The sequence below is a fragment of the Cornus florida genome, unplaced genomic scaffold (assembly GCF_030987335.1).
Source record: "Cornus florida cultivar Cherokee Brave unplaced genomic scaffold, ASM3098733v1 CherokeeBrave_3.0.0_Hap2_Chr04, whole genome shotgun sequence".
Lineage (NCBI taxonomy): Eukaryota > Viridiplantae > Streptophyta > Magnoliopsida > Cornales > Cornaceae > Cornus > Cornus florida.
The window spans coordinates 21751826-21823914 of NW_026775574.1; the positions used below are offsets into that span (position 1 = coordinate 21751826).

At 34.6% G+C, this 72089-nt stretch overlaps 4 protein-coding genes across 5 annotated transcripts; 3 read left to right on the forward strand and 1 right to left on the reverse strand.

The window, feature by feature from the left end:
• Positions 1-3533: 3533 nt before the first annotated feature.
• LOC132302962 (disease resistance protein RPV1-like) lies at positions 3534-15664 on the forward strand. Its single transcript, XM_059799976.1, has 5 exons — positions 3534-4260; positions 7048-8155; positions 9209-9649; positions 10332-11918; positions 14964-15664. Exons 1-5 carry the CDS (start codon positions 3770-3772, stop codon positions 15480-15482), a joined length of 4146 nt encoding a protein of 1381 aa, XP_059655959.1. The 5' UTR covers positions 3534-3769; the 3' UTR covers positions 15483-15664.
• A 1851-nt stretch (positions 15665-17515) lies between these two features.
• Positions 17516-25026, forward strand: LOC132302963 (serine/threonine-protein phosphatase PP2A-2 catalytic subunit-like). Of its 2 annotated transcripts, XM_059799977.1 has the most exons (7): positions 17516-17770; positions 17844-18112; positions 21245-21359; positions 22616-22724; positions 22806-22883; positions 24086-24277; positions 24370-25026. In XM_059799977.1, exons 2-7 carry the CDS (start codon positions 17860-17862, stop codon positions 24541-24543), a joined length of 921 nt encoding a protein of 306 aa, XP_059655960.1. In that variant the 5' UTR covers positions 17516-17770; positions 17844-17859; the 3' UTR covers positions 24544-25026. The 2 variants fall into 2 exon arrangements, with proteins under 2 accessions (XP_059655960.1, XP_059655961.1); XM_059799978.1 differs by having other exon boundaries at positions 17516-18112.
• Positions 25027-26103: 1077 nt separating this feature from the next.
• Positions 26104-34410, reverse strand: LOC132302964 (uncharacterized). Its single transcript, XM_059799979.1, has 4 exons — positions 34261-34410; positions 33948-34107; positions 28629-28937; positions 26104-26410 (listed from the first exon to the last, which is right to left on the reverse strand). Exons 1-4 carry the CDS (start codon positions 34335-34337, stop codon positions 26294-26296), a joined length of 663 nt encoding a protein of 220 aa, XP_059655962.1. The 5' UTR covers positions 34338-34410; the 3' UTR covers positions 26104-26293.
• Positions 34411-40363: 5953 nt separating this feature from the next.
• LOC132304833 (uncharacterized) lies at positions 40364-42795 on the forward strand. Its single transcript, XM_059802542.1, has 4 exons — positions 40364-41514; positions 41577-41862; positions 42044-42393; positions 42642-42795. The coding sequence occupies exons 1-4, from the start codon at positions 40364-40366 to the stop codon at positions 42793-42795; spliced, it is 1941 nt and encodes a 646-aa protein (XP_059658525.1).
• The last annotated feature ends 29294 nt before the right edge of the window (positions 42796-72089 follow it).

Here is a 72089-nt window from a genome sequence, read left to right on the forward strand (position 1 = left end):
AACTTGACTAGCTGCGAATTTCCTCCAATCATAGGCTGTATTTCTGACTTGGTGCCTACTCAAAGAGGCTTGTAATGAATTAATTGAACATTATTATTGTAGTAGATATCTAACCAATTATAGGAATAGTTTATCTCTCTAGAACTAGGGTTTTGGGAAAAAAGTAAGGATGAAGATGATGATGCCAACCTCCAAACTAGCCCTTGAGGGTTCCTTGACCACTACAATGAGTGGCTAAATCCTTTTCTTAGGGCTAGAGATAGCCCCTAAGTTTGCTTCCTAGACCTAGTTTTTTGTACATTTTTGGGGATTTTTGTTGTAATAAATGTTTTGACCTTGAATAAATATAAATCTTGTAATTTTAACTTGATTTGTATGAATTAATGCTTTCAATTGATTATTTAATTCTATCCATATGTCTATGTATGCTAGAATGAATGTTCATGTGTTTTTCTCTAAATTTAATAAAATTAATGCATGTCTATGTGTATTGATGTTGTAAATTTAGTGATGGTCAAGGCATAGTGCTTAATTGACTACTCTTGTGATTTATTTAATGGTTCATACTTATTTCTTGATGGACTGTGCCACATCCTTAGTTTAATTAGCTTAATTTTCATGTCACTAGCTTAGATGTAGCGTAATTGCTTTAATTTCTTAGTTAGGTGGACAATCCATTCTTATTGTTTGATATTCCATACTCATGAGTGCAAATAGTACATTTATCTAAATTTTTGTGTGTGCACTAATTGTAGTTTAATTGAATGGTTTATGATCTCATTTGATAGATTGTGCTATTCACTAGATTGACTAGACAATCTATACTTATTTGCCATCCATGCTTAGTTTTTAATTAGTGACACACACACATACACATTTTGCAACTTGAATTTCCCCATTAATTTACAAGTGCTAGTATTTGGTGAAGTGAAACTTAGTGGTGAACTCTAAACCCCAAGACCTTTTTCTCATATATCTTTCTCTAATTTCTAGATTGTCAATTAATTTCATTGTTTAATTGAACCATTAATTTAATAAAATCAAACTCCTCTTTTGATCATTCAACCTACTAATCTAACAATTGATTCCAAAACACGTTTATTTTCCCTTGGGACGGTCCCTACTCACTCTTGTTATATTTTAGTTAGTAGTGATAGTGGCATTCTATAAATTCAAACTTGGCCACATTTCACATCACATCACTTTTGTGCAACTAGCTATTGATCGACACCAATAACAATACCCATAAGATAATAAAGTTTTTCTAGTATTATTTTTTATATTAGGTAATGGAAATTGGACAGATATATTCCACATTACCTTCATCTTGTTGGGGAAAATAATTTCGATAATGAAAGAATTGTGTGTGATGGTCTTACTGTCCACAAGATATATATTCTTACCTTTAGTTATAGTTCAGGTTCCTACCTACTTAAATATGCAAGCTTCATATTTTGATAACTTAAAACAAACTTTGATATATAAAATAAAACATGCTTAATAACAGAGATGATAAAATGAAGTACAAATAAGATGTGTGTATATTACTAATTAAAAGATTAATTTAACTCATAAAAGCTGATCGAAATATATATATATATATATATATTTTTTCCTAGTTTGTACTCACACACACATGCCTCCATGGAGGCTTGAACCATTGACCTCCCTTTGGGAAAGAGTCTAATACCGTTAGGCCACTGACCTGTTGGTGTAAAAGCTGAAATATTCACAAACGTCATATAAAATTCATTTCTATCGTTGTCTTATTTTCTTGGATTGTGACTTGGTAAAGATCAGTTAAATGCTTTGCAGTATTCGGTAAGAATCAGATAAATGCTCAGAAGTATATTATGCAACCTTTTTCTCTTCGATGTTACACTAATGATATATTTCACATTGATCAAATTTATCATCGACACACTGATCAATTTTGCATTGATAACAAGCAACATGTGCCATAGGGGTTGAGGCATATCTCCCCCTTTGCTTGTTTCATATTATTTTAGTCCCACCTTTAGGGATACAGTGTGAAATTCGAAATATAATCCCCATGATGTTGGTAGTTAATTCTACCATGACTATACCCATAACCATGTCCATAACCGCGAAATGAGGCAGTATTCGCTTAAGGGATCGTTTTCAATCCCTCGGACTTAAAATTTCTCAATAAAAGTTATTTATTTTGTTCTGTCATAAACATGCATGATATCAACTTTAAATATTTCATAAATCTACACACTTAGCGTGATTAGTGGAGTATCACTTGTTTAATATATATCTTCTTTACACAAAAATTTCATTAATTTACGCTCTCGGCATGAAAAGTAGAGTATCCTTTTATCAATATATGCCCTTTAATAATATTTTCCTCCACATCAAATATTTAAAAAATCTACGCACTCGGCATGATAAGTGAATGATGTTCCTTTCAATAAATACTCATGAGTAATTATTTCTTCACATTATCTCAATAAAATTGATTGCAAACAAGGTCGAATTATATTCGCTAATAATTGCATAATCTTGCAACTGCAGTTGCATTTCTTGCATACTGAACTTTTGAGATGATCACGATACTTTAGATGGTCGTATCTTTCTTTCAATTTTTTTCACAAACTCAGTGGATCTCTTTCAATGAGGCATTCAGTTTTTAGTTCCTCACTAATATGGCGACAAAGGAAAATCACGGCTTTCGCTTTATACAACATAATATGAATTATTATAATTCTAGTATAATTAAACGACAAAGGCGGTAAAACCAGCCATAGTGAATAAATTATTAAACAATAAATGCGGTAAAATCGATCATAAATCATTAAGTAATAAAGGCGTTAAAACCGACTATAGTTAGTAGATCATTAAATAATAAAAACGGTATAACCGACCATAATTAATAAATCATTAAATAATAAAAGCGGTAGAACCGACCATAATTAGTAAATCATTAAATAATAAAGGCGGTAGAACCGACCATAATTAGTAAATCATTAAATAATAAAGGCGGTAGAACCGATTATGTAAATTATTAAATAAAAGAGGTGGTAGAACCGACTATGGTATGAGCACATATATCATTTAAGGGGGCAAATTAATTCATAAACAATAATCAATAATTAAAATTTTCTAATCATTTAGAATCAGAAATATAATTCTCTTCAGTAAAGCAAATAAGTCCAACAACATATCAAAACTAATACCACAAAAAAAAATATAAAATTGAGATAAAAAAAAAGGGGAGATAGTTTGAGCACGTACTCATAACATCTTTTGAATATGATATTGAAATATAAATGAATAAAACAAAGTGAATATGTAAACATGAGAAAGAGAGCGAATGAACTGCCGCTTTTATTTTCCTTACACAAATATATACTGTCATCACCTATTTATAGCAATCAATGTCGTGGGCTGCAAGAGCTTGTGCAATAAGCTCCACTGCCACTCAAAATAAATTCAAAATCTATATATTCATTTCAAGTGGACCCCACACAAACATAGATATTTATAACAATTGTATTCTTCTTTTTCGTGCATTCATTGTATCCTTCTTTTTAGAACAAGCTACGTACTGTGACGGTGAAGGCTCTTTCAAAGGAGTTAGCAGTCGGTATTAAAAGATTCCATTTTATTCGGCCATAAAAATCCGTCAGAAGCAAAAATTGCCACAAATTTGCGAGACATCGATCCATTTTCTCCGTAATGTCGTCTAACTGAGTGTCATATCGTGCCGTTTTTCGCTGGCAACGTAGTAGTGACTCCGGCCATAATGGCCGACGTCGACGACCCGTGGTCGTCGTCGCCGTCGACTTCAACGCCGTCGTTCCGGTTCCGGTGGGACGTGTTCCTCAGCTTCAGAGGCGAAGACACTCGCCACACCATCACCGACCGCCTCTACACGGAGCTCGTACGGAACGGAGTTCGAACGTTCCGCGACGAGGAAGGTCTCGGCCGCGGCGACGAGATCGCTCCGAGTCTCCTGACGGCGATAGACGAGTCGGCCGCTTCGATCGCCATCATATCGGAGAACTACGCGTGGTCGAGGTGGTGCCTTGAAGAGCTCGCCAAGATCACCGAGTGCCGGAAGCTGATTCTTCCGGTGTTTTACAAAGTCGATCCCTCTGATGTTAGGAGACAAAAAGGACCATTCGGAGCGGCTTTTGACAACTTAGAGCAGCGATTCGGAGAAGAACAGGTCGCGAGATGGAGGAAAGCCATGAAAAAAGCCGGTGATACCTCCGGTTGGGATTCCAGGCGCTGGTATATATACTCTCTCCTCATAACTTGGCATTATACACAATTAGACACACTTATATATGTATACATGTATAGGTGTATGTATTTGTGTGATTTTGTTTGTGGCTTTGTGTTCTATGTTCATTTCTATGCTCTCCGGCCCCAAATCACGGTTCCAATCAAGTTATGGTGGGAGCATGGTGTACTAGACTAGCCCTAATAAGCGACTGAAGTTCTCAGCAGAGGAGAGGAAAGCAAAATATCTAGGTTTTGGAGGTTAGGGTTATTCTATAGTTGACGCTTTATCTAAGCAATGAATCTGGCATTGCATTTGAAATAAATTATGAGTGACTTTAATATAATATTTGCATCTAATCCCCTCGCTTTTGTTTTCTTACAACTGGGGAATTTTTTAATTTTAAGGTTGTTCTTTTAAAAAGTATTTTAATGGCTTCTTCATATTGTTTATACCCACTATGTTTACTCTTCTGGGTGCCCATTCAAAAAGTCCAGTGCTGTCTTTGTTGGTTTGCTCAAAGTCACCAATAGCTAACATGGCATGTTGAAAAGTCAACATAACCCCTGAACTAAAACTTCGTGGCAAGTTGAAAAGTCAAAAACTTCATTAAGCTTTGAGGGCTCAACCCTCGAACACCCCAAGGCCTGGCATCGCACCAGGCCACCAAGTCTCGAGGGCTTAACCCTCAAGCACCCAGAACCCTAGCATCGCACCAGGTCGTCAAGCCTTAAGGGCCAACCCTCGAGCATCTCAAACCCTGGCATCACACCAGGTCATTAAGCCTCGAAGGCCCAACCCTCGAGCGACCCAAACTGGTATCGCACCAGGTCCCCAAACTTTAAGGACTCAATCCTCGAGCACCCCAAACCCTGGTATCACATCAGGTCATTAAGCCTCGAGTGACCCAAACCCTGGCATCACACCAGGTCATTAACGAGCGACCCAAACTCTGGTAGCGCACCAGGTCATTAAGTTTTGAGGACCCAACCCTCGAGCATCACAAACCCTGGTACCACATCAGGTTACTAAGCCTTGAGAGCCCAGACCTTGAGCATTACAAACCTTAGCAACACACTAAGTTGCTAGGACTTGAAGGCTCAGCCTTCAAGGCTCCTTCGAGCCTCACAGTGCACTGAGGCAATAGGGCCCCAAGGAGTTTGCCTTTAAATGGCTACATTTTCATAAGTCCAAACATGGCATGAAACGAAGGTAGGGTCTTCTCAGCTATGTGGGACCTCACTATGGGAAACTTGGAAGGATCTTGGATTGGTGGATGATAAGTAAAGAAGTGCCTCCATTCCTAGAGAGGCCCGATCAACGAGATGATGGAAATATATACATTGTGACAACAAACCTTAAAATCATATTTAATGCTTTGACAGACTTGGCCAACCGACGGTCAAGTAAGAACAAAGAGCATTTAATGCTCCAAATAGGGGGAGACACAACATAATGCATGGATCGATAAGAGGATTTGACCTCTTAGGCTCTTAAGACTATCCAAGACGTGTAGAATGGAGGAAGAGAAATTGGAGCGTCTGTGTATATGACCCAAAACCTACTTTTAGGAAAAATAAAATAAATAAAATTATTATAATTAAATTATTACCGACACATTTTGAATAACTGCCGAAAATAATTAAATATTTCCGGCACTATTAAAAATACCGCCGGAAATAATTAATTATTTCCGGCGCTTTTAAAAAATCTGCCGAAAATAAATAAAAATTCCGGCGGTTTATAAAATACCGCCGGTAATAATTTTAATAGTGGCGGTATCTAAAAAAACACCGGTACAAATAAATTAAAAGCAGCACACATATAAACACCGCCAGTAAAAATGATATTTTGTGTAGTGAACCCATGTGGTCATGGTTAGGGACGAGACGCACAAGGAACCGCTGGTTAATAACCAGCATGTTTCGTGGTCTATAAATAGCACTACCGCATGAAAGAACAAGAAGCCAGAAAAGGATTATCATCAGAAATGTATATTTTCCCTACCTCCATCTTAATCTCGTAAGATTGGTTTTCTTCTCCTCCTTCATCAAGTACTTTCTATGTTTCCCTCATATTTGTGTCCTAGATATCACCTTTATACATTTATTTATTGTGTTACTCAAAAAAGAACCCCTACAAAAGTTTACCTCTCTACCAGTCATCCCCAATTTTTTAAAGCTAAGCAGAGATTTTGGGTAGGGACATGAACATTCTTTTTTTCAGCTTGCTTGGTTACCTGGCCACTAATTGGCAAACCCTTTGAATGGTGTGACCAGCTTAAAAAAACAGAAATTAATTAAATTATAAAAAAAAGATACCAAATTTAATGCGATTGAGGCTATGCCTTACATTAATGGTAATGGGTAAGATTTTGTATTAACAATACAAAATCTACAGCGATAATCCTGAATGGCCTCTTGTCTGGGGGTTGGTTGTCCAATATCTACAGCGATAATCCTGTTTTTTCAGAATTTGTGTAAATGCTATGAAACATAAAGGTTAATATTTTTGCTACTTACAACATCACTTTCATGTCAGGGCAGGATACGTCTCATCTTAGTTGTCACATATATTAGTAATTGACAAAAATTACTTACTTTTCATGAAACTTGCAAGGTCAATATTTATGGTAGTTACACTATTGATCTCATGTTGAGACAGGGTACATCTCATCTCATTCATGACTGCATCTCTTTGTGATTTAAAAATTTCTTGTTTTAACTGTTTTGGTTCGCTTTCTTGTTTTTTGTATATTCTCCTTTCTGATTTACTGTGATCATGCTTCTTTGCAGGGAAGAAGAACGGTTAATCCAAAATTTAGTCAAGAACGTTTTGACTAAACTAAGTAATATACCATTGGGCGTTGCTAAATATCCAGTTGGACTTAATTCTCGTCTTGAAAAATTGATAGGAATGTTAGATGTTAAAGCTAACGGTGTCCGAGCCGTTGGTTTTTATGGAATGGGTGGGGTTGGCAAGACCACCCTTGCCAAGGCTCTTTACAATAAACTTGTCATTCACTTCAAACGGCATAGCTTTATTTCAAATGTAAGAGAAATTTCGCAACAGCATAATGGTTTAACATCTCTCCAGAACAAACTTATTGGTGATCTTTCCCCGAATTCTACGCCAAGCGTAAATGATGTTAGTAGAGGTATCATTTCAATCAAGGGGGTTATTCATGAGGAGCCAATTCTTCTTGTTCTAGATGATGTTGATGATGTAAGCCAACTTGATGCTCTAGCTGGTGCTAGAGATTGGTTCTACGAAGGCAGTCGAATCATTATCACCACAAGAGATAAGGAAATTCTACTTGAAAAAATTGTAAATAAATTCTATGAGGTAGAAGAGTTGACTTCTTCTGAGTCGCTTCAACTTTTCAGTTATCATGCATTTGGAAGAGAGCAACCCCCGCCACAGTTTATGAACGTCTCTGAGAAAATTGTGTCGCTCACAGGTAGACTGCCGCTTGCTCTGGAGGTATTTGGTTCTTTTTTGTTTGACAAGAGGAGGATAAAGGAATGGGAAGATGCATTGCACAAGTTGAAACGAATTCGTCCTGGTCAACTTCAAGATGTGTTGGAGATAAGTTTCAATGAGCTAGATGATCAAGAAAAGTGGATATTTCTTGACATTGCATGTTTTTTTGTTAATAAGAGAATGGAAAGAGAAGATGCTATTGACATATTTAAGGGCTGCGGTTTTAATGCTGAAATAGCAATCACTGTCCTCACAGGAAAATCTCTCATTAAGATCATTGATGGCAATATTTTGTGGATGCATGATCAACTTAGAGACATGGGAAGACAAATAGTTCAGTGCGAAAACCCTGAAGATCCTGGCATGCGTAGCAGGCTGTGGGATCATGATGAAATAATGGACGTTTTGAAGAAAGACAAGGTATGGGGATAATAGCATGATTCCTGTTTTCTTTTCATGAGCAATTTTTATTCATTTTAAAAGTTGTTGATAATATAGCAAGCCACCTTTTAATACACGTGCACATCAACTCCATTCAACTGAATTTTTCCCCTACAAGAGTTGGCTACATGAATTCTGTTTCAATCCAGAACTCCTGTTCATTGTAATTTTACATAAGGTTTTACATTGATTGTCAACGTAACACTCATTTCCTTGAGAAAGTCGGCTGACCATAGTGACCAAGACAATCCCCCAATGTTGCTTCTAGAGAAAGAGAAAGTAATAGGAATAATGGAGCAATCTAAATGGTGGAATTTCCATTTCATTGTCTTTAGATGCTTAACATTGCTGACATGCGTATGGAGTAAGAAATGAGACTTTAAATTAAAGCTAATTTTCAAAGTCGAGATTAGCTTATGATTTTTTGAAATGCCATATATATTTAAAGTGAATATTAAAGCTCTGTTTGGTTCATGGATTTAGACTATGGTGATGGAAAAGAAAAACAATACTAAGGAAATCATTCTTGTTGGATACCATGGAAAACAACGAGGAAAATAAAATATGAGGAGCTATGTTACATGGACTTGGGTACACGTCTCAGGTACGGGTATGTATCCATGCGTCGAACGTGTCAAATCTCTAAACAGAAGGACACATGGACACTGCTAAATATCTATTCTATTTAGTTAGTTTATTTTATTTTCTAGAGTAAACGAATGTTTTTATCTAATATAGTGTTCAATATAGGCTTTTAACTCATTTTAAAGTAATAATACAATATAATTGAATGATTGGATATGCTTTTTTGTTATTTTCTGTTATTTTTGAATTTCGATATCATTTTAGCAACAGAAAATCATTTGCTTACTGCAGTTCTCTGTCAAAATTTTGGCTAAAGTGGTAAATTTGTTGCATCCATTAGTGACCTTAACAACTTTATTATGCTGATGTATTCTAAAGTGGAAAAACAATTTTTATTTATTATTTTTTTGAACACTATGACTCAATTAATCATTTGACTAATCTTAGGGAACAAGAAACATTCAAGGGATCACCCTTGACGTTGAGAAGAAGCATGATTTAAGTTCTGAACAAATCTGTTGGGCAAACTTTCAAACAAGCCCTGGTTTGGCATCTGCATATTCATACTTAAAGGAAATATACAAGAAATATTCTGGCCATGGGGCAGAGGAGGAGAAAGATGTGATACTTTGCACTAAAGCTTTTAAATCTATGCTTCACCTAAGGCTTCTTCAGATTAATCATGTGAAATTGGTTGGAAATTTTAAATTACTACCTGCTGAGTTGAAGTGGCTGCAATGGAAAGGATGCCCTTTGAAAACTCTTCCTTCTGAGTTTCGCTCCGGGGATCTTGCTGTCCTTGATCTCTCAGAAAGCAATATTACACAAGTGTGGGGTTGGAGATGGTGGGACTGGGGTTGGAGATGGTGGTACTGGAACAGGAACAAGGTGAGTGTTGTTATATATTCAACTACTTTATTTTATTAAATTTGTGATAGTTAGGTCATCTGAGGTCCAAATGTTTGTGGAAGAGTGATCCATGTCATCCCCATTCTTCCTCTACTGAGTTGTATTATGGAAACACTCTTGTGAACCCTGATAGGACTCCTTCTGGCACTTAGTACTTGGACTGAACTATTAAAAAATTAACCTTAAGGTTGTTAGAATATAGACTGAATCTGAATCCCCTTGTTCTTGAATCCATTCTGGTCCAATGCAATTTAAATTATTTAAATACTAAACAACTGCAATATATTATGTAACATGTTATATACTGTATTATTATATCAGTATATTTAGATTCTTATATACTTGATTAGGCTGTTGGGTGTGTATGCCTCACAATTCATCACCAAATCTAGTTAAATTGGCTGATTGGATCCCAAATTGATCAGTTTAAATGCTTGTCGCATTCTGCTTCCCATTCGATAACAATCTACTGGTATGCATTCTGAAGCATTCTTAATTCTCAGTATGCATGAACTAAATGATATCTGTGCTTTGGGTCTCTGGTAAAGGTTGTATAATGACTACTTGTATAGCTCGTACATTATGCTTAATCTAGTATCCAGATTTCTTTATGGAAACTGCATAGAATTTATTTTTGTATTGAGAAAAACTTCTTGTACAGATGGCTGAGAAGTTGCTGGTTATGAAGCTCCATGATTGCCCCTTTCTTACTGAAATCCCTGATCTATCTGGGCTCCCTTTGGAGAAATTGATTCTTAAAAATTGCAAGGGACTAGTTAAGATGCATATATCAGTTGGGGATTTAAGTACATTAACGCACCTGAACTTGAAAGGCTGTTGGAACCTTGTGGAATTTCCGAGCGATATCTCTGGATTGAAACACCTTGAGAACCTTGTTCTCTCTGGTTGCTTGAAACTGGAAGAACTACCAGAAGACATGAGCAGTTTGAAATTCTTAAGGGAGCTGCTCATCGATGAGACAGCAGTAGTAAAGCTTCCGGACTCTATATTTCGCCTGAAGAAGCTTGAAATATTCAGTTTAACTGATTGCAAATCATTGAAACAACTACCTGGTTTCATAGGGAAATTGACTTCCCTGAGAGAGCTTTTCCTTGATGGTTCTGCTTTAGAGGAAATGCCTGATTCTGTTGGAGAGTTGGCAAATCTTGAGAAGCTAAGTTTGAGGAGATGTAGGTCACTCACTTCAATTCCTGATTCAATTGGCAATCTCAAATCTTTAATTGAACTTTTTCTTGACAGAAGTTCAATAGAGAAACTGCCAGATTCTGTTGGTTTATTATCCCTTTTAAAGAACCTCACAGTTGGTCATTGTCGATGCCTGGGGAAATTGCCCACTTCCATAGAAGGATTAGCATCTTTAGTTTGGCTCGAGTTAAAAGAGACATTAATTACGGAAGTACCAGATCAGTTAGGCGCCTTGACCACTCTTGAGAAGCTTGAGATGGGAAACTGCGAGTCGCTTAAATGTTTACCAAAGTCATTAGGTAACATGTCAAATCTAACTAATTTGTCTCTGGATAATGCCATAATAACAGAGTTGCCAGAAACCATAGGGTCGTTGGAAAGACTTGAAGTGTTGAAATTGAACAATTGTAAATATCTTCGAACACTACCAGCTTCAATTGGAAGATTGAAACGTTTGCGTTACTTCCTCATGTCTGAAACTGCTGTGACAGAATTACCTGAAGAATTTGGGATGCTTTCAAGCTTAAAAATATTAAAAATGGGAAAACAGCCATATTCAGAGCAGAAAGATTCAGCTGAACAGGAAAACCTCAAGCTAGCTGTTCTTCCAATGTCATTTTCAAATCTCTCTTTATTGGAAGAACTGGTCGCTTTTGCTTGGAGATTGTCTGGCAAAATTGCTGATGATTTTGAAAGGTTATCATCATTGGAAAATTTGAATCTTGGTCACAATAATTTTTGCAGCCTCCCATCTAGCTTGAAGGGTCTTTCCATTCTCAAAAATTTGTGTTTGACCCAATGTAAAGAGCTCAAGTTTCTCCCTCCACTTCCATCAAGTTTGATTAAGTTGGATCTTGCAAATTGTACTGCATTGGAGAGTATATCAGATCTTTCTAATTTGGAGAGTTTGCTGGAGCTATGGCTTACAAATTGCAAGAAGTTGACAGATATTCCTGGCCTGGAACGCTTGAAGTCTTTGAGAGTGTTGTGTACTGGTGGTTGCAATGCTTGCTCTCCGGCAGTAAAGAGAAGACTTGCTAAGGTTGGTTCTCTCTCTCCATGTATTTATACACACACACACACACACACACGTAAATACTTGTATTTATGTTATACACAAACCTGCATGTTTGTTGGCTTATGATAAAATGAAAATAATACCAAGGAAAACTCTGTTTAATGGTAAGTATTAAAGCTGGGTAACTGTAGAAATAATTTATGGACTTTCACCATAGCTGATCATTTATGTTATGTAGAATTGGCAAACCTGTAGCTAAAACACATGGCAGTACTCTGTTCATGGATCTAGTGAGGCATAGTAGTTCTTAATTCAAATATTCAGATCCCTAACTCAACTCTTTATATGGTAGCTGTAATGGGTCGTGCGCTTGCCATGTAACCCAACCAAAAGCTTAAGTTGTTGGGTAGTTTTGCATACCCGCCTATATATGCCAGACTGGCCTTCTCCACCTGAATCCGATGTGAGACAAGACCTCTCTAACATTCTCCCTGCCCGAACTTCCAACATTATTGTTGGAGTCCGACCACCCTGCCTACCTGTCTCCCCTAACAACGGGAGGACCTAGTAATAACCCAAATCTGGATTCTACCCAGGTGGGGGCGCTTGGTATGACACCGGACCACATGTAATGGGCCGGGCGCTTGCCTTCTGATCTAAAACTTAAGTTGTTAGGTAGTGCTGCATACCTGTTTATATATGTCAAAGACCTTCCCCATCCGGATCCGACGTGGGACATGACCCCCTCTAACAGTAGCCCTACTGCTCCACCTTTTCACGATTTTTTCTTCTCCACCCTTTTGACATTTGCTTAGTGGTGGCAGGTAAGGCCCAACGTACCAGACGTTTCCGACACCAACACGTGTCCAACACCTTGTAAACGTGTCGGATTATTTTATTATTAAAATGAGTGATGGTTGTTCGTCTCCTTTCTCATCTAGCTTCTCCATCTCTTCACTTTTTTTTTTTTTCATCTTTAATCTCTCTGATCTCTTTCACTGGAAATTTATCAAAATTATCAATCTCATCTACCAAAGATTTCAGATCGGTAAATTTAATTGTTTTGTATCAGTTTATCCCATCATGTATCTTAAATTTTCTACTGCAGCTTTCCCTTTTATGTATTATATATAAAGAGAACAGATTTCTACACATCTATCCTATAGACTGAGCCGTGTAAGGTCCAGAGGAGAGAGAGATGTACTGAATGTGAGGAATAAAATCAGAGGGGATAAAGGTCTTTTTCTTCTTTTTATCACTTGTTTGGTTACAAGGATAAAACTTTTGTATTTTGGATATATGGATATATCATTATCTGTTTATATTTTAATAAAATTTGAGCTTATAACCCTTAAAAGAAATAAGAATGAAATAAGTGAACTTAATTTAAATGGGTTCTAAATAGAGTTTAGATTGTTAAAATAAAAAATAATAATAAAAAAAAGTATAGAGAAAATGAAAAAATTAAATATTTTTTTATATATATAAGAAAATTAATTATTTATTTATTGCCGTGTCTGTCCTATTTTTTCAAGATTTGACGTATCGCCATATCGGCTTATAGTACCCGTGTCCCAGGGTCGGTGCTTCCTAGGTGGTGAGGCAGTCCTGCAGAATGGAAGGAGCAGATGCAACAAAGTTAACGTCAAGAGGGTGTTTGTACCCTATAGGATGCCTCCACGTTCACTTGGGGGGTTATTGTGTTAGGGTAAAGGTGAGTGTGCACTAACACTGGATGTTCCTTGGGTTATATGGGTTGCTACAATATCTGAACTTCTCTTGGAAGTCTTATGAAGATGCCATGAAAAGCTTCTACATATGCAAAGGATTCATTATCAGGATGATGCTTTCATGAAGATGATGTGGTTGATTTCTAAGGTTGCCATGTCATTCGGGGCATATGTAATTTCTACGTCAAGAATTGTGTTTCTTTAAGAGTTATAACAAAATATGATGAGTCCTAGTGAGAGAGGGGAGTCACTTGACTCACTTTAATGTACCCCCTGAAACTTAACCACCAAACCACATACCGATTATTATCCTGTAGAGCTGTCCATGACTGCACATCTTGAAGCGAGACAAGATGAATCGGCCACATAAATTTGAGCTTTGACATTCTACTTACTCAGAGATCTGTCACGGTGTACCAGCCGTCTATACCCCTCAAGCCCTGCTCCTAATTTGGGTAGTATATGAAGTAGCTCAGGATGCCTTTTCAGTAGTTTGTAGAATGTAACAATTCACAATAAGCAATGTAATATGGAGAGCTCTCTGTAGAATCTGACGACATGTAAGGTCCAACCCCATTTGGAAGTATTGCTTGTTTTGAAATGATGTGGAGGGGCCTTGTTTTTAAAGATACATCATGGATAATTAATGGCCAAAGATTTCTGCAGCAAGACTGACATTGGAGCTCGATACCCTTCATTTTCAAGACAGTTCTGACGTCGCTGCAACAACGGTAACCTTGCACTCACCTGTTCACAACTGTATCAAGTCATTAATGCTTGTGCAAAACTTGATAAAAATAGTTAAAATTAAGGTAACCATATTTACGAGGTCCCTGTACCCACCTATATATGACTTTTTACAAACTGATCTAGCATATATAATAGATGTGGTACATGACTTGTTACAAACTGGTCATGTAGTGCCACAAATTGGTTGATGGAAGAAAATAACTCACCACAAAGCGTAAGTGTGCCCTCTTCAGCATCTTCCCGTGCATGAAAGTTTATACGAGTATAATTTGTTCATTTTCCATATACATGGTAGAAATATGTGGAGAAAAAAAATTAAAGTCGGGTCTTCAAATCCTAATTTTTACAGTTCTCCGAAACTAACACCTTATGCTCACATTGAATGCCATAACCTATTCCATGAATACATGCACTTCTGCTTCTTTTAGTAACCATGACGCAGATGCAGTCATGCATGTGATCTCTCTCCATGCTTCACTCTTATGATCTCTTCTGCTTCATTTAGGAGCCCTCGCACAGATGCATTCAAACATGTGATTTCTCTCTCTTTTTTTCCGACACTTAGTGAATTCTTTTTTCTGGAACGCAGGTAGCTTTAAAGCATTTGAGCACTTTGAGCATTCCTGGGACAAAGATTCCAGAGTGGTTTGTTCAAGAAATACATAGTTTCTCAAGTCGCAGAAACTGTGAACTCAAAGGTGTGATTATAGGTGTTGTAGTCTCTCTTGACCAGCAAACACAGGATGATTACAGACGTCGACTCCCAGCAATAGTGGATATTCAAGCGAAGTTGATCAGACTTAACGGCCCATTACACAATGCCACTACCACACTCAAATTATATGGAATCCCTGACACAGATGAAGATCATCTCTACCTGGTTCGTTTTCAGGAGTTTCATCAGTTTGTTCGTATGTTGAGTGATGGTGATAAGATACAGATTGCAACGAGACCGACACCATTCTTTAATGGATTAAAGCTGAAGAAGTATGGGATTTATTTGGTTTACGAAAATGAAGATGACAATGACGACGATGATGAAGAACAATTCAGTGAATCCCAGCAGTCAGTGTCAAAGAAAATAGCCAAGTTTCTAAGCTCACTATAACTATGGTCATTATTGAGCATTATAATGTTGTAGTTCTGTGTGTTTGTGTGTGTGTGTGTTTTTGGGTGCTTCGTTCTGTTTGGAAAACGATACTCGTTACATTGCATTATATTTCATAACTTTGTAATTTCATGTATCTTATTTTTATAGAGTTGGAATTCTGGGGTGGTTTTTCATTGACAGTATTCAACAGGCTATCGTGATGCACTTCAATCAAAAGTTCCTTCTAAATATTGGGAATTGGGAAAATTAGATTTCAGAACCTAAACAAAATTGTTCTAAATGACTTCAAAGTCCAAAAAAAATGAATATACATCTACCAAATTCAAAACTTAATTGCTCTCTGTACTGTTATAACTCTTTTCCATTGAGCCTTCAAAATTTTCTAAAATTAGTATTACTAGAACTAATTTACAGATATTAATAATAATATAGAAAAAAAAAAACCCCAAATTTCTTGATACTAAATATATATAGTTTTCAATAGTGATTTTGTATAGAAAAATTAAGTTGACCTTCTAAAATTTCCATTTGTAGTTACCTATCTATGGTAATTGAAGGTATTTCTATGGCAAATATTGAAGGTGGTTTGCTAAGGAAATACTTGTGATCTTTTCAAAATCTTTAATATTGCTTTTAAAATTTCAGATCTAATTAAAAAAAAGGTGTTGCAATTTTTTTTTTTTAACTTTCAGATCTAATAATGAAAATTTTTGATTGGTTATTTATGCACAATACAATTAAGTGAATGGTCTCGTTCCCTTATTTGTTGTATAAATGAATTAATTAAAATAGGTAAGTATGACAATTCATTGTAACAAATTATTTTTCATTATTTTTTATGATTTAAAAAGAAAAAAAAAGAATGGTGGACAATTGACAACTTCATTTATTTTAAACAGTCTTTCTCTCTTTATTTTTCTTGTATTATTTATAAATATGCTCTAAAAACGTGCATTAGAAATGCACCCCAAAAAAAAAAAAATTTGTTACAATTATTTTCTTTTAATTTTAAAATTTAATTTTATATTACTACTTGGCTCCCCAACGAAAGTTTCTGGCTCCGCCCCTAGGTATGATATTGAATCTACACCAAAAGCAATTACATCTTTCAATAATTTAATAGGTGCTTGTTGCTTCACTGTTTCAGTTTTTTTTAACTCACTAAAATCCTATTATAGAAAAATGGAAAATTATAAAGTTATTTTGGTCTCAAAAAATTGTTGCACGTGATTATTACTTGATACGATTTCATTAGTTTTAGACGGGAAATTAACGAGTAGGAGATGATATAATAGATTTTTTAAAATAAAAGGAAAATATGATAGTTTTTTCGGTTAAGGGAGTTTGTATATAATTACTATTTATCATCTAATCTTTACTAATCAATATCTCTCCTTGTGAATCCATATATAGTATATATAATATAATTATATATATAAACACAAAAAGGAAAGCGGCTTGTTTGTATATATAAATACTCAATACACAAAAAGAAAAACAACCATTTGTATATATGGATACTAAATCTATATATATTATATATACTTAAAAGGGAAAGTTATTGTTTATATATATATATATATATAGATAAAGGAGAGCTGTTGTTTGTATATATATAGACACTCAATCAAATTTAAGTGTTTCTATATAACACACGAGAAGGGAGAAGAAATAATTAAAAGAGCACTTTTGTACTATAAATTTAATTTTAAATGTACCATAATGATAAGAGATATTTAATTAATTAGCGTGTCATGTGCCCTAAATTAGCATTCCTCAAATAATTGATAAAAATGTGAGTGTTAGTATAATATGCATTAATGACAGATCAAATATAATAGGACTCAAATTTTGTAATTATATAAATCCGAGTAATTTGTAAAAAATTTCCTTTTTCATCTATTGTAAACTCTGATTGGACACGTGTCCTCGATCCTATGATTTTGACTCAGCTGAGCCACCGGAGCGCAAAATTTTGTTCCCTCCAATATTGACGTGAAAGTGAACAAACACATTCATTTGCATTCATTTGAGTTTCATTTCACTCTCCTTCCATTCCACAATCATTTTTTCTCTCTTCTTTCTTCACACTATAATATATATCTATATCTATATATATATATATATATTTTCGTCATCTCCTATTGAGACGAATCTCAAAATTATGAAATGATCAGGATGCGAGTAACGATCCATCAACGGATTCAAATCGATTCAGTACGAAACCCTAATTTATCGCTTGTCGTGTTCGGATGCTGAACCTATCGAATTGAATTCAAATCTCGGTACGTAGCTGATTGATTGATATTCGTTGAGTTTTTGGTTCGATCTTCGGTGTCTGATCGATCGGTGTTTCAGATCGGAGAAAGAGACAATGCCTTCGCATGCGGATCTGGACCGTCAGATCGAGCAGTTGATGGATTGCAAGTCTCTGTCGGAGGCTGAGGTCCGGACGCTGTGCGATCAAGCTAGGGCTATACTTGTTGAGGAATATAATGTGCAGCAGGTGAAGTGTCCGGTCACCGTGTGCGGTGATATTCATGGCCAATTCTATGATCTGATCGAGCTGTTCCGGATAGGAGGAAGTGCTCCGGACACCAATTATCTGTTCATGGGCGACTACGTCGGTGAGTTTTGGTAATGATGATGCAATTTTTCGATGGGTTTAATTTGGGAGTTTTATATTTTTATTCTGGATTTTGGTTTTGTGCCATATCTGACGGAAAAAGTGTCTTTTTATTGGTTGGATGTTGGAATGTTTGATTGGTCGATTTGTGGGTGTTGTGTACCTATCTGTGCATTGGTTGGATATGTTGGTACTGCTTAGTGTGTTTATATTGGGGTGCCTGATGTTTTATTTATGAAGATTTATCTTGTTTTTCGTGGAACCTGTGAATATGGAACTGAGTGTGAAAATATTTAGTGTCCCATTGGCACCTTGTTTGTGTTGATAAATGTTGAATAACATATTGTATAGGTTTCTTTTTCTTCATATTTAAGATATTTGATACTGATCAGGACGTGGTGTACTTATATGATTAAGGTTGTGTTTTTATGTATATAAATTCAACCCAAGATTTTTGAGCTGAGCTCCATTTTGGTTCTCACTTTCTATACATAAATTGAGGTCTGTTTGGATAGGGCAATGCATAGTGAATGATTTGGCTTGTGCAAGTATGGTTGATGATTGCTCTAGTGAAGATTAATGTAAATGGGGTTGAGGAGTTGCTAGGTGAAGGAGGAACCATAACGAGGCGGACTAAGATTGTTAGAAACCATTGTGGCTCATAATTTTGCAGAAAATATGGTTTAATTTTATTATATATTTTTTTAAAAAACAAAGAACAAGAAAGAAGAAATGTATTTGTTCAACTGACCTGCTGGTAGGGGTGGTAAAGTTTCGATGAGTAGATAGCTGAACCAATCAATAAACTAAAGAGATAAAGGTAAAAAAATATTTAAGAAGTTGTATGGTCTTCTATAGGAGATGAAGTGTGCCCAACTCATAAACAGCTTTAGTCTTTGGTTTATTACTAAGCCCCTCTGGCCATAGACAGGATCCATCTCTTTCTTTTCACTTGTAAGAACAAAATGCAGGGTTGCCTGTTTTGACGGGATCATTAAATTTACTCTAGCTGAGATATTCTTTGTATGGCATTGCCGTTGTACATTCAACTTATAATGTTATATTGCTTTGCCAAGTTCATTGAAAACTTAAAAGCTTCATAATTGTTGATGCTTGGAAGTTTGTGGAAGCTATGAAATCTAAGGACTGTTACCCCAAGGCTCTCATAGGTTAGAGCGAGCACTGTGAATTAGACCTAGAGGGTTGAATTTGAAACTTAGTAAATTACCATTATTCCTTATTTAAATTAGTTTGATTGTGTGTCTCAAAATCATTCAATCAAACACATATTATTAATTAAAAAAAATTAAAGTAAAGCAGAGATATACGATTTTTTACACAAAAAACACTAAACAGGAAAAGATCACTGGACCTCGTTTAGCCATGAACAATTCACTGTGAGGAAGAAGTTCTACAATGAAGTTATTAGTTTCCCACTCTAGAGTCCCCTAGTTTCCTCTTGACACAGACCAACGTTGGACTCTCTGCTTGAGTCTCCAGGCTGTTCACTCCATCAACAGGCCTACTCGCACAATATGCTTCTCTATGGACGTTCAATCCTCCAACTAAAAGCTTTTCCTTGATTGAATTGCTCTTGTTTGAATTCTTTGATAAACTCCTTGCTCTTGTATTTCTCAATCACACGTGATTAATAATTTATGGTAAACACTAGTAACTTAAAAGACTCTCCCTGTAAAAATATAAATTTTCTAACTATAATGTATGGAGGCTCAATGCATGACTCCTTAGACTCACTATAAACTCATATTCAAAGCCAATATATGAGTCATATGTAGCATTGAAAGTAAAATCATTTAAAAAATATGATTTGAGAGAGTTACCAAAACATATAATTCTGCACAGGTCAATTGAGCAAGGCTTTGGTCGAGTGACTCTTGCAATGTGTCGATCAATCAAGCTATCGATTGACACACACTGTCCATGGTCAATCAATCAGGCTTTCAATCAAGCCATTTAGGATTTCAGTCTGATTTTTCTGGGAACATGTCAATCATTGAGACATCGACCGATCGCTCCTGTTTTTGGAAATGTCCCTGATTTAAAAACTCATTTGAAATCATTTAGAAAACTTGGGATAAAAATCCTAATTTTGAAAAATACATTTGAAACAAAATTTTAAACCAATTGTTGATTGAATCTAGGTCAAAAAAGGTATTTAAGGTCTCATTTACCTTTAACCTATGTATGTGATTGAGTCTTGAGAGATTTGCAGCGTGTTTTTCGCTAATTTTCATCTTCATCGTCGTTTGAGTTTGTAGATAAACACTCATACCATCACACACATCACTACCCAAGTTTTGATATGATTCATAAACCCAAGATCAACACTGAAGTATAGTGACACTTCTGGCGTTTTATTTTGGTACAATTACATCAAGTTGAAGGGAAATTTTAGAACTATTGATGCAACACCAATTATGCTTTATTACATTGGATGTTGAGCATCTAGCATTCAACATCTTTATACAACGAGTGTTGCCAAATTAATTTTGGGGATTTGAATTGGTATTTGAAAAGAATGGAATTAAAGTTTACGAGGAATAAAGGACAACTCCAGTGGCCGGCATAACTCAAGAAATTGGCTGATATGATTGGTCATGTATAACAAAAACTCGGATTGCATTAGGGGGAAGAAGCTATATGGTTCTAGTGGAAGGTTTTGGAAGGATGTGGGAAGGTGAAAGTACATCATGTGAGGTATTACTTACAAGATCTATTGGTCTATGATATGGTTCTAGACATAGTCAAAAATGAGGGGATTCACTATGATGTAGCTGTGTATTTAATCATAATGGCTGTTGGTTAAACCATGCAACTGATTTTAAAGATATTTGATAAGGTAGTAGTCCTGCTTTTGCATGTGAAACATAAAACTTTATCATTTAGTTCGAAATTTTGTGAGCCTGATCAACTATATTATTTCTGCAGTCTCTTTTTCTTTTCATTTTTTTTTCCTTCCCTTTTTTTCCAATTCACTGGTGTTTAAAATTGGTTTCTTCCATTTCATATAATGGTACACATCATTTGATGCAGGTCTTCTACATTTCTTTGGAAATTTTACCTTAAAAAATCTTTCTAACATTTTTTTAAAATTATGTTTTGATTAATGCAGATCGTGGGTACTATTCAGTGGAGACTGTCACACTTTTAGTGGCTCTGAAAATTCGTTATAGAGATAGAATTGTAATCCTTAGAGGAAATCATGAGAGCCGGCAAATAACTCAAGTGTAAGGCCTTTTTACAAGTATTTTTATTATAATATTAAATAAGTAATTTGTAAATGGTGGTCAAAGTATTCTATTTTTCTTTCTTGCTTGTGAACAATGTTAATGTATGACTGAAGGTTGGGTTGGGACCACACAGGATGATGGCCTTCCCCTTGCTTTTGTGAACTGGTTCTATTCCTTTGTTTCATAAGAGGCTTATGTTTTTCAAATTGTATGTTATACCATGAAGAGTGATACTTATGACAGAAGGTTGACAAAGTCTCAGGTTTATTTATTTTTTTAAAAAAAGGATCAAAATATTTAATCAGATATATACCATTTTTTCAAACACATCCACATTTCAGGGAGGAGGGATGAATTGGAGAGCGATGGTGCTCCTTCTTATGATGTCTCTGTACCTGTATCCTTCTGAAAAGGATTTAGATTGTCTATTTGTATGGGATAGGTGCATGCGCTTGTGTATATGTCCTGTGTGTACATAGACAATGGAACTTCATTTATTATTTTAAAAAAAATTACATGTGAACCTGTTATATGTTTCCAAAACTCATGGGAATAATGTAGTGAAATGGAATTTTTTATGGTAGGACAAGTGCCATGCCTAACATGTATACGTGCATACTCTTTTGCATTCCTCATATCGAGGGTGTTAAATTTCTGTTTTGTGGCTGATGTGCTGCTTTTAAATGGTTTTTTTGGTATGGTATTTTATGTACTCAAAGAAGGATCAGCTATGATATGAGGTTTTTGTTAAATCCAATCCCTCCTCTAACACCATAATGGGGCAATGGGCACTTTGCGCATAGTTGATGAGGAGGAATCCATTGCCGATGGATGTACTGTATTTTTAATTTGACGTTCTTCTATTGAGGGAATTGTAGAATTGCTTCCAAAAAAGAGAAAAAGAATGCCTGCAGCATGTGTGTGCACTCAAATTGAATCAACAATAGCATGTGGGTCCTTGTTCAATCTAACTCTATGTAGAGCTGCATGTTAAATCACATGCCATTCAATCTTTTCTTGTTGTCCTTGGTCTTCATCTTGCCCTTGCAGTTGTAATTCTTTTAACTTGAATCAAATCAGAACTGAGCGTTCAAACGGAAACCATTTTGTATGATTATCTAGGTTCTTGTCTTGAAGTGTGATTCATGCAGCTTAGACTTGTCATTTTCCTTGTAGATCATGTACTGTTTAGTAAATCTATTTAATCAGCTTTCATATTATTATATTTTTATTTTATTTTCCCAATTTTCCAGGTATGGCTTTTATGACGAATGTTTGAGGAAGTATGGAAATGCCAACGTCTGGAAGTACTTTACCGACCTTTTTGATTACCTACCCCTTACAGCACTTATTGAAAGTCAGGTTCGAGTTGTACGCTCTACAGACATATTATCTCCATAAAATTAAAAGCAACTTATAACAGTTGTTTGTTTTTAATCATAGGTATTCTGTTTGCATGGAGGACTCTCACCATCTTTGGATACATTAGATAATATTCGCTCCTTGGACCGTATACAGGAGGTACATGAACAATTGCAGCCTTGGAGTTTTGCAATTTCTATCTGACTGTTTTAAATCTACTTGCATGTTTTGTCGGGTTTTACTTTTATTTTTCTTTATATATATATTTTTTATTTAGCCTTCTTTTTTTAATTCCCTGCTTGATTATGAGGTTTGTAATATTGATTCTAAATTTGTTCAACATCCATAAATATTTCGAGTAAAAAATGTTCCTTGCTATGTTCAACTCTCTGTCTTGTTCTATGTGACATGGACTTCGGTACATGCGGTGGACTCAAGGGACACAAGTTTATATAGAATTGAAATAATAAACTTGAATTAATGGATATGCATGTTAAATGTATGTCCAACTAGACCTGTATGACACATATCCCATACCTATAACCAATTGTTGTGTTTTGTGTCTGGTACAAATAATTCATATTTTTCAAAGTCGTAACATGAACTTCATTGCTCTTGTTATTTGATATACACCTGTCATGTGAAAGCTGGTGGTAAGTGATGATGCTGTTAGCTTTATCACATAGGATTTTTTCCAAAAAAATATATTTTCCATTCCAAATGTAGATTTGCTTGCTAGTTTCAGTATTGTCTGCTTTCAAACCATTATAACACATTCTCTTGAGGTTGTGTTGCGCAACGGGAGACATTCTGATGCTTGATTTTCATGTATCCTTGGATTCTGTTAGTTCCCAAGTGGTGCGTTGTGATTTTTTTTGCTAGCAATGGTGTTTTGTTGACTATTGCTTTTTGAAATTTCTTATTTGTGCATTTTTGAGATCTTTAATGCTCTGTGCTTATCATTCTTATTCATGTGAGGAGTTCTAACTGACAATCTGACAGTGATACCAACAGTTTATGAGTAACCCATATACTTCCGCAATTGAGAAATAACCACTAAAACCATTTTACTTGCATCATTGTTCCACAATTTAAAATGTGGGCCTGAAAACGGAATGGCCTCATTTGATTTGTTTTCCGTGTTCAACTAGGATGGCAATACATCACCCGATCTGCATCCTCTGTGTGTGTCTCTCCCCCTCCTTTTCTCTTGATAAATATTCTTACCATAGTTGCTAGTGCATAAGTTGCACCGTTTCAAGTTCCCGTGATTTTTTTGGCTTTATTTATTATTTACTTCATTTTTCCCTACTTCTGGATAAGCTATTATGCATTTTCTAACTCGGTCATTGGGTTGGTAGGTTCCACATGAAGGACCAATGTGTGATCTCTTGTGGTCTGATCCAGATGACCGGTGTGGGTGGGGAATATCTCCACGTGGAGCTGGCTATACTTTTGGGCAGGACATAGCAGCTCAATTCAATCACACCAATGGGCTCAGTATGATCACGAGAGCTCACCAGCTTGTTATGGAAGGTTACAATTGGTGTCAGGTTTGTGAAGTTAAATGCAAGGAGCAACCTTCATCTGTTTTTCACTTCCTTCGCTTGTTGAAAATGTACTTGTTGTCCATACTTTTTTGTAGGACAAGAATGTGGTGACAGTATTTAGCGCTCCAAACTACTGTTACCGTTGCGGGAACATGGCTGCAATTCTGGAGATTGGGGAGAACATGGAACAGAATTTCCTTCAATTTGACCCAGCTCCGCGTCAGATCGAGCCTGACGCCACACGCAAGACTCCCGATTATTTTTTGTGATCTCGATATCGGTGTTTATTTTTTCTCTATAGATGTGTCTCAAATTCTGTTGTTTGAGAGTTGTTTTCCACATCATTCTTTTTTGTTTTGGAGTTTGCCTGCTGCTGGCCTCGATTCCGTGCTCTCGAGACTCCCGGGAAGAATCGATTGAAGGCACCAACAAAACCTATTGTAAATTTCAAACGGAGGAAGCAGCAATAACATGGTATATTGTGTTTTGTAATTTGACAATTCAAGGTAGGGAAAGAAGATTTTCAGAATGGATGCCAGTCACTTACCATTTTCGCTGACAAGTGACTGAAATGGTAATAGATTTATAGGTCTTTGTTGAGGCATAAATTATTATTATTATTATTTTTTTTCGTTGTTAGATTGCTGTTACATTAATTTCACTAATCTACGTTCCTCATATGCTAGTCAGTCCAGATACTTTTGTTGTGCATAGGATGATTGTAATAATATTTTCTGGTCTGTTTGGGTTTATGTAATTGCCGTACAACGTGTTTGTTTCATGGTGTCGCGCTGATGTTGCAAGTAAAAGCGTGTTTATCTAAAAATGGCCTTTCGTAAATGCAAGCACTTTTAAATTTGTTTGTCTTAAAACACTTTTATTATTAATTTTATTATATTTGATTAATAATGTTTCTACATTAACCATACACTAATAAACATTCGCCATTACTCAAATATTAAATTATTGTGAAACATCAAGTAATTATAAGACGGAGTTATCTTGAATTTTCTTTATTATCACCTTCTTTTTTTTTTTTTTGATATAGTATTTGTATTTTTTATTTACGGAGGAGATATTTTCAAACTTTACACAACAGATTAATTCTCTCTAGACCACGCAGTGACGCACAGCACCCCCACAAGGCCACAAACCACGCGCACTTGGCCATAGGCAATAGTCTCAAAGAGACTAGATTGTCAAAAATAAAACTAAGTTACCCGCAATTTTAAAAGCTTGATTAAAAAATGTCATTTTGATTAAAATTTAGTTACCCGCAATTTTAAAAGCTCCAATTTTTAGCTTCATAAAAAAAAAAAATAATAATAATAATAAATTGTCTTTTTGATTAAATCTTTACTACCTAACGCTTTTTTTTCATCACCAAGACCCATCCAAACCCAATTTAAATTAAAAGTGCTTTTAGGACCATTAAAGTCGCTTCTTTTTAATTTTTATCTTCTCAGGACTCATGGAACATTTTGGTAAAGGAAACCACTATAGTTTACGAAATAAAATTTTAGTAATATATGTTAATTCCAAAGCGCGGTTTAGGAAAAAGAAAAAACTACAATTACTTGTAAGCACATTATTACCACCTGCCCATAAAGTGGGATTATCTCACTTATTCCCAATATTATTCCATTAAGTCCAAAAAAAAAAAAATCATTAATGTAGCAACTGGATTTTTTTTTTTTTTTTTTTTTTTTACTTTTCGGGAAAAAAAAATGCGATTATATAAAAGCAAAAGGATACTATCAAAGGGTTGGAAAAAGCTTGTATTATTACTTGCAAATCAAAAACCAATAATAATACACGCATGCCCAAAATTAACAGGCTAAATGGCTTTCCCACTAGAATAATACATGTTACACAATTTTTGAAAAAAAAAAAACAAAGAAAAGAAAAGAAAAGGAAGCATTTTGGTTACGTGAGAGAGAATTAGGAACCAAATTTCTTCTTGTGTTTAATAATTGAGCAGAAATTCACTACGCAATGAAATAACAAGAAAATGCTGAGCTAAAACCTAGAACTGGTAGGAAGTCTCATCGCTGCAACTCCTGACATAGCATTGTTTCGTTTTCGTCGAAAGTATACAGCATAACCACTCGTGAGCAGAAAACACAACATTATCCCCTGTCCAAAGTAGTTCAAAGAACGGAAGTTAGTATGCAACCTGGTTTTTGTAGATAAATAAATGCAAACTTTAACTGAACTCATGTAACCATGTTAGCCAACTAATGCTGTCACGATGGCATGTGAGTTGATGCAAATGTAAGCAATTGCTGAACAAGAAGAGCACTTCAGTGCCAAGTGAAAATAGGAAAATTCTGTGTAGAAATTCGTATTGTATCGAGCAATATACTTGTGTTGTTGGCATACTGCAAAGCGAAATTTAAACATACATCGTGCAGTTAATATTGCTGGAACAATTGTAATGCGTTAATGCATCTTAAGTTTTTTGTACCTAACACATAAATGAACAGGAAATAATGAAGAAAATATAAAGAAACAAAACGACCATGAGAACTAAAAAAACGAACTAGAAATTATGATACTAAGATATATAGGACTTTCCTACATAGGAAAAACTCATGACCTGGCCGCTTTGATTATATATAGAATACTATGTATAATAAATACCCACATATACGAGCACACAAATACCGTAGCAGCCAAACACAATACATGGATGTTGCATAAAGAATGATTTGTTTCAAAAATAGACGGAACTGTGGAAGTCTAATTTATTAGTGTGACTGTATAAATCTAAATACTGACTGATCTGGAGCTGAAAACTGATGGACTCTTTACTGGTAAGGAAAGGATACTAAGAATATGCAACTTCCAATTTGATAATTAATAGCAGTGACCAATGATCACGGAGTTGGAATTTTGAGCCGGCATGAATGATATCATCCGAGATAAACCATTGGGCTGAAGATCCACGGAGTTCATAACAGATAGGTAATGTTGTAATTCATTTTTGCATAGGTGGACTGATTAACTATGGTTAGGCCCCGTGGTTAATTCCCATTGAGGTTTTCCACGCAGGTCTGGCATGTCTCTTTTCATTAGTATGAGGTTGGCTTTGGGGTTAACTGATTGATTGATTAGCAATAATCAAATTCAAAGTTATATAACAATTAATCAACTATTAATTGATTTTGATTAATTAATTGGCTGAAGATCCCAAAGTGGGAGTATGCAACGAAGTGTTAATTTCACATTTAATCTTTGCATTATAGGACTGATCAACTATGGAGAGTTCTTGTGGTTAATTACCATTGAGGTTCTCCATGTAGATTTGGTGTGTCTATTTTATAACTTTGAGATTTACTTGATTTCGGGGGACTGGACTCCGCCAAGAGGTTCTTTCTCTAATGTAATTTCGCCCGACCGTTTCACTTCAGCGAATATGAAATCCAACTGGGTTTTCTAACACAACTCTCGCAAAGATATATCCTACACAGTTTCTAATATCCAAGTATCCAGCGGTCAATGTTGAATAACTCCCATCACAGTTTCTAACCCGATGTTACTTTCAAATTTTAGAAAAATGTTGAATAACTCCTATCACATCCACATAGTCATCCATCTAGAATTTGAATGGTATAAAATTCCAGAAGAAAGAGGAGTGATTCACTATCTATGGCCTTTGGTTAATGCCAATACGTTTTTATTGTGGCATGTTACACGCATAGATCCAATAAAACAAAGCAAGCAAAAGGTATAGGCTGCCATGTAAAACAAATAACTCATTTTTCAGACTAAACCATATATCCACAATTGGATTACTTTAGTACAAATGAGAAGACCAAGAACTAAGAACTAATGGGTAACAAATACAATTAAATCAATAGGACAATATATTAGATTAACTATACACTCCCTCTGTCCCCCTTTTTTTTTTTTTTTTTTTGGGATTAAAAACTCCCTTTGTCCCTATTTAATTGGGGATCCAACTTTCAAGGGCACATGCACTTGATGAATTCACCCATTTTGATACTCTCAAATTACCCTTTGAAGTTTAACCCCATATGTATATGTGTGTGTGTGTGAGCATATTATCAAGTTGGAAAGTTTCAAAAGTTAAAAGGATATTTTTGGAAAGATGCAATTATCTCACAGTGACTTTTCCAATGGGACGGTTAAATTGGGACAGCCAAAAATGGAAAGAGGAACAACTAACTTGGGACGGAGGGAGTAATTCATATTCAGTTGATTGTATTTATATCTGGTGTATCATACAATTAAGATGTCAAAACTACAATATAATGTAACATAGTTCTCCTTCGAAGAGCATAAAGACATTAACAGAAATCATAATTAAAAAGTTGCACCATTAACATACCTCAAAACCAAGTACTGATATCTTCTCTTCATTAACGGGTGGTATACAGCTTCTGTAAGTGATGTAGGCCTGTGATACATCCCCTGATGTGGAAGCCTCACCCAGCAAACTCCTGTGTCTTATTGAAGTAGTGAGATCTTCTGCAACATGTAACATTACATGCGGTTTTGCTCTTTCATAAGTGTTTTCAAGAGCTGATCGACTCTTCTTACTTTTTTCACTGTTTGCTTCCTTCAAACCAGCTCCAATTTCTACACATTTAAAAGGGATACGATATCCAGTTTCACTGCAACGATACTTTTCATCATTCTACAAGAAACATGCAACAACATAACATATAAGTAACAGATAAAGGGTATGTAACAAAGAAGAGAAGTAAAACAGAATATTAAAAAACCAAATATGATATTTGTTTTAAGGAAAATGATATAGCGTCACAAAGATGGACGTATCCGACTGCATTTATACGTCTGAGGACGCTGTATAACGATTTTTGTTCTTATTTTAATGACAAAAACCGACCATCCTTTCCCTTTTAGATACGACGCCCAGACTGCACCACTGTTCTACAATAGCTTCAGCCAAATATGATATTATACATAGAAAATATAGCTACATTGTGCGACCATTTTAAACTAGACATATTGCATTTGTGAAGTATGCTCCGAGCAGAATTTTACTTTTATTTCTCGGAAACTTGTCAAATCAGATAGCACTATGTGTTCAAATACAGATACTAGAGGAATGATATCTATAAAGGTTTAGGCTAAAGACGCTAAAGCACATACTGCAAACAATTGAATAAGATAATAGACTTTTTTCAAATTGTTCGACCAGAAAATCTGATCTCCAGTAGAAATCCATAAATGGTGATGATAAAGTTGGGCAATAAATCACCACCAAAACACCAAGCTATGATAAGTTAGGAGCTGAAAAGTTTCAATGTCATCGGAGTAGATAGTGAACTCCAAGCCTGACAATTCTCCTGGTGGTGCCGTGGTGGTATTAGACACGCGGACACATATGGGACACGGCTAAAAGTGTCCTGGAACTTGAATTTTATTCTGGTTGGAAACCGCTGGGACATGGCTGGGATACAACATGGACATGGCAGAGCAATTTCATTCTATTAGCCATCCTCCCCATCTTTCTTGTTCTTGGGAGAGATACATTTGAAACACTTTCAAAACACGATAGAGTAATTTAGTAATTATTTTCTTGGAATAATGTAATTCCAGTGCAACTTTAAAATATAATATCCGTTAATTATATTTTAAAGTTCCAAATTAGTGGATTCATTATAATATGGATAAAAAGAGTAAAAATATTATAAATATAAATAATAATATAATATACAATCATTTTTTGGTGTATTCCTATCGTATCCATGTCCTATTCTTTTTTGAGATTTTTCGTATCATGTTGTACCCGTGTCCGTATATTATAGAACTGAGCAATGAGCAACTTGTCATCTTAATCTCTTCAAAAAATGATAAATATTGCCAATCTTCTTGCTTAATTTCAAATGTCATATTTCAAGCACATAGTTTAAGAAACACAGTGTGTGCAATTTTACAGCTTACATCTTACAACATGCCAAATCATATTCTCTGTATGTGTACAAATAGGAAAATTGATGTACAGTCAGAATTTCGAACAAGGATCTATGTCGAGAATGATGAGGTAGTGGTTCTTTCATAATAATAGACAATGATGCTCTTTTGTTTTTAAATGATAGAAAAAATATTACACGTTATTCTGTATGTGAATTTAAAAAAATTTCAAAAGTTCTTTTTATATAACACTACTCAAGTATATAAATTCATCTAAGACATGGCTAGCTTATCATGCTACCATCTAAGTCATAAAAGATGCTAAATAAATAATGGGACAAGATGAGAAGAAGGAATAAGAATTATATATAATTGGGAACAGGAACAGATAACAACTTCATAGGTATTCACCGTTTGGCAATTCTGTAACAAGATACGATCTTGCTAAAATATCTGCATGCTTATTGAATATCAACTAAAAATCTTAGATGCAAAACAATAAGAGATTGTTGGCTTTTGCTCTCAAATACCACTTTCTAGTTTTGCTTTGATACCACTTTGTTGGAAATAGTGGTCTAGATACACACAACACTCAATAATATTTTGGAAGAGAATGACATGAAGGAATACTTAGAAAATTATTTTATTCCACTAATTCATCTTATTTTTCTACTCATTCAACTTTTCTCCCTACATAAAATAGGTATATTACATGAGTTTATATAGGCTCTAAGACATATGTAACCAATTACATTTCAATGCCCAATTACTCCCACTAATCCCACTAACATAGTATTTAGTAGGCTTAACTCTCATGTCTTCCACTAACACAAATACAAACTCCCACTAACATAGTATTTAGGAGACTTAATTCCCATACATCTTAGTCTTACATAACCTTCTTCATCAAGACCATTTACTACCCCACTAACATGAAATGCACACATGCATCATGTATACCAAATACTTGAAAATACCAATTACAACTAAAATTCTAAAATCAAGTTTATTTTCAACACCCCCCTTTAAACTTGATTTTGTGACTTGAAAAAACTTCTTATTGATCTTGGGGCTTGATCAAAAGTTTGTTGGTTGGTCTTGAGTTCCACATCCTTCAATTGCTATAATTTTCTTAGCTATTTCCATTGATGTGTAGGGCTTGTGAAACTTCTTCAAATGCTTGAATAATGCCTTCTCATAATCAACTTTTATCTTCTTCACATGGGCACACAATCCGTTTTCTCTCTTCTTGAATTCTTAAAATTTCTTGAACTTCTTATGTGCTTCTTCTTTGGAATAAAAAAATAACTCCATATTTACCCAACCTGTGTCAATTACAAAATTCTCCAAACCATTTTTCAAAAAACAATTTGAGAATTTCTTATCATCTTGAGCTTCAATCTCGTACTTCTTTAGAACTTTCTTTAAAAGAAGTTCGTCATTCTCCACAATATGAACATAATTTTCATAATATTTGATTTCTTTTTCCAATTGAGATGAATATGAATAAATCATAATTTTATCAAATAATTCAAATACAACTTCTTTCAAGGTGGAATTTGTAACCATACCTGAAGATGTTAATGCACCAAATTCATCAACTTGTGCATCTTCTTTAACACTTTCTTCTCCTTTGTCTTCTCTTTTAACTTCATTCTCTTCCACTTTTTTAATCCCTTCTTCAACACATTTCTTTACCTCTTCCTCATTCACCATTTCAAGTTGTTCTTCAAACTCTTCTACTTGATTTGTGTTGTACGCCTCTTCATTCTCCACACCTTTGTCCTCAAGACTTCCATAATCAGCCTTCTTAAACTCATCATCCTCAAAGCATTGTACCCAATACTCCATGGGTAGTGATTCATCTCTATGATTAGAAACGATGGTCTCGAGTATCTTCCAAACACAACTTGGAGTTTTGGACTCTCCAAAATACTCCCAAATTTCTTGATGTATTGCCTTTTGCAACACTACCAATGCCTTTTCTTCTTTCTTTTCACGAAGCTTGTTGGACGTGCCATTCTTTGGCTCTAATCCAACAACATCCCACAAATCACATGCTTTGAGGTATGAAGTCATGATGATTCTCATTCTCTTGTAATTAGAGAACATCATCTTCTCACTGAGAAAATACATTTTCCCCTCTTCTTCATCATCAAGGAGAAACATGTTTTCCTTAAAAATGTTGAAGCTTCTAGGATCAACTTCGTCAGGCCTTCAGGATCGTCTAAGTTCTGAACATGAAACCTGGCTCTGATATGGAACCTGGCTCTGATAATGACCTGGCTCTAATATGGAACCTGGCTCTGATAATAACCTGGCTCTGATACCACTTTGTTGGCTTTTGCTCTCAAATATCACTTTCTAGTTTTGCTTTGATACCACTTTGTTGGAAATAGTGGTCTAGATACACACAACACTCAATAATATTTTGGAAGAGAATGACATGGAGGAATACTTAGAAAATTATTTTATTCCACTAATTCATCTTATTTTTCTACTCATTCAACTTTTCTCCCTACATAAAATAGGTATATTACATGAGTTTATATAGGCTCTAAGACATATGTAACCAATTACATTTCAATGCCCAATTATTACCACTAATCCCACTAACATAGTATTTAGTAGGCTTAACTCTTATGTCTTCCACTAACACAAATACAAACTCCCACTAACATAGTATTTAGGAGACTTAATTCCCATACATCTTAGTCTTACATAACCTTCTTCATCAAGACCATTTACTACCTCACTAACATGAAATGCACACATGCATCATGTATACCAAATACTTGAAAATACAAATTACAACTAAAATTCTAAAATCAAGTTTATTTTCAACAGAGATCTCATCAGTAAAAGACGCACCAAAGGGATTTTGATGTTATAATCTACTATACTTATCTAATAGTTGTTCACCGAACAGGAGACCTTAGTTTGCTTTAATAAGTGGAATTCCCACAATGACTGAATCAGTCCACTCACCATTGTGTTTCATATTCGTCATACAAATGATTTTTTGTATTGTTTGGAGGCATCATCACTTGACTTAGATAAAGTAAAATCAAGGTCATTCACTGAGATCCTCAAAATGCAATTAATTTTTTTTAAAAAAAATGTAATGAAACAAGCTGATCAAATACATTCTGACTGCTTTCAACTCCCAATCGAAACCACAATAAATCTACTCAATTTCCATGAGATATCTAAATGTCCCCAGTGTTGACCATTCTATATCATACCACTAAACAGTTTGATCATGGAAAGCAGGCAAAAATCCAGATTATTAATCTAATTCTAAATCTACTTAATAGGTAACATTATCTCTCTCCAGAAAGCATAACATCAAAGATTTCACAATAATCAAACAAAATTCCAGCACAATTCCAATATAGTACTCCATTAAACCTTCAACTAGAGAATATAAAAATTCAATCAACCCGAATCCCTTCAATGCATAAGTATACACAATAACATATCAAAATCACAAATTAACCTCTCAATGAAGTTAAATGATCTAACTAACAAATTTAAAATATAGTACTCCATTGTGCCTTCAACTAAAGAATCTAAAATTCAATCAAATCGAATCATTTCAATGCACAAGTAACACAATAACATATCAAAATCACATACTAATCTCTCAAAGAAGTCAAATTTGACCTAATTGACAACAAAAACTTTCATACATACACACACACACACACACACACACACACACACACATATATATATGCGCATATATTTATAGAGAGAGAAAAACCTTTTCTGAGTATACACAGGCGACGCAGGGACCAGAAGGAGAGCATTCGAAAGTGAAGTTACCTCCTGAAGGGGTTTCCTTGAAACTCATCAGAACTCGACGCTCTCCTACTGCTGCTACTACGCTTTCTTCTCTTCTTCCACCAACACTTTCACTACCTCTGCGTAATTCAAATCGAAAATTGAACTTCAATTATAACAAAACATTATATAACTATACAGATGGATCGATCAACCATTCAATCGTCAATTCATAAACCAAATATATATATATATATAGGTCTATATGTATAAAGAGAGAGAGATTTATTTACATTTGGTGCCCTAATGAGATATGGAAAGATGAGGAGAGAAGGAAGAGGAGAAACAGAAGCGAATTTGAAGAAGCCATGGAGGCTTGGCTTGATCTCGACCTTCTCTCTTCTTTCTCCTATGTTGATTTTGGGGCTGATTGGATTCACAAAGCTTTTTGAAATATTTTATTTATATAAGCCCCTCTATAATTCAACTTATTCCGGATTAAGACCCGCTTACTTAACAACATTCGCACTTTGGATTGATTTTCTCATCATTCTTATTCCAAAATATAATCATAAAAAAAAAAAAAAAAAAACCTGAATTATGGGAAACCTGCAACTAACCCCCTGAACTATCAAAAATGCAAAATACCCCCTGAATTATGCAAAAAAGTTGTAAATCATCCCATCCGGCCAAGGTCCGATGAGAATTGGCCATTAAATTTGGTTAAATTTTTTTAAAAGACCGTACTGCACTTAGAAGCATGAAAGGACAAGAGTGTCCTTAATTTCCAACCTTTGACTTCAATATCCAAACATGGCTTTAACCTTGTGATTATCCAAACATGGCTTTAACCGGGGACCACAGTGACGGCGAGAATGTCGGCGAGCTCATGAGGATGCCCAATAAGGCAGCAAAGAGGGCTTACAGCGAGCTCGAAACGGCGGGGAAGCAAGGATTCAACGGTGAGCACACGTGACTCGGAATGAACCTCACCGACGGTTCTGTGATTAGGTTGCAATACTTGGTGGGATGGAACGGCGGTGCTTGCGGCGGTTCTGAAATCAACAGGTTTAAGCGTAAAGAGAGGGAACGAGCGATCATCAGACGGCCGTAATTGCCCTTCACCTCAGCCACACTTGCTCCGGCGACCATAATTGCTCCGTCTCAGTCACTTTCTTTTTATATTGTAAGGTATATATATATACACAAATACATACAGAAATAAAATCAGGGCTCGCTTCCTCTGCTCTCGCACAACCAAGTGGCGAACCAATTCATTAAGAACGCCCTTAATCTCGCCTGAAATTTCTTCCTGAGGAAAAATAATTAATTGACGAAGATGTGATAATGCTCACCAATCAAACTTTAAAATGAATGGAATCCCAAATGGGGATATATATACTCCTTAGCCGCCTCAAAATTGAGAATCCGAAACGAGTTCTCAAAACCCACTGCGCAGGATAGCACTCCGATAACCTCCAGTAGAACAAGACGAGTTGAAACAGAACAAGTCACCCGTTCCATCGTCATCTTCGTCGTCATCACTGTCATAACCGAGGAGCCAATTTTTGGGGACAAACAACTGTTTCTAATCGTGATGAAGGTTGAAGAGAGAAAGTGAATCGGATTCGCCTGAGTGAGCGAGTTAGGAGGGTATTGAGTTGTGGGTGAGTTGGAAGAAACCGAGTTGAGAAGAAGCAGAAATGAGATTGGTTAAAAGAGTTGGGTTTGGGTCAGAGAGAGTGATGAGGGGAAGAGAGGTGGTGGGTAGTGGTGGTGAGCTGCGAGTAGGGAGGGAGGCGATGAAGGAGTCGGGAGAGAACGTTCACAGCGGCAGTGGTCGATGAGGAGAGAGGGTTAGGTTGGATCGATGGTGTTGGCGACGAAGCTGTGATGGTGCCATACGAGTTAGGGCGTCAATTAGAGAAATTGATATTATCAGCAAACTGCGTTATTTTATAGGGAGGGCAGTTTTGTCTTTTTTCTTTTCCGATGGCCTGAAAGGGCAAATTGTAACAAATTGAAAGTTCAGGGGGGTTTTTTTTTGTAGTTCTGGGGGTTAGTTGCAAAACCCCCATAGTTTAGGGGGTTTTTTTGCTCTAAGTTTGGGTTAAAGACACGTAGTTACAATTCACGTACTTTTTGAACAATGACACCTCCGAAGTTTAGTAAATTAAATAATGACATCCCAAATCAAAATTAAAGCACTTGTTGCCCTTTGACTTTTGAATTCATATAAATTTACTATTTTAACTTTCTCAAAGCATTTTATTGGACACCATTGATCAATCTGAGTAGGGGTTGCAGTTCGTGTTAGTGGGTTATAATTATGTTGTGTTAAACTGTAATACCCCTAATTTTAAAAGGATAGTCTAGTATGGAGGGAAAAATCTCCCTCCAATAATAGCAGTTCACGTCATCATAAATATAACTTTATCTTCAATAAAGTTCAAAGCCCATCTCGTCAGAAGCCCAAGTTGAGTTGGTTCTTAGCCCAAAACTACTATTATCTAACTACCAGCTTTACTAAAGCCCGAATCAAGACGCCAGCAGTCATGTGGACCAAGTTAAATGCGGCCCAAATCCATTTAAAGAAGGAGACGGTCCTGTAAGGAAAAGGAGTCACCAAAAGAAGCAAGTTCTGTGTAAGGAAAATCTAGTAAGGGAAGAATTATAAAGAGGAAAGAATTCTATTTGTAAAGAAATTGATATATGGAAAGAATTAGAGGATAAGTAACGCGAGTCCTACCATAATTCTTCTAACTTTTGTATATAAATAGAGGCCTAAACCTCCAATAAAGGGATTAAGCAATTCCGCGCCTCTCTACACACTGTTCTTGTTTATTTTTATTGTTTATTGAGTGAGTTGTTTAATTTTTATCAATCATTATTGGTTGAGCGAAATTTTGCACTTACACTTTGGTGCCATCTGTGGGAATTATGTGCAAATATATTCCCATTCTTGTTTTTGTTTCACAAGTGAATCCTGAAGTTACCATCCAGAATGTCGAACGGAGGATCTTCAGCAGATCAATCGACGGAGTTGATGCAAAAGATGCGTGAAGAGTTTCTACACCAGTTTGACATACTTCGTCAGGCAAACGAAGCAAGCGTGGCTCAAATCGCCTTGCTTCAACAGCAGAATAACACTCTGCAAATGACGCAGGCTCAGTTGGCACCACCGCCACCAGTGGGTGACACAGCAGCACCCCCTAGTCAGAATATTCCTCCGATTACTGGACTTCCGCCTGATGGGGTTCCACTTAATGGGACACGACCCAATGAGGCTCAACCGAATGAGGTTCAGCAACAACGGAAGGCAAGATCCGAGGCTGCGGTCTCAGACAACGTCCCTCTTCGCACGCAGGATGAGTGTAATACCCCTAATATTTAGAAGGATATAGTTAGAATTTAAATTAAATTTTTCTTTGAATTTTGTTTTCATTTTTATTTAATTATTTGGATTTTGTGTTTTGTGTGAGTATTTGGCTATATGTTTACTTAGCATTGTTTTTGTGTTAAATTAATTGCTTATTTGTTTTAATTTAATTGGATGATTAATTGGTATTTTAAAGTAATTGATTATTTGTTTTAATTAATTGATTGATTAATTGGTTTTAACTGACGTGTGTTGTATATAGCTTATATGGCTTATAAATTAAGCTTAGGGTTTATGTGGTATAGCCGTCATATAATGAGTCATGGAAATTAGGATTAGGGTTTTAATGGAGCCTATATATATATAAGTTGTAGGTCTGGCAAGGGTTTTAAAAAAAAAAACAAACTATGTTCCCGTAATTAGAGAAAAAGAGAAACAGAGAGGCTGAGGGGTAAAACATGAAAGGAAAACTGGGGAAAGGCTTTCAGCAATGTAACTGAAGGTCGTATCAAGGAGGAAGGAATGGTTTACTGTGAGATTGAACTGGAGCAGTGATTAGAGGAATGAACAGTCTTGAAGAAGCTCTGAAACTTAGAGACGACGATGAAGATTTCAAACCAAAATCTTAAGGCAAGTTTCAGTCTATTCCTCTCCTGTAAACTTGTGTTCTGTGCATCTTATATAGACTCCAGGAACGTAATTAAACTTTTAAAAACGGACTTTATGTATGCTAAATGTTTTCTGTAATCTGTTCTGCGTTTTTTTAAAGTTTAAACTTATTGTTGCATAAACTGTTCTGTTGTGAGTTTACTTTCTGTCGATTGATTTACACTGGAGTATGAGGGGTTCTAGGACTGTAAGAAACTTAAATAGAGTTCTAAAGATGCTACAAAGGTTTGGGGATAGGATGGGAAGCTTTGCCGGAAGCACAGAAGGCAACCGAATGAAGCAGAGATGAGTTTGGAGCAGAGTAGAAGGCTCAAAGTGAGAGAGAGAGGGCTCCAAATTGTGGGAGCTGTCTCCCCCTTCTTAGAGCCGGCTCCAAGGGGTTAGGGAGCCGGCTCTAGGTAGAATAAAGCCTGCTCTTTTATTTTAGAGCAGGCTCCCTTGGTTAAGACACGTTTGGATGCATTTTGGAGCTGTTTGGGCACTGTTTGGGCTAAGTTTGAAATTCTAAATGGTTTTAAGGACTGGAATGAGAATTCTAAAAGTATTTTCAAGGGTTTTTAATTCCTCTAATTGTATATTTTGGTTCATAGGGCAAATGGAATAAACAGTGTAAAAATAAGCGAATTTGTACGCTGCTAACGGATAGGAAGGACTAGTGCGCAAAGTTTTGTTTTAAAAATTTAACGGACTATTGCATGTAATCTAAATATGATATTATGCTATATTAGAACTCATCATGAATAATTTATCCTAATATGCTAAGGGTTTTCACAGTGTGAGAGTTTTAAGTAATGACGCACATTGTTGGCGATTGTAAAGTATCTATTTGTGTAAATTTAATTTAACAACTTAGATGACTGGAGGATGGTTCTAAAATCTATGTTAGATACAGAATAGGGTCATGTATTTATTAGACCTTATTTGTGCATAGGTTGGATTTTAATTAAGGAACTAATAAATTAGGTTCCATTAATTAAATGGAGATTGTTATTTTAATGGTTAAACTGTTCTTTATGTTTCAGCAACTATTGGTTAGTACTGTGGATTTTTCTGAGTTATAGTTTGGCATTCTCAGCTTTATAATTGACTCTTACTATTGTTAATATTGTCAACTGCTGGACTGTACTATGGGTTAGTTGAAATTTAATTAAATGAATTAAATTGTCAATGACATCAATGGATACTGGATCTTAACTTGATGAATTATTAAACTTTGTCTCGTTAATTACATGGATGGATTCTGGATTGCAAGTTGATGAACTGTTTAAACTCTGTATATCAACTATTTGGATTACGTGGGTATGATTTGATGAACTGTTGAAAATGTTGCATCATTCAAGGATCATTTGCATTATATGTACCGGTATGGGACGGTGACATATCAGGGATGGATTAGATCAAAAAGCTAAGTCCTACCCCTTCATACATAAGGAATGGATTAACTAAAACAGTTAAATCCTACATGGATGCATGTCCTGTCAACTAAAACAGTTGAACGACATAATGGATATTTGTTCTATCTTTCTGCACTAGGAAGGAATTTATATATATATATTTATGGTACCGTGATACGAGCTTGAGTCTCCTGATCATGGTTAGGGTACCGTGATATCGCAAAGGTTGAGTAGCTGGATATAGCTAATGTTCCCTGGTAGGTTTAGGTACTTGGCCGCTGGAAAGCGTGTTTTATATGTCACCTTTTACCCAGGCTGAACTATGTTATAGGCTAGTGAGCATCCTATAGTGTGTATTTATATATCTATGGACTATTGTAGATATTGCCGAGTTATCTAGGATGTATCTGCGTATCGGGTTTATGTACGGATTGTAGTAGATTGGAACTTGCATGTGGGCTTGACCCACTCCTATTTTTCATGTATTCGCTAGTTCCAGCTTAGAGTTTGATCGTGTTGATGCAGATACAGACACTCATTCTACCGGTTACATAGGATTTCCTTCCTATTATGGTTTTGGATTTTAATTCTGTAAATTTATCTAAAGATTTGTATTTAGGGGTCCACCAGATGGATTCCCGAGTTGTACGGATTTAAATTATATTAAATTATTATTTAAAGTTTGAGGATTATCATATTAGTATTCTTTATGTTTATTATTATTTAAATCTTATTTTAGTTTTATTCCTGCTTGTTTACATATTGATTGTTTGGTATTCCTCGAATCTGTGCTCGGACTTGATCACCCGTGGCTCTAGAAACGAGGGATATCACAATGAGCAAGTCGAATCCAGCCATAAGCTTACGGTGTGGTCCAATGGAATCCCAGATGGTGCAGGTGTTTAGGATGCCTTTGACGAGAAGAGACTCCTGAAGATTCTGACACCTGCCGAGATGGCTAAAAAACACAAAAATTCTTTGGTCAAAACTCCTTTCACTGACGATGTGTATCTGGTTAAGAGGCCCAAGAAATTCACCATGCCTTCTTTCACCCAGTTTGATGGAACAGGGGATCCTTCTAGGCACCTAGATCATTACGCTCAAAAGATGGCTTTGGATGATCGTAATGACCTTTGGATGTACAGAGTTTTTCCTACCAGCTTGATAGGAGCAGCACTAGAGTGGTTCAGGAATAGACCGCATAAGTCCATCCCAGATTATGTAACTCTATGCACCATGTTCCTGGCACAGTATTGCGGAAATAAGAAGCAAAAGAAGAGCATTGCCAGCTTCTTCACCGTAAGACAGAAAAGGGGAGAGACATTGCAGGATTTCTTGTCAAGATTCAGCATGGAGGCATTAGAAATAGCGGATTGTCATCCCGCAACTGCTATAGAGACATTTAAACTCGCGATGATTCAGGGGACGAAGTTCCACACTTCCTTAGTCAAGTATTTTCCTCCCGACATGCAGACTTTAAATGCCAGGGCCCAGATCTACATTCGGCTTGAGAAAAATATAGCCCACCGAGCGCAGCACGCCACCCTCGTGACAGTGGAAAACAAGCCTCGAGAAAGAATTCCAACTCCAAAGATTCAAAAAAGCCAACGTTCCTCAATGCCGGTCACCCAGGCACCTGAAAAAAGGCAAAGGGTAGAGGAAGGATTTACACCTCTCCGAACTACCTTGGCTCGGTTCTTCCAAGATAATAAGACGAAGTTCACAACTCTGCAGCCAATAAAGCAACCCCTGGAGCAAAGGGACAAAAGTAAGCATTGCGCTTATCATCGAGATTATGGGCATTCAACCAACGATTGCAGATCCCTCAGGCGACAGGTGGAGAATATGATCGCCAAAGGTGAGTTAACGGATTACCTCATGACAAAGGAGTATGCAAAGCCCCGCGAGGTCTATCCCCGCAAGGTAGAAGGTACACAAGTAAAAGTCATCCATGCAATACATGGCAGGTCTGAAGATGATCAAGAGTCCAAGGAGGTGTACAGATCCAGACTGAGGGCGACCCACAAGCTCAGGAAGATACCTCGGTTAATGTTATCAATTCGGGTAGTATCAGTATTGGATTTGGAGATGGCGACCTATCCAGAGTGCAACTCCCCCACGAGGATCCATTGGTCATCAGTCTTTTAGTGGCCAATTGTTTGATCAGGAGGGTTTTGGTAGATCCAGGAAGTAGCGCTAACATAATCACAAAGACGGTCTTTGATCAGTTAGAGATTCCGTCATCATCTATTCGACCTACCTCCAGCCCGTTGATGGGATTCGACGGCACAAGAGTAGATCCCCTTGGAGTAATAGACTTGTCCGTAATCGCGGCGAAGAGGACTCTGAAGGAGAACTTTGTTTTAACAGAGATCCATTCTTCTTACAATCTCATCATGGGAAGAGGCTGGATATATGAGAGGAGTTCTGTCCACCCTTCACCAGGTGATGCGGTGCTTATCTCCGGACGGGAAAGAAGTAATTAATCTATGGGGCGATCAAGTTGCAGCGAAGGAATGCTATATGTTGAAACAAGTTGAGGCGAAGAGGGTGTCGACTCAATAGCAACCAGGTGTGGTTTCCAAAACTGGACCCAAATAGCAATTACAGAGCCCTCTGCCCAAGTATCTTAAGGTAAAGGAGGAAGAGGAAATTGCGAAGCCCACCGAGGAGACCCTCGAAGCCGTGGAAGTTATCCTCGGTGACCCTCAGAAGGTTACTTATCTAGGCTCTTCTTCCACGTCCGAAGAAAAGGAGGCATTAATTGATATTATCCGGAGCAATGCAGATGCCTTTGCGTGGGATCACTCGGACATGGTAGGGATCGATCCCTTAGTTTCCTGCCATAGTCTGAAGGTGGATCTGGAGTTCAAACCGGTTAAGCAGAAACACCGAAGGTTTGCCCCTGAACGCAATCACATTATAGCTGAAGAAGTGAGCAAATTGTTGCAAGTAGGTTTCATTCGAGAAGTGCAATATCCACAGTAGCTGTCGAACGTGGTAGTCGTACAAAAGAAGAATAGAAAATGGAGGGTTTGTGTAAACTATACCAACCTCAACAAAGCTTGCCCTAAAGATAGCTACCCTTTGCCCAAGATAGACCAGATGGTTGATGCTACCACTGGCTACGAGAGGCTGACATTCCATACTCGGGCTACAATCAAATTCCTATGAACCCCGAAGATGAAGAAAAAACGGCTTTTATTACAGAAAAGGGGACTTATTGTTACAGGGTCATGCCCTTCGGACTGAAGAATGCTGGAGGTACTTATCAACGCCTTGTTAAGAAGATATTCGATAATCTGCTGGGAAAGACAGTTGAAGCATATATAGATGACATGGTGGTTAAAAGTGTGAAGAAAGAAGATCATCCGAAGTATCTATAGGAAGTCTTCAATACCTTGAAGAAGTACAACATGAAACTGAATCCATCCAAGTGCTCCTTCGCGGTATCATCAGGTCAATTCCTCGGCCACATAGTGAATAAAAGAGGGATAGAGGTAAGTCCGGCTCAAGCTAAGGCCCTCATCCAGAATCAGGAACCAAAAAATCGCAGGGAGGTGCAGGTTCTTACTAGTCAGATCGCAGCCCTCAGCCGATTTATATCTCGATTGTCAGATAAGTGCAAACCATTCTTCGATGCTATACGATCTAAGAATAAAGATATATGGGGACCTCAATAGCAGGAGGCCCTTAGTCGGTTGAAAGGTTACATGGCCGAACCACCAATTCTATCCGCTCCAAAACCCGGGGAGGTTCTTATTATGTATTTGGCAATTTCTAATATAGTGACAAGTGCAGCATTGATTAAAAAGGAAGGAAAGAGGCAATATCCAGTCTTCTACCCAAGTAAGACCATAACAGATGCGGAGACGCGATATAGTAAAGCAGAAAAGTCATCTTAGCCTTGATCTATGCCAAGAGGAAGCTTCGGCATTATTTTAAATCTCATAGCATTGTGGTACTCACCAACTATCTTATACGGGGTATACTCTCTAAGCCCGATTTATCTGGGAGAATTACCAAGTGGGCTATCGAGCTTAGTTCCTTCGACATAACTTATGAGCCAAGGGTGTCGCACAAAGGACAAGCCGTAGCAGACTTTCTTCTCGAGTATGAAGATACTCCCGAAGAGCCGGCACACCCTGAACCACAGTGGGAACTTTGAGTCGATGGCTCCTCGAATCAAGCAAGTGTAGGGGTAGGCGTTGTAATGTCAACACCCGAAGGCACCAAGCTGCAGCAATCTATCTGTTTGAAGTTCCCGGTTACGAACAATGAGGCCGAGTACGAGGCATTACTTGCTGGTCTTCGATTGGCTAGCAGCCTCCAAGTACGTTGCTTAAAGGTTTTTAGTGACTCACAGCTTGTTATAAATCAAGTGACAGGTCAGTACCATCCCAAAGAGGAAAGAATGAAAGCATATAAAGAAGCTGTAGAGAACGTTGCACGGGGATTCGATCAGATCGAATTCTATCAGGTACCTCGTGTTGAGAATGCCGAAGCAGATCAATTGGCCACATCAGCGTCATCCTCAAATGAAGATTTGACTCGGATTGTGCTGATTGACGTTCTGGACGAGCCCAGCATTAATCCTCCGCAGGAAGTAATGGTAATTCCAGTTATTCCTCGAGAGCCATGCTGGATTGATCCATTGGAAGCCTACCTCAAGCATGGATTTCTTCCAGACCAGAAGTCCGAAGCACGAAAGCTCCGTCTCACCGCAGCTAAATATGTCATCATTAACAATCTGTTATACCGAAAGTCATTTTCAGGTCCTTACCTGAAATGTTTAAGCCCTACTGAGGCTCTTGTGGTGTTGCAACAAATCCATGACGGAGATTGTGGCAACCATTCTGGGGGTAGATCCCTCGCACATAAAGTCATGACTCAAGGTTACTTCTGGCCATACTTGGTCCGGAATGCAGAAGAATATACTCGGAGGTGTGACAAATGTCAATGTCACGGTCCCATGAAGCATCAACCTGCCGAAGATTTGCACGCAATGGCAAATCCATGGCCATTCGCACAATAGGGGATTGATATGGTGGGCCCGTTACCCAAGACTGTGGAACAAAAGGAGTACGTGCTACTAGCTACAGATTATTTCACTAAATGGGTGGAAGCCGAGGCCTACTCAAGTGTAACCCATGAGCAGGTAAAAAGTTTCCTTTGGAACAACATCATTTGCCGGTTTGGGGTCCCAAAAGTCATTATGATGGAAAATGGTAAGAACCTCGACAATAGAAGTACAAGAAAATTCTTTGCTAAGCATGGAATTATACAAAAGTTAGCTGCAGTTAGTCATCCACAAGGGAATGGACAGGCTAAAATAACTAATCGGACCATTTTCAGTTGTTTAAAGAAGAAATTGGAGAAACTTAAAACGAAATGGTACGAGAATCTCCCTCAGGTGCTTTGGGCGTACCGAACCACACCACGGCGGCCTACGGGGGAGAGTCCCTTTGCCATGGCTTATGGCTCCGAAGCAGTGATTCAAACCGAAGCGGCGATTCCAACCCTTCGGACATCCTTGTTGCTTGAAGGAAATAATAGTCAGTAGCTCGAACATAGTCTCGACCTCCTCGATGAAAAAGGGATGCTGCAGCAATTAGACCTGCTTTATATCAGCAGCAGCTGCGCAACAGTTATAACAAACGTGTCAGATTCCAGAGTTTTGCGGTAGGCAATTGGGTTCTGAAGCAAGAGACAGCTCATGTAAAGAAACTGGAACCTAATTGGACCGGACCCTACAGGATTACCGAAGTAGTAGGGAAGGGAGCATATCGTTTGGCCGAAGCTAACGAACGTCCCATTGCGCGTCCTTGGAATGCAATACACCTTAAACGGTATTTCCATTAGTTAAGTTTGTCAATTTTATTAAGAATTCTTTACAAATAAGGTTGCGTAAGCCCACAGTTAGCCATGCTTTACTTTATTTTACTTCTATTTGTTTCTTTCCATAAAAATGGGGGCCATACCATCATTCTATGATTATTCGATTTTGCGTCGCAGTATGCATTAACAATTTTTATGCAAAAGAAATTTTTATGCAAAGAAAAAAAATTTCAAATTTCAAATTTTATGCCTATGATAATGCAATTTTATGCTTTTATGCAAAGCAATGTTGGAAGCAAGTTATTAAAAACCATGCATTTTGACCTATGGTTAAAGCTCTTTGTCTCACATCGGATAAAAATAGAAAGGAAATGTGGTTAATATATGCGTAGTCCATGACATATAGTCGCCAAGAAGGGAGTATCAATGGAGGAAAGTCTCCAAAGTAAACAAATAGGAAACTTCGCAGCCATTGTTACTCGCTTTCTTGGCCTCCTATCATTTTTGAGTCCTCGGCAAGTTGTTTTTTTTTTTTTTTAAAAAAAAAAAAAAATGATGAAGAGAAGAATATATGTATGAAAACTTCCTTCCGGCTCAACACCGGGGAGTAATTCATTCGCCTCGGACCCTAAGTGTCCGGCTCGGCAAAAATCTCGCCTCAGACCCTAAGCGTCCGGATCGGCAAAACCTCCTTGCGGCTCAGCACCGGGGAGTAATTCATTCGCCTCGGACCCTGAGTGTCCGGCTCGGCAAAAATCTCGCCTAGGACCCTAAGTGTCCGGCTCGGCAAAAATCTCGCCTCGGACCCTAAGCGTCAGGATCGGCAAAACCTCCTTACGGCTCAGCACCGGGGAGTAATTCATTCGCCTCGGACCTTAAGTGTCCGGCTCGGCAAAAATCTCGCCTCGGACCCTAAGTGTTTGGCTCGGCAAAAATCTCGCCTCGAACCCTAAGCGTCTGGATCGGTAAAACCTCCTTGCGGCTCAGCACCGGGGAGTAATTCATTTGCCTCGGACCCTAAGTGTCCGGCTCGGCAAAAATCTTGCCTCGGACCCTAAACGTCCGGCTCGGCAAAAATCTCACCTCGGACCCTAAGTGTCCGGCTCGACAAAAACCTCGCCTTGGACACTGAATGTTCGGCTCGGCAAAAATCTCACCTCGGACCCTAAGTGTCCGGCTTAGCAAAAACCTCGCCTTGGACACTGAATGTTCGGCTTGGAAAACCTCTTATTTATTTTGCTTCGGACTAAAACAAATAAGGAACCTTCAAGCAGAGTACCTTCCTTATATATAAAAAATAAAAAAAATAATAAAAAAATCTCTCAACAGAGTGTAATATCAGAAGCATACAAGCATACACAATCGAAGCAGAATAAAAGAAAAGGATATATCATTCATTCTCAAAATTGTTCCATTACATACATATATATATATATATATATATATATATATATATATATATATGTTTGTTTGATCTTACTTCCTCTTCGGATCAAACGGGGCAGATTCAAAAGCATCTACTACAGCTGGACTTGCAGATGGAGGAATTGAAGGACCAGGAGTTGCAGGAGTTAATGAGCTCGGAGGATCTTTCGGGTGAGCCTTCACCATTTCAGCAAAAAACACCTCAGCCTTCTGAGCCTTCGGACCCTTTGTATAAGGGAAGGACACCCTTATGTTCACATCAAAGGCATCAGGATCCATCGATTTGGGGCCTGAGCCTTGATTGAAGCCGGACGGGTAAGCTTTTGCACTTGACAAGGGCACCAGACTGGAGTAACGACCTTGGATTTGCCTCCCGGCAACGATACAGGTGCTAAGGGCGTCATTTAAGCGTTGGACTTCAGCCTCCAGCGACTCAACTTTGGCATCAGAAGCAGCCAGACGCTTCTTGTAAACATCCCGAGCCTCGTATGCAATTTGTGCATTGGCAATGGCATGGGACGCCTTCTTCTCAGAATTACTAAGGTCTTTCTCCAGCTTCTTAAGGGAAAGAGACTGAGCCTCAGCAGTAGCACAGAGCGCCATAGTATGAAACAAGCCCTGCATCATGAGATAATAACAATGTAAGAAATTTTGTAAGGCAATTATGACAATAGAAATGAAGGAATGAGCAAACCTCTATGGCTCGAACAGGGGCAGATGGGAATAGCTGTTCCAACCCCATTCTGCCGATAATTTCTTTATCCTTGGGGAGCCACATTCCCCGAGCAACGGCCAGTGCTGCAGATGGGTCAGTGATCATAGAATCACCAACATGGAAGATGGACTTGTCAGCCCTCGAGAAGGAAGGAGTCCAAGGTGCCCCAGCCTCGGCAAGGACGTAAGCGCTGACCTCATCCTCAAGATTAATCTCCTTAGTTTTCTTCCCTTTGCTTTTTGGGTTGGAAGCACCCTTGGATTTCGCGGTTGAAAAGGGGTTCAGCCTTGCCCTTTTGTTCAAAATGACTTCGTCAATCTCCTTTTCCTGCTCATTTGTACGCAATATAGTCAACGGAGCATTCTCTGCAGCTTTCCTCTTCAAGGCTTCAGCCTTTTGTTTTTCTTCCTTAGTCATGGGGAAGCTATCAAATAATGGAAGTGAGAGGTCCATGAGATCAGCGGCTACAGCTCTGGAAGCAACTGCTTTAAGACTCGCAGAAGTGAGTAAGCTCTCGACCGAGGGAGGGTCACTCCAGACTTGCCTTTCCAGGTAGGAAAGCCTCTTCTTGGTAGCTGAAGAAGGAAATGTTGCTAAAAAAACACCAAGAAACCCGTAAATATATCGAAAGAATAAGACTCGACATGGGAAACAGCCAGAGCACTCTTCATGAAGAAAGGGGGGATGTTCTATACCTAACTTCCCGAACTGGCGAGGGATTGGGAGTTTGCTCAATTGGGGCACGGCCCATCCCCCTTTAACAATTATCATCCTCTCTTTCCACTTCTTCTCAGAAGTAGAGAGGTCTGTACATATTCTTTGGTGCAAGGGGGAAGTGAAAAATAAACGACAAGGTTCGGTTCCATGCTTAGAAATAGAATAAGTAATCAGCAAGTCAGCCAGAGTCAGATCAAGACTCTTCTGCCACCGGTGAATGAGGAGTGCTGAGATTACTTGAAAAAAGTTAGGGTTTACTTGCAGGGGTGCAATCCCCAATTTGTTGAAGATTAAGTGATAGAAAGGATGAACGGGGAACCTAAGAACGTTGAGGTGCCCAACAGAGAGGAGCAACTCGTCTTCTCCGACGCCCTCGCCAGCGCAAAAATCAGCGCCTTTGGGGTACTCTGCAATTTCTACCCCCTCGGGAATCTCGAATTCTTCCATTACGGATTCAATGGAGAATGGGGTGCGACGAATAGATAAAATTGCATTTCTTTCTTCCTTAGTGAGGATATTGTCCAACCTAGAGGTGGATGTTTCAGCCTGGATCGGGGAAGCACCTGGCTGATTAGCCGAGTCACTTACAGGTTTAGGAAAGTTCGAAACCCTAGGTGGGGGAACCCTAATGAGATTAGGGGAAGATGAGGGAGTGGACTCAGAATCTACGATCTCTATATGTTCAGGAGTAGTCGAAGTACTCATAATGCAAGATCGAAGAGAAAAAGATGAAAAACTAACCTGATAAGACGACAGAGTGAAGAATGCAAGAAACATAGTGAGAGCAAAAGTAACCCTTATGGAATCTCTTAAGGCAAAATGGCAATGGGCAATCTTCAAACCATCTTTTTGTAAAATAGACAACCGTGCAACTTCAATTCCCTTTTTAATAGGAGCCGCAATCCAATTAAAGAGGGAATTGGAGGCAAAGTGTGGAGGGAAAAATCTCCCTCCAATAAGAGCAATCCACGTCATCATAAATATAACTTTATCTTCAATAAAGTTCAAAGCCCATCTCGTCAGAAGTCCAAGTTGAGTTGGTCATTAGCCCAAAACTATTGTTATCTAACTACCAGCTTTACTAAAGCCTGAATCAAGACGCCAGCAGTCATGTGGACCAAGTTAAATGCGGCCCAAATCCATTTAAAGAAGGAGCCGGTCCTGCAAGGAAAATGAGTCACCAAAAGAAGCAAGTTCTGTATAAGGAAAATCTAGTAAGGGAAGAATTATAAAGAGGAAAAAATTCTATTTGTAAAGAAATTGATATATGGAAAGAATTAGAGGACAAGCAATGCGAGTCCTACCATAATTCTTCTAACTTTTGTATATAAATAGAGGCCTAAACCTCCAATAAAGGAATCAAGCAATTCCGCGCCTCTCTACACACTGTTCTTATTTATTTTTATTGTTTATTGAGTGAGTTGTTTAATTTTTCTCAATCATTATTGGTTGAGCGAAATTTTGCACTTATATCTAGGTATTTTAATTAATGTTTTTATTGCATTTTTATTGAATTATTTGCTTAATTGGTTAATTATGTATTTATTTAAATTAATTGTTTAATTGTAATTGTGTATTTATTTAAATTCATTGTTTAATTGTTTGTTTAATTTAATTATTTGGTTAATTGTTGATTTAATTGACTTATTTTATTTATTAGCTTATATGATTTATTTGTTTTAATTCTGTGTATACTTAGGTGGACTTAATTGGTTTATAATTTATATGTGTAGTATAGTTTAGGTTTAGGGTTTTTCTTTTATGAAGTTATGTTAGCCGACTTATAATTAGGTTGGAATTAGGATTAGGTTTTATAGAAGCCTATATATATATAAGTTATGTGTCTGCCAAGGGTTTTAGAACCCTATTCACGTACTGTGAGGGATTTGGGAGGAAAAGAGAGAGCAACTTAAGAGAAACATAGAGAGGCTCAAGGAGGAAAGAAAGGGTGTTGCTCATGGGTTGAACCAAAAGGCAACAGAGGAGGAGAACAGTGAATAGAGGAGGAGAACAGTCTTGGGATTTGTCGGAACTCAGAGACGGTGGTTTAAGGTTTCAAAACTGAAACCGAAGGCAAGTTTTATTCTAACTCCTTCCCTTAAACCTGTGTTCTTGCATGCTAAATAGTCTCCAGGAATTAATTCCAACTTTAAAACGGATGTTTGATGCATATAATACCAGACTGTAAACTATTTTATGTTTAATTAACTGAAATTGTTTTTCTTGCATAAACTGTTTCGATTATGTTTTAAATTTTTGTCAAGCAATTTGTATTGGAATTTGAGGAGTTTCTAGGACTTTTGGGACTTAAATTGGAATCAAAAAACTTTTTAAAAAATTGGGACAGAGGACTTGAACTTCACCGGAAGCGAAGAAGAAGAACAGAGGAAGAGTAGCACGACTCTCAAGGAGAGAGCCGGCTCCCTAATGGAGGGAGCCGTCTCCCTAGGTGAGAGAGCCGGCTCTCCATGAGGGAGAGCCAGCTTTAGGTGTGTGAGAGCCTGCTCCCATGAAGGGGGAGCAGGCTCCCTTGCTGGAACATCCCCAGGGGTGTATTTTTTAGTGTTTTCAGACTTTATGGGCTAAAGGGTAATTCTGAAACTTGTTTGAGGGTTTTTAAATGATGCTTTTAACCTATTAAAGACCCAGGAATGTTGGTTTATACTATGGTAATAGACTTCATGAAATTTAAATACTAATTTGCATGTTGTCACGGAATATGGAAGTTTTATTACTAGTGATTGTTTTAGCAAATTAAACGGACTAGTAGGAATGTATTTTTGGAATTTGAGTGTTATGTGCTCAATTTATACTTCTGAGTATCATTATAGTGTGCTCTGGATTCATAATTGAGAATTAAATAGACATCATGAAATTTATATATTAAATTGCATGTTGTTAAAGATTGCGGAAGATTTAATTACTAGTTTTGTTTTAGCAAATTAAATGGACTAATATGAAAGTATTTTTGGGATTTTGGTATAATGTGCTTAGTTTATATTTCTGATTATCATTATAACATGTTATGGATTTTAATTGATGAACGATTATAATTTCTGTTATGTCGATTTTATGGATATGGATAGTTTAAATTGGTTATCATTACTCTAACAATTTAAACGGAGATTATATGATTATAATCATATACTGAATGCATAATATGATCTTGCATATATCTGACTTTTATTATGTTTGTCTCTGGATGTATTTGATGTTCAAATGAGTGTGCATTATTTATGGATCATATGCATTTTATGCACCGGTATGGGACGGTGGCATATTAGGGATGAATTAGATTAAAACGCTAATTCATACCTATTCATACATACGGAATGGATTAACTAAAACAGTTAAATCTTACATGGATTCATGTCTTGTCAACTAAAACAATTGAACGACATATTGGATGTTTGTTTTATTTTCTGTATTAGGAAGGATTTATATATATAATTATGCTACCGTGATATGAGCTCGAGTCTCAGGATCATGGTTAGGGTGCGTATATCGCCTAGGATGGATAACTGGACCTAGTTGTTATTCCCTGGTAGGTCTAGGTATACATGACCACGTTACGTGCGATTTGCATGTTACCTTCTACTCAGACTGAGATAGAACTGTGGGCTAGTAAACGTCATATAGTGTGTATCTATATCTATATGGACTACTTAGTTATTGTTGAGCTATTTAGGATGTATCTGCGTATTCTGTATGGATTATAGTGTGATAGAACTTCCATGTGGGCCTGACCCATTCCTATATTTTTTCCAGGTGTTCGTCAGTTCCAGGCTTAGAGCTTGATCTTGCTGAGCAGATACAGTCACTGAATTCCTCTGACTACGTAGGACTGTTTTCCATGTTTAGCTTTGGATTTTGTTTCAGTTGTTTCCTTTTCAGTTTTGAGATTTTAATAGGGGTCCACAAGATGGATTCCCGAATTGTTTAATTAATGGAGGTTTTTGATTATTGGATTTTAATTACATAATTTTGAGGATTTTTAATTTAGAATTCTTTCAGCTTTATTATTTTATTATTTTTATTTTTTGTATTCCTGCTTGTTTACATATTAATTGTCTGATATCCCTCGGATCTGTGCTTGGACTTGATCACCTGTGGCTCTAGAATCGAGGGGTATCACACAAACTAAGGGTATTCTAGTAAATAGCTTAACTCAAACATGATCCGTTTAATAATCGTGTCAGGAACCCTCAACACTAACTCGACCTATTTATTAAACGGGTTACACGTGTAACTCGTTTAATGACCTATATACTAAAATAAAAAAAATTATATTATTTAAATTATTAATAATACTCAATCAAACAATAAATACTAGAAAAATATAAGATTCAATCCAACCAAATTACTGAATAATCTTTAGTTTACAAAATAATAAATTATAAGACACAAGTTTAGATAGTTATTTTGGAACTTAAATAAAAATTTGTTTATGACACGTATGATTAAACGGGTTATCCAAGTTAAACCCCTCAACCTAAACACGATACGATTAACTAAACGGATTAATCATGTCGACTCATTTATAACCCGAACCCATTTAAGGTCAACCCACACATATTTAACTCGTGTCGTGTTCGAGTTGTGTTAGCCAGTCGTGTCATACTTTGCTACCCCTAGATCTGAGAGAGAAAGCATAAATATACTCCGTGTGTGTATATATATATATATATATATTCATTCCGGTCACCCACCGACGAACTCGCCACCATGACCACCACCCACCACAACTAAGCCCAACACTATCATCGCACTTGACAATTACCACTATCGTTCCTACCACACCTATTTTGTGGCTCGAAGAGTCAGTCGTCGTCATCCCTTCCTTCACTGCCACCACCAACTACCATCACCACCACATGTAATAGTTCCCACCACACCCCTCTAGCGATCGGAGAGTTAGTCGCCGCTGTCATCCTTTCCTTCACCGAAGTGTCGCAATTCGGGAAATCAACATAGACCTCAACACCTCTATCTCCATCTAAATCTTCCTCCTCCATAGTCTCATCCGTTTCAAAATTTCAAATTCCAAATTATAATTGAAATCTAGGGTTAGGTTTATATTGAAAAGGGCCAATATTCTTGAATTAGACTCTGCTTCTAATGATCCGAATAACGCATTTCTCTATGGCTTGTCTGGGATTGCTATTGATTCGGTTATGGGTTTGTAAGTGAGAGCAGTGATTCAGTGGCGAACGATTTCTTTTGCAACTGAATAGCGAAGCTGCATGTGATGTGATTGTTGACTAGAAGAAGGCCTTTGGGAAGTTGGCAAAGTTGTTGTGAAAGATAATGGTTCTTCGGAGGCTTTGAGGGCGGACAAAGCATCCACAACGGTGGTGGAGATGGAGAGAGACCTCAGCGCCTGAGATTTTTGGTCTTGGAAGGGCTTCTCGGCGATGTCGAGAACCCTTTCAACCTCGTTATCTGGTGTGCTGGCGTCGGTCAGCTACTAGGAGGACGATGATGGGAACGACAAGGCCGATAATCCAATAGAGGCAGTGGTAACAACAACTATGGATCGGTTTCAGCGACTGCGTGTAGGGGTGGCACTCAATGGCGTAAAGCCCGAGGACTCGATAACAGTTATTGTGTTCTCGACTGTAGGTGTTGGCATAAATAAGGGTGGTTGTGGGTGGTGGTGGCAATGGAGTTTAGGTTACAAATTTTGTGGCTCGGAGATGAAGAGGTTAATTTTGTCCATTAAATTGCTTTAAGAAGGTTAAAATTGTAGATTTATAATTTAAATAAGTTAAAGGGAAATAAGGTACTTTTACATTGATTTGGGGTATCATTGTTCAATTTACCAAACTTTGGAATACACACACACACACACACACACATATACACAGGCTAGTGACCTAACGGTATCAAATTCTTATTTCCCAAAGGGAAGTTAGAATTCGAGCCTCCATGGAAGCATGTGTGTGTGAGTACAAACTAAAAAATAAAAAAAATTACATGAATAATTTTGCTATTTTCTTGATTTATTTTGGCAAGTTTAATTGGTTTTCAATAAGTTCGAAGAAAAAATCTTATTGCATTCATTTTTATTATTTTATTTATACTATTGTTTATAGTACAAAATGTCCTATCCAATTTTGAATCTCTATCCAATTTCGAGTTTTTATCTAATTTTTAATTAATTTTAAAAATAGTTTTTATTTTCTACTTTCCATTTTAAAAAGAGCTTTCTCCTTTCTAATTCTACTCTCTTATTTTATTCGAGTAATTTTTAAAAGGATGCAAATTTGAGTTTCTATCCAATCTTTAATTAATTTTAAAAAGAGTTTTTATTTTCTTTTTTAAAAAGAGTTTTAGAATGGTTTCTATAAAACTCTATCAAATATTACTTATTTTATTTATTCTATCATATCTTGAGTAAATGAGTTTCTATCTAATTTTTAATTAATTTAAAAAAAGAGTTTTTATTTTCAACTCTCCTATTTTAAAAAGAGGTTTTTCGATTCTAATTCTACTATCATATTTTGTTCAAGTAATTTTTTAAAAGATATAATTTTGAGTTTCTATCCAACCTTTAATCAATTTTTTTTAAAAACTATTTTCTTTTTTAAAAATAGTTTTATTTTATTTTTTATTTTTTAAGAAGAGTTTCTATAAAACGAGTAAAATTCAGAAATAAGTGCAAAAAATCCTTGTACTATAATTTATGTGCACAATGCATTCATTCTTTTCGAAAAGGTGTATTTCAATTCATAAAATTAAAAAAAAAATGTGCAAATAAGCCTCTCGGACCACTTTTTTTGGTCAAAATTGACATAAAATAAATTTAAAAACCTCAATTTGCCCTTTTCTCATATCACCTAGATCAAAGAATATGTTTTCTTTTACTTTGTCTTTTTTTATTTTACTTTTAGTATGAATCATATTAAATGCAAATATTTATTTCTTTACGTCAAAGATTATAGGAATGCTTTAATGTTTTGGTATTAGTACGAAACATATTAAATGTAAATATTTATTTTTGTAGGTCACAGTCAGAGATTATATGAATGCTGTACAATTTTGTTTTTTGTACGAATCATATTAAATATAAATATTTATTTCTTTAGGTCATAAATTATATGAATAGAGATATATTTTCATATTTTATGTAATGCTTTCAAATTATTTGTTTATTCTTCCTAATAAATCTTGGTAAGGTATTCCTAATTTTTCAATTATACATATAAAATCATTTACTTTTACTTTTTCAAATATGTTCTTTAGTTTTTTTTTTGGTCTATGATGAAACAAAATAATATATATATATATATAGCTATGTTATTTTTCATAAAAAAATTGATCCCCATGCTATTGTTTCACACTACTTTAATTAATAGGAAAAATAAACATAATTTATTGACAAGAGGGTATCATAGTCTTTTTATGCAAACGGGTGGGGGGGGGGGGGGGGGGGGGAGTATTTACACCAAATTGATAGTATAAGAGATTTTTATGCTACACATGACTTTTTGGCTCTATATCGTAAAGATTTTTTTATTTTTTACACTTAACACATACACACTCTCTCTTTCTATATCTATCTATACTATTATTAAATGTACAAAGTGTTTTTGTAAAAATAGTTTCTATAAAACTTTAAAAATTACCTAATAAAATCAATCACATTCTATATAAAACTCTTATTTTTAGTTATTTTTTATGGATAATTATAGTTTCTATAAAACTCTAAAAATTACCTAATAAAATCAATCACACATTCTATATAAAACTCTTATTTTTAGTTATTTTTTATAGATAATTATCACAATATAACCTGCCCGGCCCAATTATGATTATGTCATTACCAGAAAAGGACACATGTCATCATCCTATTCATCCAAGAAGCATACAAAATATAGAATTCCAGAGTAATTTTATAAATCCAGAATTCCAGAGTAAAATATAGAAGCTCTGCCAAAGAGTTTCAGTATTTCAGTATTTATTTATTTATATAAAAAATATTTATTAATTGAGTTGAATTTCAGAGTAGAATACAAAAGCTCTGTCAAGAGTTTTCAGTATTTATTTATTTATATAAAAAAATATTTATTAATTGATATAAAAAGAGTTTTTATTTATATTATTATTAGACGTGTAAAGAGTTTCATTATTTATTTATATAAAATAATATTTATTAAATGATATGAAAAGAGTTTTTACTAAAACAAAAAAAAAAATCTATAAAACAGTAAAATTTACATAATAAAATTTAAATTAACCTATTTATCTATTTATTATTATCCATTTTTAATAAAAGAAAATCTAATTAGACAAGATTTATAAATATAAAAAATATTTATTAATTGATATATAGAATAAAATAATTTTTATAAAACTCTACCACAAATTAACTTTTATTATGAGTATCTTAAAAAAATTAAAACTAATTAGACAAGTATATATTTAAAGAAAGTAAAATAATTTCAATAAAACTCTATTACAAATTATTTATTTTATTATCAATAAAACTCTATCAACAAAGATATATTTAAAGAGCTTGTATAAAATTCTAACACAAATTACCAATTTATAAATTTATCATGAGTTTTATTAATAAAGGAAACCTAATTAGACAAGTATTATTAATATAAAAAAATTATTTATTAACTGATACAAAATGAGGTTTTTAAAGAGTTTTTAAAACACAAATTACCTATTCATTTATCTATTTTGAGTTTTTTTACTAAAAGTAAATCTAATTAGACAAGAATTATTAAAATAAAAAATATTTATTAATGGATATAAAAAGAGTTTATATTAAACTCTAACACAAATTACCTATTTATTTATTTATTACAAATTTTTTAATAAAAGAAAATCTAATTTACCTAATAAAACCAATCACATTCTATATAAAACTATTATTTTTAAATTTTTTTTTGTATGAATAATTATAGTTTTTATAAAAATCTAAAAATTATCTAATAAAATCAATCATATCTAATATAAAACTCTTATTTTTAGTTATTTTTAATGGATAATTATCAAAATATAACTGGCCCGGCCCAGTTATGATTATGTCATAATTAGAAAATGACACATATCATTATCCTATTCATCCAAGAAGTCTAGAAATAAAGGCATGGAGGAAGGAGGAAGGGGTACAGAAATTGAGAATTCTAAAAATTTAGAATTCTAGAGTAAAATATAGAAGTTCTTCCAAAGAGTTTCAGTATTTATTTATTTATATAAAAAAATATTTATTAATTAATATAAAAAGAGTTGAATTCCAGAGTAAAATATAGAAGCTCTGTCAAAGAGTTTGAGTATTTCAATATTTATTTATTTATATAAAAAAATATTTATTAATTGATATAAAAAGAATTTTTATCTATACTATTATTAAATGTGTAAAGAGTTTCAGTATGTTTTATTTATGTAAAAGAATATTTATTAAATAATATGATAAAACACTAAAATCTACATAATAAAATTTAAATTAACCTATTTATCTATTTATTATTATCAATTTTTTAATAAAATCAATCTAATTAAACAGGAATTATTAATATAAAAAATATTTATTAATTGATATATAAAAGAAAATAATTTTTATATAACTCTACTATGAGTTTCTTAATAAAATTAAATCTAATTAGACAAGTATATTTGAAAAAAAAAATAAAAAAAAATAATTTCTATAAAACTCTATTACAAATTACCTATTTTATTTTCCATAGAACTCTATCAACAGAGTTTCTATAAAACTTTAACACAAATTACCTGTTTATCCATTTACTATGAGTTTTTTTAATAAAAAGAAACCTAATTAAACAAGTATTATTAATATAAAAAATTATTTATTAACTGATACAAAAAGAGGTTTTAAAAGAGTTTTTAAAAAACTCTAACACAAATTACCTATTTATCTATTTATTATTAGTTTTTTAATGAAACTAAATGTAATTAGACAATAATTATTAAAATAAAAATTATTTATTAATTGATATAAAAAGAGTTTTTAAAAGAGTTTCTATTAAACTCTAACACAAATTACCTATTTATTTATTATAAGTTTTTTAATAAAAGAAAATCTAACTAGACAAGAATTATTAATATAAAAAATATTTTTAATTGATATAAAAAATAAAATAATTTTTCTAAAATTCTACCACAAGTTAACTTTTATTATGAGTTTTTTTTTTTTAATAAAAGCTAATCTAATTAGATAGGAATTATTAAAATATAAAAATATTTATTAATTAACATAAAAAGGGTTTTAAAATATTTTCTATAATACTCTAACACGTATTACAAATTACAATTTTTTAATAAAAGAAAATCTAATTTTCTGTGTAAATTACAGAAGTTCTACCAAAGTGTTTCAGTATTTATTTAATTATATAAAAAAATATTTATTAATTAATATAAAAAAAATATTTTATCTATACTACTATTAAATGTGCAAAGAGTTTCAGTATTTAATTATCTATTTATAAAAAAAATATTTATTATTTGATGTGAGAAGTATTTTTTTTTTTTTAAAAAAAAAAAAAAAAAAAAACTCGATCAAAGTCCAAAATTTATCTAATAAAATTTAAATTGACCTATTTATCTATTTATTGTTATGAATTTTTTGATAAAAGAAAATTGAATTAGATAAGAATTATTAATATAAAAAAAAACTTATTAATTGATATGTAAAATAAAATAATTTTTCTAAAACTTTACCACAAATTAACTTTTATTATGAGTTTCTTAATAAAATTAAATTTAATTGGACAAGAATATATTTAAGGAAAATAAAATATTAAATGTGCAACGATTTTCAGTATTTTCGTATTTGTTTATTTAAATAAAAAATATTTATTAATTGATATGAAAAGAGTTTTTACATAAAAAAATAAATAAATAAAAGAAAAAAAAAACTCTAAAAAACTCTAAAATCTACCTAATAAAATTCAAATTAACCTATTTATCTATTTATTATTTTGAATTTTTTAATAAACGTAAGTCTAAAGTTTTGGTATTTATTTAAAAAATATTTATTAAATGTGGAATGAGTTTCAGTATTTCAGTATTTGTTTATTTATATAAAAAAATATTTATTAATTGATATGAAAAGAGTTTTTATAGAAAAAAAACTTCTATAAAACTCTAAAATCTACCTAATAAAATTCAAATTAACCTATTTATTAGTATGAATTTTTTAAGAAAAGAAAACCTAATTTCCTAAGTAAAATACAGAAACTGTGCCAAGATGTTTAAGTATTTATTTATTATAAAACAAATATTTATTAATTAATATAAAAATTGTTTTTATCTATAGTATTATTACATGTGCAAAGAGTTTTAGTATTTAACTATCTATTTTTATAAAAAAAATATTTATTAATTGATATGAAAGAGTTTTTATATATAAAAAAATGTCAATCAAACTCTAAAATCTATCTAATAAAATTTAAGTTAATCTATTTATCTATTTATTATTATAAATTTTTTAATAAAAAAATCTAATTAGACTAGAATTATTAATATAAAAAATATTTATTAATTGATATATAAATTAAAATATTTTTTCTAAAACTCTACCACAAATTAACTTTTATTATGAGTTTCTTAATAAAATTAAATTCTAATTAAAGAAGGATATATTTGAAGAAAATAAAATAATTTTTATAAAACTCTATCACAAATCACAAATTTTATTTTCAATAAAACTCTATCACAATAGACAAAGATATGATATTTAAAGAGTTTCTATAAAATTTTAACTCAAACTTTCTATTTATATATTTATTAAGTGTTTTTTTTTTTTTTAATAAAAGGAGATCTAATTAGACAAGTATTATTAATATAAATAATTATTTGTTAATTGATCTAAAAAGAGTTTTTAAAAGAGTTTCTATAAAACTATATCACAAATTACCTATTTATCTATTTATTATGAGTTTTTTTTAATAAAAGAAAATCTAATTAGATAAGCATTATTAAGAGAAAAAAATATTTATTAATTAATTTAAAAATAGGTTTGAAAAAAGTTTCTATAAAACTCTAACATAAATTACCAATTTATCTATTTATTATGAGTTTTTTTAATAAAAAGAAATCTAATTAGACAAGGATTATTAATATAAAAAAATATTTATTAATTGATATAATAAGTGTTTTTTACAGAATTTCTATTAAAATGTAACACAAATTACTTATTTATTTATTTATTATAAATAAATTTTCAGAAAATATAATAATTTCTATAAAACTCTACCACAAATTATCTATTTTATTTTCTTTAAAACTCTATCACATATAACTTGTTTTTATCTATTTATTTTGAGTTTTTTGATGAAGTAAATCTAATTAGACAACGATATATTTAAAGAAAATAAAATATTTTTTTAAAAGACTTTATATAAAATTCTAATAAAAATTACCTATTTATGTATTTATTATGAATTTTTTAATAAAGTATAATATAACTAGACAAGAATTATTAATATAAAAAATATTTAATAATTGGTATAAAAAATAAAATAATTTTTCTAAAACTCTATCACAAATTATCTTTTATTATGAGTTTTTTAATAAAAAAAACTATAATTAGACAATGATATATATATATATTTAAAGAAAATAAATAATTTATATAAAATTCTACCTCAAATTACCTATTTTATTTGCAATGAAACTCTATCACATTAGGTAAGGATATATTTAAATAGTTTTCATAAAACTCTAACACAAATTACCAAAACTTTACCACAAATTAAGTATTTTATTTTCTTTAAAACTCTATCACATATAACCTGTATTTATCTATTTATTATAAGTTTTCTGATAAAATAAAATCTAATTAAATAAGGATATATTTAAAGAAAATAAAACAATTTCTATAACTCTATCACATTAAACAAGGATATATTTAAAGAAAATATATAATAATATAATAATACATATAAATAAAATATAAATGTTAAAGAATTTGAACATTTCAATATTTATTTTTTAATATAAAAAATATTTATTAATTAATACAAAAAGAGAACTCTATCACATATAAGTATATAACCCTTGTATTTATCTATTTTTTATGAGTTTTTTCATAAAAGAAAATCTAATTTTACAAAAATATATCTAAATAAAATAAAATAATTTTTATAAAATTCTACCACAAATTATATATTTAAAGAAAATAAAATATAACCTAGGGTCTTCCAAAAACCACAAACTCCATATAATAAATTTTTATATCAATTTCAATTTAATGTATAATTAGTATAATTGAATTTCTATTTTAAAATTTAATTAAAAATTAATATAATTGAATTTCTATTGAAAATTAAAAATTATACTAAATTTCAAATTATCTAATAAAATTCAAATTACAAATTACCTAATAAAATTCAAATTACCTAAAAAAATTTGTTACTTTGCAAAACTCAAATATTTCACTATTAAAATAAAAAATTATTATTTAATAAAAAATAAAATATACATATTTCAGTATTAATATAAAAACATAAAAGAATTTATTAATTTAAGAAACTTAAACTCTATCACCAATTTCAAAATATTTCAGTATTTATTTATTAATATAAAATAAATTTTTATTAATCAATATGAAGACAAAAATTTTATAAGTTACAAAATATTCACCACGTGCATCGCACGTAATTTTGACTGTCTTTTTTTGCACAGATGGAGGTTATGCTCTGAGAGCGCCGGCAATGGAGGTGGTAACCCCGCCTAAGTACCTCTAACTATGAAGCAGATGTGTTATTATAGAGTGAAATTTCTTTCTTGCCAGAAGGAGTAAGCCATTACTGTGAGCGCAAGGATATAGAGATGGATTCTAGGGCTTCGATTAACCTAGTGGTGGCTAGCATATATAACGAATTGGGACCGGTTATTACTTCTTGTGCAAAACCTCCATCTATGCAAAAAAAAATATTTTCTATTACTATTGTCAAATTTAGTTCAATAAAAAAAATTATCAGTAGTATTAACCCACTTAAATATTAACTCACCCAATTGACAATTTCTGAATCAGCTTTGAGTAGCTCCAACTACTATTTGAAGTAGGCTAATTTTCTAATACAACAATTTGGCTACAATAGTTGGTTCCTAGGTAAAATATGTTACCCCAAAAATGTATTCGAACACATACAAGTATAATTTATTTATTTTTTTAAATATGTTATAAAAATTAGACTAAAAAAAAGTAAAAACGTCAAAATACAAATATGAATATGTATGTATAGACTTAAAATTTGGAATAAAAAATTCATAAATATTATAAATTTCGACTAATTATTTATTTATAAAAAGAATTTTTTTAATATACTGTATATGGATGTTTAACTAAAATTTAAACGTAACTGAATGATGGAAGGAGTCTAGAGAAGTCAATTCCTCGATGAGAGGAAGCTACTATCAAAACGTAATTTCTATTCTCTAAAATAATCGACAAGTATTTGTGATTTTGAATATTACAACATTTAGACCAATTGAATCATCGTAGATGAACAGATTATAACTTCTCTAGCATTGGTAAACTCGTTGGTTTAAAAATGAAACATCTAGTCTATTTAAAGACATTCTTCTTTTAGTGAACACAAATCAACCCTGAAAATCTACCCTTTAAAAACTATCCACAACCCTATGTCATTTTATACTTTTCTATTTACACAACTACAACTTTCTAAAATTCTCTAATACTCTTTGAACAACTCTAAAAAAAAAAGTGAAATAGAATGGAATAAAAGAAAGTGAAATGGAATGGTTTTTTTTAATTTATTTTTTCATTCTCGTATTTGGTGCCAATTTTAAATTTAGAATCATCATTTCCCACTATTCTTGGAGAATGGTCATTTTATCAAAATCATTTCACTTTCAAACAAAAGGAATGACCATTCCATTCTCTTCTCATTCCATTCCCATCTCCATTCTCATTCAATTTCAATTCATTCCACCACACCAAACTAGGCCTAAAAGACTTTACCGTCTATAATTTTTTGAACTTGTTAAGAAGATGTAATATAGAGTCGCCTTAAACCTCGTATCGTCGTTTACGTGACGTAACCTTCTCTAATAGATAGGGTTGGACAAATAATTCATGAATCCGTACAGATCAGATCGGATTGCTACACTCACGGATTGGTGACGGATTAAAAAAAATCGAATTTGTAACTCATGGATCGAATCATGGATTAACTGTTAAAAATCCGATCCGATCTGTAAAATTTATATATATATATATATATATATATATATATAATTTTTTTTTTTTCAAAGAATATATTAGTTAATAATAATTTTATGGACTTTAAGGATGTATTAGTTAATAATTCTTTAATTATATGAATTAATATTTATAAATTAAAATTTTATATATTGGGTTAGGGTTAAAGGATAAATAAATAATATTAATTATAAAAATAATAATGAATAATTTAGATAAAACTCAATCCACGGATTTAATTCAATCCGATCTATTATTACACGGATTCGATCTATAAGATAAGGAATTGGTGGTGTGGGGGCAAAAATCTCCCCTTCCAATTAAGACAAGACACATCAGCCCTTAAGGGGGCCACCATAAACATTGAGACTATTCAACCTTCAAATTGGGCCTCTACAAAAAGCTTAGGCCGGGTTAGCTAAGCATAATAGGCTGAACTCATTAAGAAGGCCCGAGATAATAAGACCCCAAGCCCAATTACGAATATATTACTAAATCCATTTTTAATAACATTTCTATTAGAAGAAGGATTATAATCCATGGAAACCAAATAATGTAAATCCTTATTATAAGGATATTATGATGTGATTCAGATTCTTAAAGGACAAGTAATGCGAGTCCTAAAAGGAAAGGATTAGGATTTTTTCCTATATAAAAAGGGCTTAGGACCCTCAATAAAGGGGATATAAAAAAAATGGTGAAGCCCCCAAGAACAGAGATCCAATTCTCATGCCAGAACTACGTTCCGACCTGATTCCCACGCTCCATGAGGCGGGATACATAGACAATCTAGGTAATCCTAGGTTCGGTCATGTGATACCCTCGGATTTCCAGATGCGGGTTGGCCAGGCCCAAACACCCTAGGATATTAAAACAAAAGGCAATAAATGAACACAGAATACAATTATGATAAATAGGAATAAATAAAAATTGCTGAAAGAAAACTAAAATGATAATCCAATAATGACAACCTCAGAATAATTTTTATATATAAGAACTATTCCGATATATCCAATACAAATACAACTCGGGAATCCATCTAGTGAACCCCTATTCCAAACCCAACTGAAGATGCACTAAACCAAAAAGGAAATCCAAAACTAAATATAAACAGCAATCCTACGCAGTCGGAAGAATGAGTGACTGTCACTGCTCAGCACGAACAAGCTTTAAGACTGGAACCATCCGAAACCTGGAAAATAATAGTGGGTCAGGCCCATGAACAAGTTCCATTCCAACTACAATCCAAATAGAGACTCGATACGCAAATGTATCCTAGATATCTCAACAATATCTATATAGTCCGTAAATATATATATATATATTCACACTACAGGACTCTCACTGGACTACAATGGGGGTCTCAACCTGAATAGAAGGCAACATGCAAAAACGCACCCGAAGGTGGGCATGAGTACCTAGACCTAACAGTGTACACCTCAACCATCATAACCAGTTATGCAGCCCAATGCATATACGCTCCCTAACCAACGATCCTGAGACTCAAGCTCATAACGTGGCACCATAATTATATATTTAAAGTCTGACCAAAATAGAGTATGTCATTCAATTGTTCATTGATCTGACATAAGATTTCCAATCCAGTTAGTCACTCAACTTATTCAGTTGATTTGATTTAACTACAAATAACAATTAATCTATGAAGTCACTCAACTTATTCAGTTGATTTGACTTAAATATAAGTAGAATTCAATTTTTACAATCCATTCCCTTATTCAAAGACGGTAGGATTTAACGTTTTGAGCTAATCCATCCCTAGTATGCTACCGTCCGATATCGGTACATATAATCCATAACATCCATATAATTAACAGAATTTATTATAATAATTCAGTAATTAAAATTCAACACATAAATCCATGTAATTGACAGACATAGTTTAATAATCCAGCATCTAAAGTCCAAATCAATAATCCAAGTAATTGCAGAATAAAGTCTAATATTTCAACAATTAAAATCCAAAACCTTAATCCATGTAATTGACATACATAGTTTAATAGTCCAACAATTAAAGTCCAAATCAATAATCCAAGTAATTGCAGAATAAAGTATAATATTTCAGTAATTAAAATCTAAAACCTTAATCCATGTAATTGCAGCATAAAGTTTAATATCTCAGCAATTAGAATCCAGAGTAAGCATAAATCAAGTCCGATAATTATATGACCCTATTATGCATCCAAAATAAGATTTGTAAATCATACTACAATCCATTAAATTGTTAAACCAAAACTAAACAATTTAATCTTGTCTATCCGTTAACAGTATGCAAGATCGGTTAAACTTTCCTACTGTTAAATCCACGAGCATAAAGATATTAATTATGCAATGTGGATTCTAATACAGCATAATATAATGTTTGGAGTCCATGTTACAGTCCATTAAATTTTTAGACGCAGTTTAAGCAATTAAATCCTCTCTATCCGTTACATCCGTGAATCAGTATGTAACTTGTTTTAAACTTTCATATGTTTAAAAATCATTAGCATATAAATAAAAGGTTGATGTAAGACATCGAATGTCTGGTCAAGTGAACCGGTTGATGTAAGGACATGTTTAATTGGTATATCTGGATAGATTGATTTTAAATTAATGTTATGCGTGTGATATGCATGCTATGACTATGTGTGATTTAGTTCATCGTTAAGTTTAGAATCGGTATATATAACCAAATATACTTAAGTGGACATGGTTGAATTGCACAAGTATAAATAAATATATTCTTAACAGCATGGTTGATTTGCTAAAGCATAATTAAAATTGCTACGTTATATTCGTTATAGGCTTTTGGTATTGCATATAGATTCGCGTTACCAAATTTGTTAGCACTGGCTGTATAGGAATTTTGTGCAATTATCCTATGAAAGTTGGAGGAATAAGGATCGTTACCTTAACTCTATATTAGGTACGAGTGCGTCGTTGTTAGATATAACCTAGGAGTTGTACAGTGGTGGGGTTTCTTAAATATAGGAACCTTGTTTATTATTGGAAGCATTGGAATTCAGTAGAGCCTATACACAGAGGCTGAGTCCACACGAGAACGGAAATGAATTTTAAAAGTAAATAATTTAGTGTTTCGTGAATTCTGAGGACGAAATTCCTTTTGTTAGGGGAGAAGAATGTAATACCCCTAATTTTAGAAGGATAGTCTTGGCATTTTAAGTTTTATTTTTATTGCATTCTTATTTGTTTATGTGTTTGGTTTCCTGTTTATTTTAAATTAATTGATTGATTGTTTGTTTTAAGTGAATTATTTGTTTCATTGTTAATTTAATTGTATTGTTTTTTCTTTAATTGGATTAAAGTGTTATTGTTAAATTTAATTGTATTTTTATTTCCTTTAATTGAATTACTTGTTTTATTTATTTTAAATGGTTTATTAGGTTATTTAAATAGAATTAATTAGATTAAATTAGTATTTCTAATTGTAATGTAAAATTTGTTTTATTTCTTTTAAATGGTTTATTAGGTTATTTAAATAAAATTAATTGGATTAAATTAATATTTCTAATTGTAATGTAAAATTAGGGTTTTAGTCTTTTATGACTCACGTATTGGCCGACTAGATTAGGAGTTAATTAGGTTTTCCATCTCTGATTAGAATTGGACCTAGGTTTTTTTCGTGCCTATAAATATACTGTTATACGTCTTCAAAAGGGTTGGAAAAACCCTATGCACGTACAGTGTTATAGAGAGAAACAAAAAGGGAATTGGAGAGATAGCAGTTAGGGTTTCGGCTGTGGCTTAAAGGACAGAACTAGGAGGAGGGAAGGTTAAGCAGTAGGAAGTTGATAGTGAACGAACATCGTCGGAAAGCTTAGGAAGACGGCAACGAGGTTTTGATTCAAAACCACATAGGCAAGTTCTATTCTGTCTCTCTCCCTTTGACCTGTGTTCTGTGCATACTTAAATGATCTCTAGGATCTTAATCGGATATTTAACTGAATCTTGCATGCTTAGTATATGTTGAATGGCTCGTTTGTATGTGTTTAATTTACTCTGAAATTGTTCTTGCAAGTTTGGGTTTCACCGTTTGATCTTACAGGCTAATGAATCGGTAACTGTTGTTATTAACGTTTTTAATATAAACTATTTTAAATAAATAATAAGGATGATACTGGATGAAATATAGACTGTTATGATCATTTTTATGAAGAACAGAAGGGCTGGAAACGGCCAGAGACGAAACAGACGAAGCGAAAAAGTGCAAAGCTCTCAGAGAGGGAGAGAGTCGGCCCCATAGAAGTGGGAGCCGGCTCCCTCTTGTGTAGAGACGGCTCCAAGGTCTAGGGAGCTGGCTCTGAGGTGGTTTGAGCCTGTTCTTTTTTCTTGTGAGCAGGCTCTATTGTTTTGAAGTGTATTGGAGGTGATTTGCGCACTATTTGGTTAAATTTGGTATTCTGAACTGTGTTTGGTTAATTAGCATATAAATAAAAGGTTGCATCCTAGGGCTTTAATACACCATGAATTAATATTTAGAACCCTCTAAATATCCCAACACAGTTCAGAATACCAAATTTAACCAAACAGTGTGCAAATCACCTTCGATACGTTTCAAAACAATAAAGCCTATCCCAACCACCTCAGAGCCGGCTCCCTAGACTTGGAGCTGGTTCTGTGAAGAGGGGAGACAGCTCCCAACCTCCTGAAGCTAACTTTGCACAAGTGGGAGCCGGCTCCCACTTCCATGGAGCCGGCTCTCTCTCTCTCTGAGAGCTCTACACTTCTTCGCTTCGTCTGCTTCGTCTCCGTCCATTTCCAGCCCTTCTGTTCTTCATAAAAATGATCCTAACAGTCTATATTTCATCCAGTATCATCCCTATCATTTATTTAAAGTAGTTTATATTAAAAACGATAATGATAACAGTTACCGATTCATTAGTTTGTAAGATCAAACGGTGAAACCCAAACTTGCAAGAACAATTCTAGAGTAAATTAAACACATACAGATGAGCCATTCAACATATACTTAGCATACAAGATTCAGTTAAATATCCGATTAAGATCCTAGAGATCATCTAAGTATGCACAGAACACAGGTCAAAGGAAGAGAGACAGAATAGAACTTGCCTGTGTGGTTTTGATTCAAAACCTCGTCGCTGCCTTCCTAAGCTTTCCGATGACGTTCGTTCACTGTCAACTTCTTACTGCTTAACCTTCCTTCCTCCTAGGTCTGTCCTTTAAGCCACAGCCAAAGCTCTAACTGCTATCTCTCCAATTCCCTCTCTGTTTCTCTCTATAACACTGTACGTGCATAGGGTTTTTCCAACCCTTTTGAAGACGTATAACAGTATATTTATAGGCACCAATAAAAACCTAGGTCCAATTCTAATCAGAGATGGAAAACCTAATTAACTCTTAGTCTAGTCGGCCAATACGTGAGTCATAAAAGACTAAAACCCTAATTTTACATTACAATTAGAAATACTAATTTAATCCAATTAATTCCATTTAAATAACATAATAAACCATTTAAAATAAATAAAACAAGTAATTCAATTAAAGGAAATAAAAATACAATTAAATTTAACAATAACATTTTAATCTAATTAAAGAAAAAACAATACAATTAAATTAACAATGAAACAAACAATTCACTTAAAACAAACAATCAATCAATTAATTAAAAATAAACAGGCAACCAAACACATAAATAAATAAGAATGCAATAAAAATAAAACTTAAAATGTCGAGACTATCCTTTTAAAATTAGGGGTATTACAGGTCATATCATCAAAATACCCCTCATCTCTATACAATTTATCTAGTTCAATGTTTTCTTTTCATTATTATTTTGGGTGTAGTAATTATAGAAGTTTGGTTGACTTGTCAAAGTTAAACGAATTTTTGTACATACACTTTGGCGCCTTTTGTGAGAAATGTATAAAAATATATCTGCACGAGTGATTAGTTATCTGGCTCAGATGGTTCAAATCACGTTACACCAGTGATGTGGGACTTGAACCTATCCCTTTCCAACCACCAAAATTACAATCGGGTAACGTGACGTGCACGATCCACTTTGCATGAATATAGTTGTTATATATATATACAGCCTCTTAGAGAGTTTCCTAGAAACACCTGCATAGATCAAACGTGGCATAACCACGTTGCTACCTCAAAAAATATATGAAATGTGTTCACCTATTTATATCTTCATGTCACAACCCACTTCAATTCCTCATCCCCAATTCAAATGCACTAAGAAAAAAACTAAGGTGCACCAAGAAAAAACTAAGGTGCACAGAGAGAGCGCCAAGAAAAAATGTTCAGTAAGGTCCCAGTAGAGGACCCAAAAGTCCCCTTACTAGACTACTTAATATCCACCGTCGGAACAGAATATCAAGAAGATGATCAAGACCTAGATTTTCTACGGAGGGTCTGGATTGAATCAAAGAAGCTATGGCAAATTGTGGGCCTTGCAATCTTCAGTCGCCTCGCCTCCTACTCCATGTTCGTTATCACCCAAGCTTTCGCCGATTACCTTGGCGACCTTGAGCTCGCTGCTGTCTCCATTGCCACTAATGTCATAGTTGGTTTGATCCTAAAAAATAATAATAATAACAAAATCCTCATGTCTTGCTGGACTGAGTTCGGCCCAACCCGGAGCTCGGATCACCGACTTACTCCACATGACCATCCAGACAGCGGTCCTCAACGAAAACCCTAACCGCCTTAAGTGCCAAGGTCCGTTGCTACTCCTGTAACATCCTCACCACGCTGCCTCCACCGTCGCTCGTGACAGCGCCGCCGTGTTTGCCTGAAAGGGCAAGACCGTCCAAGAGTACTGGTGGTATACCGAGCGTGCTCTCGATTGGCCCTGGTGGTGGACTTGACCTCATTGTCGACGATGATGGCGAAGCCACGCTGTTGATTCACGAGGGAGTAAAGGTAAATGAGGAGTTTTAGAAGTCTGGGAAGATACTGGATCCAAAGGGGTTTCAACCCAGCCTTTTAAGAACACAAAGTGGTAATGGTTTCTAATCAATCTGTAGCTTGGATGATCCATCGGTAATCTCTACACAAGGGAAAATCCAACATGATTTGGATTGATAGAGTTACAGAGGCAACAAGCCGAAGGTTGATCACTAACTCAGCGGCAATAAACCAATTGAGGACAATTTTGCAGCAAATGCTCAAAGGTTTCTAGAAAATTCATAAAGGTATTCTAATGATTCAATCTTCAACCAAGGTATGATTGTAGAATTCCTCTCTTTAATTAATAATTCTCTCTCAAATGGTACGATTACGAAATTCCTCTTTTCAATTAATAATTCTCTCTCAATTTCTGTTATTGAATTAGAACCTAATTTTCAGTAGAAATCAAGATGAAATAATTGATATCTTTAATGAGGATATACACTAAAGAGAATCTGACTGTGTACAAGGGTATTGCACTAATAAAAATGAAGGTTTTCTGGCACTATTTTCACATCCACATCATATGGGTCTTAAAGTATCTATGAGTCATTCTTATAAATAAGCATGATATTGGATGACATCATCATTTTGAGTTAGAAAGAAACAAAAACAGAAGTGAGGAAAATATATAAGGCATGTATTTGTCTTGAACGTTAACCATGGCTGATTATGTGAAATGTGTCAATTAATTGCATGAAACTACTATGGTTTAACCATCTTGCAATAAAGGTTGTATATAGTATGGTATGAATTCTCTGCAAATCAAGTTGCAGCAAATTGCAATTCTAGATTCGCGAGCAAATATGCAAGTGCCTTTGGAGCACTACTTTGTAAATATTTATTTTAAACTCCAGTTCTTACCACTTCTTTCCTATTGAGGATTGTTCTGGTTTGCACGAAATTCTTTCTTTGAATGCTTTGATCCATCAAAGATGCCGCATCGATGCTTGGCGCTACAAACTTCAGTAGACTTATCGACCGGGTATTTCAAACATCACAGGCCTTTTCAGACGCAAATCTCACTTCTTTCCTATTGAGGATTGTTCTGGTTTGCACGAAATTCTTTCTTTGAATGCTTTGATCCATCAAAGATGCCGCATCGATGCTTGGCGCTACAAACTTCAGTAGACTTATCGACCGGGTATTTCAAACATCCCAGGCCTTTTCAGACGCAAATCTCTCTAATCAGATAAGTTTTTCAATTTGATTTTTACAGTTAGGGCTAAGCTTTTTGTGATAGAAATCTTTATTAAAAATTAAATATATTATATATATATATCAATATTATATATATAAACACACATGATGCAATCAGACTTCGTACATTGCTAATACAAAGTTATTGGTAAGTAAATGAGATCTAATTTGGCATGAGCCCTTGCAAATCCCAACTTCCTTGATCATTATTCTTTTCCTTAAATGAAAGAGAATGTTGGTATAAAAATAAAGCAGTTGCCGGAAGTTTTTTTATCATACTTGGGAAACTAACTATTCACATATGGGATATTAGTTATTATGGACCAGTGTTTATTAATTTAGCTAATTTTGCTTAGGATTTTAATTTTATTGAATGGCATAATTCAATTGGTTCTTCATTCTTTCTTTCCAAATATAGAATATCATTAGAAAAATTCTAGGGAAGAATTCTAGTGAAGCTAGCAGGATAACTGTAACCTTGCTCTAGAAGTCCATTATTATGCCGCTCATAAATAATAATGAAAGATTACAATTTTTATTATGCCATATATTGGTATTATCAGCACAAAGAGTTGCCATAGTGACACTGCGACTACTCCCCCTACCGATTTATCTCCAAAAGAATAGATAAATTCTGTTTTGCT

What these genes read in the sequence shown, in the direction of transcription:
- LOC132302962 (XM_059799976.1), top strand. Translation starts at nt 3,770, where the DNA reads ATGGCCGACGTCGACGACCCGTGGTCGTCGTCGCCGTCGACTTCAACG. An exon ending in GGTTGGGATTCCAGGCGCTG is followed by an intron (nt 4,261 to 7,047) that starts GTATATATACTC and finishes GCTTCTTTGCAG; the next exon opens with GGAAGAAGAACGGTTAATCC. An exon ending in TAAAGAGAAGACTTGCTAAG is followed by an intron (nt 11,919 to 14,963) that starts GTTGGTTCTCTC and finishes TCTGGAACGCAG; the next exon opens with GTAGCTTTAAAGCATTTGAG.
- LOC132304833 (XM_059802542.1), top strand. Translation starts at nt 40,364, where the DNA reads ATGGCTAAAAAACACAAAAATTCTTTGGTCAAAACTCCTTTCACTGAC. An exon ending in ACCCTTCACCAGGTGATGCG is followed by an intron (nt 41,863 to 42,043) that starts GTGCTTATCTCC and finishes AAGTATCTTAAG; the next exon opens with GTAAAGGAGGAAGAGGAAAT. An exon ending in CGAGAAGTGCAATATCCACA is followed by an intron (nt 42,394 to 42,641) that starts GTAGCTGTCGAA and finishes TTATTGTTACAG; the next exon opens with GGTCATGCCCTTCGGACTGA.
- LOC132302963 (XM_059799978.1), top strand. Translation starts at nt 17,860, where the DNA reads ATGCCTTCGCATGCGGATCTGGACCGTCAGATCGAGCAGTTGATGGAT. An exon ending in GTTCATGGGCGACTACGTCG is followed by an intron (nt 18,113 to 21,244) that starts GTGAGTTTTGGT and finishes TGATTAATGCAG; the next exon opens with ATCGTGGGTACTATTCAGTG. An exon ending in AAGGTTACAATTGGTGTCAG is followed by an intron (nt 24,278 to 24,369) that starts GTTTGTGAAGTT and finishes ACTTTTTTGTAG; the next exon opens with GACAAGAATGTGGTGACAGT.
- LOC132302964 (XM_059799979.1), bottom strand. Translation starts at nt 34,337, where the DNA reads ATGGCTTCTTCAAATTCGCTTCTGTTTCTCCTCTTCCTTCTCTCCTCA. An exon ending in ATCTCATTAGGGCACCAAAT is followed by an intron (nt 34,108 to 34,260) that starts GTAAATAAATCT and finishes TGAATTACGCAG; the next exon opens with AGGTAGTGAAAGTGTTGGTG. An exon ending in TATCAGTACTTGGTTTTGAG is followed by an intron (nt 26,411 to 28,628) that starts GTATGTTAATGG and finishes TACTTTGGACAG; the next exon opens with GGGATAATGTTGTGTTTTCT.